Source organism: Thermobia domestica, chromosome 10 (genome assembly GCF_964235325.1).
Source record: "Thermobia domestica chromosome 10, izTheDome1.hap1.1, whole genome shotgun sequence".
Taxonomy (NCBI): domain Eukaryota; kingdom Metazoa; phylum Arthropoda; class Insecta; order Zygentoma; family Lepismatidae; genus Thermobia; species Thermobia domestica.
This window is the reverse complement of record NC_137463.1, coordinates 129,560,996-129,633,084: the sequence shown is the minus strand read 5'-3', so window position 1 is coordinate 129,633,084 and position 72,089 is coordinate 129,560,996. Positions and strand designations below refer to the sequence as shown.

The 72,089-nt window shown below is 35.6% G+C and overlaps 1 protein-coding gene across 2 annotated transcripts; it reads right to left on the bottom strand.

The window, feature by feature from the left end:
• Positions 1-30,731: 30,731 nt before the first annotated feature.
• Gmer (GDP-L-fucose synthase-like protein) lies at positions 30,732-70,101 on the bottom strand. 2 transcript variants are annotated; one of them, XM_081728562.1, is made up of 7 exons: positions 69,947-70,101; positions 63,709-63,863; positions 60,337-60,451; positions 52,237-52,365; positions 50,267-50,606; positions 44,931-45,168; positions 30,732-31,432 (listed from the first exon to the last, which is right to left on the bottom strand). In XM_081728562.1, exons 2-6 carry the CDS (start codon positions 63,843-63,845, stop codon positions 44,933-44,935), a joined length of 957 nt encoding a protein of 318 aa, XP_081584688.1. In that variant the 5' UTR covers positions 63,846-63,863; positions 69,947-70,101; the 3' UTR covers positions 30,732-31,432; positions 44,931-44,932. The 2 variants fall into 2 exon arrangements, with proteins under 2 accessions (XP_081584688.1, XP_081584687.1); XM_081728561.1 differs by having other exon boundaries at positions 69,810-70,017.
• Positions 70,102-72,089: the final 1,988 nt, after the last annotated feature.

Here is a 72,089-nt window from a genome sequence, read left to right as displayed (position 1 = left end):
CACACGTGAGTGTAACAGAGTATTTCTTTTCCACCATAGAGACTTGTGTGTCTTGGTAGGTATTCAATTCATTACGCTGAAGTTTAAAAGATGCGTCTTGTGTGGTAAAATAATACTACAGGGATGCAAATAGCCATTCGCCAGGGATGAGTGGTTCATCCGCGCGGGCGAGTCACTATTATTTATGTCAAACTGTAAAACTGGGAAGTGGGCTATTAGCCTTTTTCTTGCACTAGTAAAATTTTTTTGCTTATTTGCATCCTTGCATTACTATCTGTCATACAGATTTTTGTTGCGGTTCTACATTGTTTGACCCTTCCTGGAATCGATGTTATGAATAATCAGTCCATACAATATACATGCAATTCGTATTTCAATTATGTTTAGCAAAGCTATTCAAGTAGTATATATGAATAAAATAGTTATTTACATTTATTTTACTGTTGCAGTTCACACAGCAAGCTGTAAAAAAATAAAAATCAGAGAAAATCTTCATAGCTTACAAAGGGAGGTCCCACAAGTTGTCGCTCAAATGTGATTGCCACATAGCAAATCTGATAGAGCACCATGAGAAATGAAAATGAGCAAAATTTAAGGTGCTATGCACCAGAACTATAGGAGCTACGGGGCTTGAAACTTTGAATATCTTAAAAAAAAAAAAAATCTCATGGAATTATGTACGTTTAAAGTAAATAACTTGAAAACCGTTAAAGCAATCAAAACAAAAGTTGCACAATATAATGAGAACAAAATGTCCTATCGAAAACCACAGTGTTCCCATAGGTGAAGCAGTGTTGCAAACTCAGCATAAAATATTTTGTTTGAAATAGCATCATATACAAGTGTACACAGATTTAAAATGCACTATTATCACTGAACATAACAGTGAATTGTAGTGGTAGTATTGCAAACTGTTGGAGCTACGTTGTGCTAAAAATGTTCACACACGAAGTCTGATATGTGGCAACAGATGGTAATAAAGGAATCTGGGTCCCATACTATGAATTTAGTTCAAATGCATAACACCGATATTATAACATAGCAAAATGTCAGCAGTATCACAATGCACTTGAAAAACGTAATTGAGTGATGTTATTTTGATGTCCTGTGTCAGCTATTTAAGATGAAGACTATGGTGTAAAGTGGGATCCGAACTACTATGAAAGAGAAAGATAACAATGAAATGTAAGATGAAAAGTACAACAAAATATGTCCAAGGTGGGATTGGAACCCACGATCCCTAACATGTCGGTTGTCGGCTTCTAGACAACACAACTCTCCGGGCCGACCAAATACTAAATGAGGTAGTAATAAAATATTTATATTTCCAAGGTGAATATAGTAATATTACAGTATACAAGCCATAATCATATGGTATTTAGGAAAGGAAGTAAAAGAATATGTCACTTAACACGAAAGACAAAGGAAGAAAGTACTCTTCAAAATATTGATAAGATAATCTAGAGAACCAGTTTACAGAATTAGAAAACATGTGTTTCTTTCCTCGCGTGTATCAATTTGTTTTCGCGAGTTGTCTGCTTATTCACCGGAGCTACAGAAGTATAATGCCTTCCCTCCCTCACCCTCACTTTTTCTAAAGCGTTCCTTTATTATCATCTGTCACCAGATACTAGACTTCTCCATTGAACATTTTTGGCACACCTAGCTCCAACAGTGTGCAAAACTTACCACTACATTTCACTGTTGTATTTAGTGATAATAGTGCATTTTAAATCCGTGCGCACTTGTATATGGCGCTATTTCAAACAAAATATTTTGTGGTGTTTTTTACTTATGGTCCTTTTATCCGCATAGATTTTAAACCAACATGGCTATTTGGTAGGCAACTATAATATTCACTCACATATGACAAAAGTGATATTCTCCAACAAATACGTTCTCTTTTTTAACCGCCAAATGCTCTCTACGGAGTATTCCGTAGTCTTAACACCAAACAAAAATACAAGTAGAAGTAAACAATTAAAAACACCCACGTCTAGGGCGAGATTTGAACGTATGGCACTCACAGCAAGCGATCCACACATCAAACGACTGTGATATCAAGAGAAAATGGAAAGTCTTGAGCAAACTTTTTTTGACGTAGTATTGAAACATCATGGTCACTTGGTCAGCTCCAAATGGAAATGATTGAAGTATTGCTTTCTATTTATTGTTCCTTTTTCTCACAAGCATTAGAAAAAAATAATCACAAAATAAGTGCGGCGGAGATTCGAGTCCAAAAAACCAATTTGTTACTTTAGGGGTCATGTACGATACCCACTCACCTCACAATGCACAATATAAGTCAATATCCGCTGTAAGTGAATATAATACTTTTAATTTGTTTCTGCAAGTTGTATGAGTAATTCTCTTTGTTCAAAGCTCTCCATCTAGAGATGAGATACAAAAATCATGCACATATTAACCGAGAGAAAGAGTGCAGATATCTCCTATTGAAATATTATCAGAAACATTCATCGATATTCATATTTGATTATGTTTTAGTTCATTTTTGTTTATTCTTCTTTACGAAATTAGAGTTCTCGATTACTTAGAATATAGCAAGGGATAGTAAATGATATATTACAGTGTATTACAAGAGAGAACTTGTATTCTTTGATATCGTAAATGCTTGTAATAAAAACAAGCTTGGATTATTAATTGGGAATTAAATTACAGAAACTCATGTTATGTGCACACAAAATATGTGCACTGTTTGTCATATTTGAAACATATGACATGTTTTCTATTGATGGAACGTTTTTCGCAAATCGAACTTGAATCGAATGAATCCACACATTGCACATCTTGTTTTTACTTTCGTAGATTGTCTTTCTTTATTTCTTTTACTTTTTGTTTTTCTTGTTTTTTTATTTTCCGAACACACTTTAAACCAATAAGATTACGTCAGGAAATATTATTTTTAGCTTTAATGTGCAAATGACACATTATAATAATACTTTTTTTAAAAAAAAATAAAAACTTACAATGGTTTTGCTGATAAAAGAAATATTCTCGCAAAGCAAAGATGGGAATCAAATCACCTCGCACGACCTGATAATTTTTTCATAAAGTTTTAGCAGAGATATTAAAACTGAAACCTAAGAAAAGTGAAAGTAACGATGAAACGAATAACGTAAAACATTCAGAAATTTTACAAAATATAGAAAATTGTAAAATAAAATGAATATTTGTCCAACATTGATCTTTCTTTGGTATGTCGAAGGTTAAATAACATTTATTGGTAACTTTCTCCTGATATCAATCACTTTGTAGATACTAAACGGGGTCTTCTATCCGAGTTTTTATTCGTTGCAGAAGCATGGATATTTTTTGAATTTTTTGCCGTTTGCTACACTGACATCTTTCAAACAAACTAGTTTACTTGTAGAATGCCTTACTTAGTTTTCAACCAACCAATCGTAACTCCATTTTTGGTTATCTAACGCAGCAGGATATGAAAATTAGAAGTGTGAATGCACTTTTGCTCGTGTGTATACCCAGATATAACTGCCTTCAAATAAATCTTCAAATACGAGGATTAGTAAATATTATTAGGATAATTATATAATTAGGAAAATTAAGAAACTACCTGCTTTGTCTTCTCAGCTTTATAATGGGATTTCCACTTTCTTTGACTTTCGCTTAATTCGCTTCTTAAAAGCTGAAGTCTCTTCTTTTATCATATGCACTTCTTCGTCACAGTGTGGATAGCATACGCGCCTTTGGTGCGGAAGACCCGAGTTCGATTCCCGGCGGGACCTCATGTGCGGATCCTAACTTTAAGCTGTAAGTCCATGTGTTACTTAGCCTTGCTGTTGAATGGAACGCCAAACTAAAATGAAATCAAAATTGAAGTATTAAGTTATACGAGGACGATTCCAGAAAAACCGCCGTTTAATTATAAATGGTATACACTCGCAGATACAGAATTTTGTTATATACACTATGTAATCAAAAGAATCCGCACACCTGACTGAAAATGACTTACAAGTTCATGGTGCCCTCCATGGGTACTGCTGGAATTCAATATGGTGTTGGCCCACTCTTAGCCTTGATGACAGCTTCTACTCTCGCAGGCACACTTTCAATCAGGTGCTGGAAGGTTTCTTGGGGAATGGCAGCCCATTCTTCACGGAGTGCTGAACTGATGAGAGGTATCGATGTAGGTCGGTGAGGCCTGGCACGAAGTCAGCATTCCAAAACATCCCAAAGGTGTTCTATAGGATTCAAGTCAAGACTCTGTGCAGGTCAGTCCATTACAGGGATGTTATGGTCGTGTAACCTCTCCGTCACAGGCCGTGGAGTATGAATAGGTGCTCGATCGTGTTGAAAGATGCAATCGCCATCCCCTTATTGCTCTTCAACAGTGGGAAGCAAGAAGGTGCTTAAAACATCAATGTAGGCCTGCGCTGTGAGAGTGCCACGCAAAACAACAAAGGGGTGCAAGCCCCCTCCAAGGAAAACACAACCACACCATAACACCACCACCTCTGAATTTTACTGTTGGCACTACACACGCTGACAGATGACGTTCAACGGGCATTCGCCACACCCACACCCTGCCATCGGATCGCCACATTGTGTACCGTGATTCGCCACTCTAAACAACGCTTTTCCACTGTTCAATCGTCCAATGTTTAAGCTCCTTACACCAAGTGAGGCGTCGTTTGGCATTTACCTGCGTGATGTGTGGCTTATGAGCATCCGCTCGACCTTGAAATCCAAGTTTTCTCACCTCACGCCTAATTGTCATAGTATTTGGAATGGATCCTAATGCAGTTTGGAATTCCTATGTATTGGTCTGGATAGATGTCTGCCTATTACACTTTACGACGCTCTTCAACTGTCGGCGGTCTCTGTCAGTCAACAGACAAGGTCGGTCTGTATGCTTTTGTGCTGTACGTGTCCCTTCACGTTTCCAGTTCACTATCACATCTGACGCAGTAGACCTAGCGATGTTTAGGAGTGTGGAAATCTCGCGTACAGACTTCTGACACGAGTGACACCCAATCACCTGGCGCCGTTCGAATTCCGTGAGTTCCGCGGAGCGCCCCATTCTTCTTTCTCATGACGTCTAATGACTACTAAGGTCGCTGATAATGAGTACCCGGCAGTAGATGGCAGCACAATGCACCTAATATGAAAAACGTATGTTTTGGGGGTGTCCAGATACTTTTGATCACATAGTGTACGTTAAAAAGTACTACATTACATTACTTTTCAACATATGCACTATTCAAATTGAGACACTTGTCATAACGTTTGAAATTTCTTCTGCAAAAATCTCCCGCCTAGGAATGAAGCTACTCGCTAACAGCATCGTGAAGCGCATTGTCATTGTCGAAGCAGTGCGAGGCAAGCCACTGTTTCATGTGCCTGAACAGGTAGTAGTTGCTCGGCGCCAAAGCTGGGCTATATGGAAAATGATCAAATACTTCCTACTGGAACTGCTTCAAAAGTTTTCGAGTACGTCCAGCGGACGAGCATTATCGTGAACCAACATCACACCGGAAGTCAGCAGGCTACAATGTTTGTTCTGGATGACTCGTCTGAGTTGTCGTGACGTTTCACAGTAGACTTCTGATTTGATGTTATACGGCATGCACTTGACATTCGGTAGTTTTTATATTGGAGCATTCATATTCAATTATTATATCGGACAAGTGAACTGTAACGCAACCTTCTCCCTCTACTGCTCACTGTCTACTGAACTACTGCACACAGCGCCACTCGCCACAAGACAGACGTCGCTTTTCCCGGCCATTTCCTGTTCATGCTCAAACGGAATTTTTTTTTCGAATTGTCATATACGAATATTGAGAATAATAAATCATGCTGCGAAAAATAGTGGAGACACTTATTTCGAATCGTTTAATGAACACATTCGTGGTGCAAATTGAGAATCAGGCGATACAGATATATTAGCACATTGAGTATCACAAAATGTTATTATATTGATATAAGGCGACCAAACGTTCTGTTTTAGCCGGGACCATTTTTTTTCAACCGATGTCCCGTTTTTTCTGGTTCTCCAATGGGACGTATAAATGTCCCAGTTTTAAGCAAAGTGAACAAACTGTTCCGTTATTGTTATTCAAAATATGAATTATCAGAATAAACTATACACTATTTCGTTAATATTACTACCTATAGAATTATTTTCAGTACCAACACTGATTGGGACCTTTCAGGCCGTTAATGTAACTTTTGAATGGCTTTGAGTCCTTGGAATTTTTGAATACTCTTGAGTGCCTTATCAGTTCTATTGGTGTATTTTGTAACTTGAAAACACTGTTGGTGCTCAAAATGTAAAGTGAGAATCAAAAGTTTTCCCCCTCCCACCAGATTCATATTCGCCCCGTTTCTACAAGTTAAAATTCTGGACACTTTATATTAGTAGTAAGTATTAACAAATAACATACTAGAATAAATAAAGTAATATTTTAATTGAACTGGTGAGTAGCGAAGCATTATATGTTATTAATTTGCTTTTCATATTCTCCAACAGTGTCGTGATTTTGGAATGGCAGGGGGTCAATTGCCCCTGAGTTTAATATATATATAAATTTACTGTATATTAATAAGAAACTTCAAATCCTTGGTAGTGGAAAATCTTGATCCCCTACCCAAGCAAAATGATGCTGCTATTCTGAGACAATCGCTAATTCCTCTGCAAGCTTAATGCACTTAATTCCTTTACTAACTGCCAGAATACCCTATTCATTATGCAGAGCTTCGTTATAATTTTTCTGGATAGATATAACGTTGATGAGAGGCGATGTGGCTGTTGAACTCCTCTTCCAGTTGCACTCTCCCCAGTAGTGTTGCCACGAGACGAGACAGAACCCTTTTAGACGAGACACGAGACGAGACAGGCTACTTGTCCTGTCTCGAAAATGAAAACGCTGGCGGGAATGGCCAAGATTGAAATTGCCAGTGGTCATATAAATTGCAAAAGAAAAATTCCCTTTGTGAGAAAACATGTTGAAAAGCCTTTATAGAAAAGTATCCTTTTTCTATTGAATGAAACAATCGTGATACATGAGCTTCCAGGAATATCATCCTTAATGTCTTGTCCCCAATTCCCCTTGCTGTAAACTAAGGAATTCTCATTTTTTTCATTTCTGGCTGGAATGATGACAAACAAAATCAAAGACAGGGAATATTTTTACAAGGTCAAGAAACCGTACTACCACCATCATCTATTCAATTTGAAAACTGGGTAAGGTCTACACTCATTACAGGCTGTAGTTGAACGTTCTGGCTGAGATGGCAGAAGAGAACAGAACAGACTACACTTGTCTTTATTCTCTGGTGGCGGTAGTCTTTTTGCTATATGAACCAAAAACGGCAATTGAAGTATGTCGTCTTGCAACTAAAATTTTATCTTCTCTCTCTCTCTCTCTCTCTCTCACACACACACACACATACACATAAAAACACACTTTTACCATTTTACCAATCGCTCGCTTATTATACAGCAGTGATGTTGTAAAATTCACCTCTTCGTTTGGAAGGCGGGCGAAGGACAAAGAAAGCAAAGATATTATCGATGAACCCTTCAAATTGTTTGCTTTCAGCAAATTTATGATACTAATAATAACACTTTAGGTGAAGAGGTTTTACAGGGGCACCTTCGTTTGTTACGCGGAAATGTTTGATCTGACCAGAGTGCGAAATTGCCCTCTGCTTCCATGTTGAGAGAAGGGGAATACTTCCCTTTCCTAGTGAATAATATTCATTAGGACCTGAATTACCTTCAGAAATGGTTTCTTGCAGAGTATAAAGAACATTTGGTATAATATTCATGGAACTCCGTTGAAAGCAGAAAATATCATGAGAATGATCAAAAATCGAACATTGCAGAACATAATTAACAGAAAAGAAATAGGACACCCAAACCATATTTTTAAACCTGCTATAAAATGTATATCCTATATTTTTACTAATTCCTTACTCCCATGAAAGTATCATGGGGAGGATATTCTCTCCAATTTTTTCAGACTGATATTCTTTTATCCCGTACGATCCCCCCCTGACACAATACGAAAAAACAAATGCTGTTAAAATCCATACACATGACCCTTCCGGGACTCAACCCGGGGCCAAGCCGATGGTCTATCGCCGCAGACCGCTCGGCTTGGTATGAAATGTACGTTGTATGATTGCAAATAGACCACGACAATATAAGAAACTTTAATCCAAAATGGCCACCCAAAAATCAACTTTTTTTAGACCACTAGCTAATCTGGGTGTACTGTCATGAGTTTGTTACACAAACGGGGCAACCACCACATAGTAGCCCACACCCCGCGGTTATGGGCACAGATTTGAACCATGGAGGTGAAGACTGGCCAGAAGCATTCTTTCGTCCGATGTGTCGTTCAGCTCCCATTATTATGACACTTACTGTGCAGTAACGTATAAAATTTCAATCAAATACTTTCCATTACTCAATAAAATTATTTGGTTCCGAGCTTTTTTTTAAAAAAATAATTGCAACCAATCTAAACATGAAAGTAGTTTTTGGATTGGTATGGGTTAACATTGTGAAACCTAAAGGCTCGAATATATGAAATCAAAGTGTACACACATATCTATCTCTCTATTTATCTATATACCTTTCCATCTCTCTCTCTCTCTCTCTACATATATATATATATATATATATATATATATATATATATATATATATATATATATATATATATATATATAAATACACTAGAAAGCAAGTGGGCTGATAGTATGCGATAGTGTCGGGGATGATGACACCTCTACATCGAACTTTGCTTGTCGTGTAAACATTATTTGACATTAGCGTCTTCATCATCGACGTACCTATGAGCAATTTACTGTATATTCGTGTATTGAAACTGGTGATACAAATTTCAATGTTTCAGAATGTAAAAAAAAAAAAAAAAAAAAAAAAAAGCCAGGGTCGAGAAGCCTCAGACAACTAACAGCAGAAATATATATTCTTAAAAACTATTTGTCCTTGCTTTGTGAGCTTATTTGAATTTATTTTTAAGACCTTTAGGCAACTTTGAACGAATGGATGATGATGGGAAAATTACTGGAATGAAGAAAGTGGTAGGATACTAGACAACTTCGAGAAAACACACACATTCGAAAAATGAAATGAAATGAAATGAAATCTTTGAGTTTTATGTCCCACGCTTATGCCGGTTAGGCTAAAGGGGACACTCATGATGAGTAATGAATGAAATGGTGGAATGAAGAAAGTGGGAGGAATCAGGAGAACCCCGAGAAAACCCACGCACACGGTGTTTGTCCACCACAAAGTTCACTTGGCGGAGCTGGGATCGAACCCGAGACCCCAAGCACCAGAGGTGAACGCTCTACCACTGAGCCACCGCGGTTCCCACACACATTCAATGTTTGTCCATTACAAAGCTCACATGGCACTAACCGAGATCGAACCGACTACCACATACACCAGAGGTGAAGGCTTCACGGTGTAGGTACCGTGACATTTCTTGTCTTGTGTGTTCTGGGTAATACTTGTAACTTAGTTGTATCTTGATTAGCATGGTGCAGCCTGCTATATTTTACTTTCGTTCCCATGGTAGCTGCTATATTCTTTACGAGACAAACGAGACGAGACGAGACGAGACGGGACAGAACCTCTCGAGACGAGACACGAGACGGGGCGAGCCCATTTTTTCGAGACGAGACATGCTTTGCACGAGACGAGACGAGACAGCCTGAAGTCTCGTCTCGTCTCGTATCGTGGCAACATTACTCCCCTGTCATTTCATATGATATTTAAATACCTATGTACTTGTTGATATTTCATACAGTCAGAATTTATCGTTCTTCAGACCTTTAAAAATGTTAATTATCTCATGGCTATATGGTTTGTACGCTCCTTTGCCACGGAAAATCCAGATTCAACCCTGGTGATGGTTCTAATCCTCTACGTTCACGTCTCATATATCCTTGGTGCTGAAATGGGCGCTAAATTACTATATAGAGGAAAACAGGGGGTTATGGAATATCATTTACACATGTGAAAATAACTGTCCAAGGATACATGTTAAATAAATAGTTAGTATATAGGCTAGAAGGATATTTAATTAGGACTATAATATAATAACTAAAAGTTCCTAGCAGACATAGGAAGAATATAAAAGTAAAAATACTAAATGTAGAAAAAAGGTAGGGGATATGGAATTGGGATGGGTATATGGAATAGTAGCGAAGCCCATCAGAAATTTATGTCTTTCTAGGAAAAGTACATATATATTGTGCGGATTTTCGCAAGTCGCATACTCTTCACTGTCATTTGTAGAAATCGCATATATCGGACGCAGAACTCTCTTAATGAGACACATTGTACAAATCCCACACTTAACCCACACTTCTCCACGGACATCGTCCGAAAACTTACTGTCACAAAAGATGCACTTAACATTTCTATCTGCTGGTTGCAAGCACGGAGTCACAACCTCTTCACAACTGGAATCTTGAAAATACAGTTCATCAGATTCACTATTAGGGTCAGTAGTTGAAGATGGTTCCATTAATCTCTTCGCTTTCTTCGGAGGAGCACGCCTTTTAGAAAGACATTCAGCGCCACGCCTGAATTCTCGTCTCTTACGCGAACGTGCTACGTGTTCTTTGTATGGCGAAGAAGTCAGAACATGAGCTGAGACCCTTGGACGTCTGCGTGTAGATACTTTGCGTTTCTACAATGGTGGTGGTGAAATGTCATATGGAGTGATAGATGAACTTGTCGATGGTCCTGAAAATAAGAGAGAAACGCTTTTAGCAAAGTGATACATTGTTGAGAGAACTGTTCATGAGCAGTTTTAACGGCCAAAAGAATCCAATCTAATCTACCGCTTCTAATAGACTAGTCTAAAATCTATTCTATTCATCCAGAAATATGTAAATAGCTACCTACTGTAGAGTTCACATTTTTGTTGAAACCCAAGTTAAACTCTGAGCCGATTTCATCCATGGCAATCGCCACACTTTTGTGATGCAAAATGTTTCTGGGCATGAAGAAGAACAACGTCTATACTAATCAATTACAGCTTTGGTTTTCTATGAAATGGTTGGAGGCGATCTACGTCTAGTGTATTATAGACCCCTATTATATCTAGTCTTTCTAAACTAACCAATCTACTAACCTGGAATTGGTTCTGCGGCATCAGGTTCGTTGTTCTTGTGCTCCGAAGTATCTTGCAGAAGAGACTTTCGTCCAATGGACGTGAATGTGACTTCGTGATCTGCAGAAATGAAATCATTGGAATCTCTTTTCGTTTGAGCGCAAATTCTAATAAGCATTATACTAATTTAGCTGTAATAGATCTATTCATATATACTATTAGATTATTCACCATCTTAATTTCTTTACAATACCGTACTGGACTCACAAATCTATGCTGGAGATCCATTATTATGCTGATTGTTTTAATACAGCTGGGAGAGGGTTATGGATTATGAACAATAGACGTATTCCATAACACCCTCCCATGGCCATTTATAAAACATTCACACCTCAAATAAATCGTGAACAGAACGTGACATTTCGTTCTATTTTCTAGAAGCACAACATAAGGCTCACACAATACTGTAGAGTTGGGCGTTTAATTTGCAAAATCATACTACGAAATAAGTAATGAAAACTTACCTACAAAAGTTTTTCGGAGGCGCAAATTTAAAAAAGACGAACTGCAGGAAGTCATCCACCAGTAACAACTAGCACAGTACTGCCACGTCATGAAGCTTCTTCGAGAACATAGTTTCGCTTATCCCCGCGAGTATACAGTTCACAACAGAGGCACTAAGCCACGATTCTATAACCCCACCCCTATTCCATAACCACGTTTTCCTCTATACACACACTGCATCTCTCTGGGTCTTGGGTTATCTGATTCTGAAATCAAAAGTAATCTATATTTAACCTTTTATATATTTGCATTAAAATGTTAAATCTGGGGAATTTACTGGTCCTAGAGGACACCTGTGTAAAACTAGGAAGAGTCATTGTGAAGTATCTGCAACCCTGAATTTGAAAACTGAATATTCTTCAGCCATTTACGAATTATTTGAGAAATTTGGTGGTCCTAGAAGCTGAGTATAATAAATAAAACCACTGTATTCGGGCCTCTTGCGCTAACTTAATATGTCTATGTTTATGTTTTCCCGCTAACAATTACGTACGATTATTTGCATTTAACTAAAATTAAACAAAGATTTAAAACAACAATGAAGGCGAGAATGTTTCTATGAAAATATAGCTTATTATCTTGCATAGACATTTTGTGAGCGCAAGAGCCTGTACTTTTAAACAGCAGAACAGGCGATTAAAAATGATAAATCCCTTCTTCAAGAGATACAGAAAGATCTACCATCGCCTTTAACACAACCTCCAAGTAACTTTGCCAATGTTGTCGCCGAGCCAAGTGAAACGATTCTCATGAAGACGCCACATCATGAAATGGTTGACATGAAACTGAACCAAAGATGAGACTTTGGATGATAAGGAGTGCTTGAAAATCTAAAAGTAAGTGTGAAGCGTCACGCCACTCTCTCTTGTCGTGATCCAAAGGACACCATCTCTGCACTGGGTTGAGAAGGCACTGCTCTATTGAAGTAAAGAAAGTTCGAAAACAAGTAAATGAATCTGCGGGCCACAATTGCAGTACTGTAGAAACAATGACGACAATGGAAGAATTTATTGAAAATCAACTTAATCTTCTCAGGTAATGCTTCATCACTTACGGATTAGCTCTTAAATGACTTCCTCTTAGAAACTCTCGACTATCAAAGGATGAACTCTCAAATATTCTTCTCTCAGCTAGACAATGTTCCACCGTTGGAATGATCCTTTATAGATGCTCAGCAATAATGACAAAACAATCGTTTACATCTACAACAAAAAAGGACTCCTTCACAGGAGTCCCTCCAACCTTGAAACTTCTTTAAAGGTAAACCTATATGGAAACTGGAAAGTTGTTTGACTTTCACCTTCTTCGTAAAAACTATCAGATACATAAACATCATCAACTGTAAATGGAATCTATTACTTCTCCTCAACCTTTCATCATGCTTTCAGGTTCTGAAATAAGTTCAATGACAGCTGCTCAGTTAGCGAAAGACATAACACTATCAAATATTGCTTGTGACTCTCTAATGATGAACTGTATAAGACGAAACAGTCTGTGTCGTACTGGAAAATGTTGCTACCTACACACACTCCATCACCAACAATGACTCGTTTGATATGAAAAAAATAGTATTTCTAGTTTCCGTTAAAGTTTCCGTATGTTGGCACTACTTATTCCTCCTTTGCATTATTGTGACTTTCCCACATGGATAACATCAGTATTGGATCGCCTGCACTTGCCGGTCAATTCTTCTGCAGCAACATCTCTCAATTTCTATCTTTAAAGAGGAAATGCTGTAGATCTGTAGAGAATACTCGTATATTGTGCTCTATCAAATATCACAAGAGTAGCAGTGGAATGTCAGGCAAACTACATATAATTGAGAATACTTTGTGCTCGAGCTCTTACAAGGATTTAGCAAACAAAAAATAAATCACGAACTAACAATTACCAGTCTCAGTTACTTTCTACGGAGTAAGATAATATCCATATGAGTAAGAACATCTTTACAGATCTAGAAGAGAATGCGTGTAGTAGTACATTTACGTCAGCAGCTAAGTTGCATATACCATACCAACTGTTGTCTTTTGCTTGATTAGCGCACATGCTTGGAAGTTGCCTTAGTATCGGCGTTACGTTTTCTTCATCCCATAAATGATAACGTAATAAATGATAACGATTGGCTTTCAGAGACGGTTGCAATGATAAACAGAAAGCTCTTTCCAATTCTTCGGTTAAAAGTTACTAAAAGAGGAGACTAATGAACATTTTGAAAACAAATTCGTATTTTGGCTTTTATTGTTGTGAGAAGATTAGAACAAATCTTGGTCATCTAAAAAGAAGATTCATCTGTTGGTGAGGAGTGGTTTTCTGTTTCTCATCATTTTGACCTCTTCTGATATTGAGTTGGGGTTTATTAAGCTTGCATAGATGTATGTAGATCCACGTGTATTAAGTACTTTGTAAATAAGTGTAAATATGTATATATTTTAAAATTTTATATAAACATAGTAAAAGTATAAATATTTAAAAACAATATATAAAATTGAAAAAAAAGCTGAAAATTTTAAAAAATTAAAAAATAATAAAATCAAACTAAAAAAAACGTAAATAGTATGAAATGTGTAAATAACCATCGTAATTAATTATAAATGTAAGTATAATCTATCTTGTAAATAATATTTGTAAATAGTTGTAAAAATGCATATAGTCTATTGTAAATAGTTGTAAAAATGCTCATAGTCTGTTGCAAATAATTGTAAAAATGTACATAGTGTATTGAATTGTACATAATAATCGTAAAAAGCTCACATTAATATAACATAACCAACTGTACATATGTAAATAAATATATTTATTTGTAAATACAAAAATAGTGCACATGAGATTTTAAGATGTACATACTGTATTGTCAATATACTGTATATAGCATAATATATGTAATATTAATAAATGTGAAAATATTTCAAATATATGGCTTTTTATTAATATATGCAAATGCAAAAATTTGTAAACCTAATATTTGAGCAATATTTACTCACTTCTCTTACTTCTTGAACATGAACAAAAATTAAGATAGTCGTATTTAAAACGGGGTACAAACTGGCGAAAGGAGAGAGATGTTCATATCAGGGACAGGGTTTAGAAATAGCTAAAACCTTTAAATATCTGGGAGTGAACATATATAATAGAACTTGGGACGATCATCAGAGAAGGGTGGCAGGTATCACAGAAAAGAAGCTTTTTCATAACACGCACAGTAGAGTGGGTCGAAACTTTTTTTTAAATTTGAAAATGGGTAGTGCGCAAAAGTTGATACCCGTGGCATAGACTTTGCACAAAGAATTTGGGATTTTTCGGACCAACCCATACCCTGCCACATCCACCTTGAAAATCTAAGATTTAGGTAATACGGCAACCCGCTTAACTCTACAGAAACGTCAACTGTGGCGGCTTCTGGCTGTCTATAATAGAAGGAAAACAAGTCCTAAATTTTGTCTCATTGCCTTTAGAACTTGTTTTTAGAATATCCTAAATATGCAGCTCTCTGCTTGTTTTGCGTTCAGATCCAACGCAAAACAACCCAGAGCTTACGACGAGGACGTGGCTGCACTGAGAGCTCCACTCACACACCCACCGTAGCTAGAAGTGTCTCTGTCTATCAATACAGCTTTTAGTTGTAATCTTTAGAGAGTTAAGTCCTTCGATTCAAATTGATTCATTTGTTTTCTCGATTCTAGTGTCACCTTAATTGTCGTCTCTATTTTTAAACCATAGGATTTGGATGCTGCTTCTGTTACTAATTTTATAGTTCGCTCGACGGCGTGCATATAGAAAACATCACTGCAGATTCGTCTACCATCGCGCAGATTCGAATATTGTTCTCTATTTCTGTATCTGATTACGTCCTGGTAATGGAAGAATCTTAACCGGGGAACAACAAATTCACGAATCTTTTTCGTTTTTTTTGTATCTTTGCACGAGTTTCCTTGATCTGTGTCCAAGCTACTGTCCTTATTTCACTGCTGGGATCAGAAATCATCATTAGAAGCAAAATTTCAGGATGCGCAAAGAATTAATTTGTTTGAATGACAGTGTGGACTATTTTTCTATATCCATGAGTAAAAACTTTGAGAAGCAGACGGTATTCCATTGATGTCTGGCTCCTTATATGCATGAAGGCTGTAGACGAATTCCAAACCATACCGGTGCGTAGACATGAATGAAATATTCTACCAGAAGTTTAAAATTGTTGCTTGTGTTGAGAGTGCTGACATAAAGTCCTACAAAGAGAAAAATCCGTTCTCCGGACAGCGGTATATTGTACAAATATACGGTATTCTCTTGCTTACTATAGAAATCAGTATGGAGCTTACGTGATCCGTATGCTACATAGGCACTGCCCTTAGATGTTACATCATGGCGTTACAGGATGTCTGACATCGAACAGTTTTCCGTATATCACATGCATATACTCATGTTACCTTCGTCAGCTATATGTTATTTAAGTCCACTGAGATCCTGACCGCCTACATTGTTTCATACGGAAAGTACGTATAGATGGAACACTTATACAGAAAGTATTATAAAACACGCGTTTTCAGTTATACGTCTGCTGTACGTTAAGTCCAAAAAGTACAGGAATTACGCATGTAACCTATCTTTTTAAGTACGCCACCTACAATTTCTTTTCTCAGTGTAGTATTTTGCAAGCAAATGTTAGCCACCGTGACTACACTACGGGACTTGGTTTCTTATTGGCTAGATCTAAGGGGCATATTCCTGATTGACACAGCATGGCAGATTTCGAATAGATACTTCTGATCAGTACTGAAATCGGATGTTTTCTGCACTTCCATTACCTATGCTACTGTAATTGGGTCAGTCTCTTAACTGGGCACCTATGGGTCCCGAGAAGGTGTTTGGCCCTGTTGTTTCACTATCCAAGATACTCATCAGATGTTTAACGGCAATTCTTCGTATGCAGCAGGCAAACAAAGTGCTGAACTTCTTTATTTAAGTTTTTTTTTCGAGACACGCTACATCATCATTCATTCTTCCAGCGACGGGACAGCACTGAAAGAATACTGGAAAACTGAATGCAAGATCAGAAGTATCTATTTGAAATCTGCCATTCTGTGTTATCAAGAATATGCCCCTTAGATCTAGCCAATAAGAAACCAAGTCCCATAGTATAGTCACGGTGGCTAACATTTGCTTGCAAAATACTAGGACTTTATGATAGCACCCTCAACCCAGGCAACAATTTTAAACTTCTAATAGAATGTTATTTGTGTCTACGCACCGGTATGGTTTGGAATTCGTCTACAGCCTTCATGCACATAAGGAACCAGACATCTATGGAATATCATCTGCTTCTCAAAGTTTTTACTCATGGATATAGAAAAATAGTCCACACTGTCATTCAAACAAATCAATTCTTTGCACATCCTGAAAAATTTGCTTCTAATGATGATTTCTGATCCCAGCAATGAAATAAGGATAGTAGCTTGGACACAGATCAAGGAAACTCATGCAAAGATACAGAAAAAACCGAAAAAGATTCGTGAATTTGTTGTTCCCCGGTTAAGATTAGAAGCGGACTGCTACCACGAAATGACCAACTGGTTTTCGACCGATCTAACAGAGCCTCCCATTACCAGGACGTAATCAGATACAGAAATAGAGAACAATATTCGAATCTGCGCGATGGTAGACGAATCTGCAGTGATATTTCCTTGCTATATGCAAGCCGTCGAGCGAACTATAAAGTTAGTAACAGAAGCAGCATCCAAAGCCTATGGTTTAAAAAATAGAGAGACGACAATTAAGGTGACACTAGAATCGAGAAAACAAATGAATCAAATTTGATTCGAGAACTTAACTCTCTAAATATTACAACTAAAAGCTGTATTGATAGACAGAGACACTTCTAGCTACGGTGGGTGTGTGAGTGGAGCTCTCAGTGCAGCCACGTCCTCGTCGTGAGCTCTGGTTTGTTTTGCGTTGAACCTGAACGCAAAACAAGCAGAGAGCTGCATATTTAGGATATTCTAAAAACAAGCCCTAAAGTCAATGAGACAAAATTTAGGACTTGTTTTCCTTCTATTATAGACAGCCAGAAGCCGCCACAGTTGACGTTTCTGTAGAGTTAAGCGGGTTGCCGTATTACCAAAATCTTAGATTTCCAAGGTGGATGTGGCAGGGTATGGGGTGGTCCGAAAAATCCCAATTTTTTTGTGCAAAGTCTATGCCACGGGTAGCAACTTTTGCGCACTACCCATTTTCAATTTTTTTAAAAATATTTTTTCAACACACCCTAACACACAGCCCTGAATAGACCAAAAATATTCCGCTGAAATTGGCCACGCGTATATTTAATACGTTACTGAACCAAGGGCTGGATTAACCCATATGGAGGCCTGGGGCTAGAAAAAAAATATGTGGCCCCTACCGACTTTACCTAATACATTTCTGAGAAAGTACAGTAGGGTAGTTAAGAGAATGTTTAATATTTTTGGTCGTATTTTATTTTATGATGATGATTGTACCTTCATGATTCTTTTTGGATAGCCAGTTGAGATTTTGATCAGAGTGGAGGCCCGGCGCTATATCACCCTTAATCCGGCCCTGACTGCACCCCATATTTCTGCATGAGTGTGAAGTCTAGGACACAAACTGTGCTGATACCGTAATTAATAAAGCAGAAACGAAGTTCATAAAGAAAATGCTAGGAATATCAAATCGGCATAATAGCACGGTCCAACTCGAAAGAGGGAGGTATCTCGCGAGCTCGGTCATAGAAATACGAGTATTAATTATTGGTAAACTTGTGCAAAACAGGAAACGGGAGGGAAATTCAGAAATGATGCGTTGATTATCAAATGAGGCAGAGAAGTAGTAATAAATAATAATAGGAATATTGAAACTCTTGCAACATGCTGGAAAAAACAAAAGGGAGTCAAAAGACATATGAAAAGCAATTATTAAACAAAAGGTAATATCAGATGCAACTGAAAATTTGAAATCCGATTACGAAACTAAACTACCTTTGGCAACTTATATAAAAATTAAAATAAATGAGAGGACAGAAAAATATCTTAGTTGGGACAGAAATAAGACGTGCCATAGCAATATTTAAAATGGAGTGTATATACAAGAGGGAAAGCCAAAAGACGAAACAGGAAATTATTTCTGTAGTCTATGTAGAGAAATTGAGAATGAAATACATATTCTATTCGAACATAAGATGCTACAGATAGAACCCAATAGGTGGTGGAAGGGGATAGGATCCAGGTCAAAAACAGAAAATTAAACCAAATTCTAAATACAACCGACAAACAGAAGCTATAAACCCTTGGGAAATTTCTACAGTCATTCTACCATCTACGAGAGGAAGCTTTAAAAGAGATTGAAAACAACAATGCACACTCTACTCTACCATAAGGAAATAAAAAACATTTGTTATGAATGTATTAGTAGTGTATGTCAGAGACGCACCCACATCGGAGATCCATCGAGTCCAGACCCCTTACAAAAGAAAATGTAACTCGAGACTTTCTTAACACAACTATACTTGTTTAACAAAGAAATAATTGATGAAGGCTAAAGACTTGATTTTACACCTTATCTGTAATCTTTCTTTCCTTATAAAAATAATGTTTTATTAAAATATAGTGAGAGTGGCTAACAATTACTTAGCGTATTCTCGGGTGCAGAATAAAAAAAAGTTTAATATTACATAGACGCACTGAACAACCTCTCCAAAAGGACCCTTCCCAGGAAACATTTCTGGATACGCGTCTGCTGTACCTACCTACTCATATTTCTTTGTATTCGTTGCTGTGTATATTCACATAGAAGTGTGTTACGTATTATAGAATTGTATAATGGGTCACAGATCTTCAATCCAAATAAATAATTATTAAATTAATTAATTAAAATCATAGAAGAGTTGAGGGATGCCATCTCTTAAGACTTGTGATTGATTGATGATCTGAATATTGCAAAGAGTAACGATTCAATTAAAGCAGCAGGGGTCAATGAGGACTACGGATCCCGATTACTCTTTAATTTTACTTCTATATCTAGGTAATAAGCTCCCTAGGTCTGTCAGTTGCCATTTGTAAATTATTATCAAATCTCCTCCTCGTTCTCTTTCCATTCCTCGATACTCTCTTAGGGAAGAACAACATAGGCAAAACGTTATTTAAAATTCAGTTTTCATATAGAATTCATTTAAAGAACATTAAATAAAAAAACACGTCTTATTCAATATTGGGGGAGGGAAGGACCCAGGAATCCAAAATTTTTCTACGTTATTGGACAAAGACCACAAATTCAATTAATGTGTGATTATAACTATAATGAACAGGTGACTAGTTCTCGATACCTGGCTAATATTATTAGTAATTATATGAAATGCGATCGTGAAATAAAATCAAGGATAAGAACGACGAAAGAAGCCTTTACGTAAAGTTAAGGAAAACGATTGGAAGGTTTCGAAATGTGGGTGTGGAGAAGAATAGGGATAAAAGAACACTTTTAGATATTATTAAGAAGAAAAAGGGAAACTGGATGGGACATTGGCTAAAAAAAGAGAGAGAACTGTATCATGAGGGACGTACTAGAGAGTATAGTGGCAGGAAAGAGAGAGAGGGGCAAAGGAGACTACAATTAATGAACAATATCAAAACAGAAAAAATGTACGTGAAAACAAAGAGGTTAGTGGAAGACCTTGTAGCGTGGAAGCTTCTTAGTTGCGGCAAGTCCTTCCAATAATGGCAGAACACCTATGATGATAATGTATTGGAAAATAAATAAAAAACCTGACATATAGCTATTCTTTTCATGTCTTCAAGGTTTATACTATATTTGAATGTCCGTGAATAGTTTAAATAGTGAAGGAAGGTGAGGTAAATCTTGACATTTAAGGAAAAATATAATTATAGGTTTCAAAGATAGAAACTTTATGAAAATTTGATGCACTCGTCATGTACGAGTCTTCTTGGTTATTTAATATGAAATGAAATTGATCAATAGTATAAAAGTTCTTCTCTTCTAAAAATATTTCGTAATTTGAAAATTTGGGAGGTGCACCGGAACACATAATAATGAAAGTAACTTAAAATTAACTAAAGAGTATGTGTTCAATTAAATGTTACTTTTGTATTATTACTTCTCTTTGCATAGCACTAAGGTAAACTTCAACTTAATTAGATACTAAAATTGGGCCTATCATTTACTTCCGTCTCTTAAAAATCTTGCTCCAATTTACTAACTGAAAAATGATTTTGCGTAAAAGGAAGTATTAAGGGCGAAATGAAGTTTATGGTAATTGGCAAAAGTCGCAAATATATCTATTGTCCGTGATGAATATCATCACATGCTTCATGGACTCACCTATCACATGAGTCACATCTTATCCAATCTTCCTAGGTGCCTTCTTGGTAGATAAAATATACTGTTTTTCAGCTTCTTTAGATGTACTCGCCATAATTTCTATGTCATTTTAAGATTCTGTTCATGCCTCGTTTCCATCTAGTGCTGCAAGAATATCTAATTTTATTTTTTCTAAGAGCCTTATGTTCTCGTAAATTTAAAGTTCTACGTGTTTTTCTTTCAAATTTAATAGTGATATAGTAAACATTCTTGATAACGCAGTTGAAAAATTTCCAAAAATATGCTTGAGGCACGATTATTGGTAATGTTTTCTTTTTATAACTCACCGCAAAACTGTTTTTATCTTCTAAAGTATACGGAATTATTTTTCAAGTCTTACTTACATATGTCTGTGTTCGTAATAATAAATACTCTTCGTTTGAATCAGATACTTTTTTAAGAATAGACTAACTAATGAACTAACTTAGACTAGTAGAATTTCGACATACAACAATAATTTATGTACCCGGCTTGTGACTAATTTTACTATTGTGATAACTATATAATATATAGTTATCGCAATAGTAAATTATATATTATACTAGTATACACACACACACACACACACACACACACACATATATATATATATATATATATATATATATATATATATATATAGGGTGGGCCATTTTAATCAATCCACGGAAATATCTGATAAATGATAAAACATAGAAAAAAGGTTTGAAGTACACGTTATATATTGCTACGGGGGAAAACCAATTCCACCAAAAGTACCCCTCTCCGCCGCCCGTAAATGGGGGTAACGGGGGTAACTCTGAAATGTCAAATGGGAACATGGGTCGAGTAATACCTCGTTCGAAAGGTCTTGGAAAACTAAGTAACGCTGTACCAAAAGATGTTTCATATGGAGCACCAGTTTCAAAATGGCCACCATGATATAGTTCGGAAACTCCAGTACCCGTAGTATGAAAACCATGGAAGGTAAATGAATGGAACAAAATTGAAATACGCAAATATCATAGGGCATATCGAATGGTGTGATCCCTGTGATCCCAGTGGCCTCCCTGAAGGGGTCTTGTGGGCTAACTTCAAAATTTCAATGTCCGACCGGACAACGGTTCGGGCGTACGCTTGACCTACCCAATGCTGTTTGGAAGGCAGACTTCATGGATAGAGAATTGGTGCACTGAGTTAATGCGGATGGCCACATTTACATTTTGATTAACTATTAGCACTCATGTTATATTGTGAGCTTGAGAGACGAAACAGTGTGTATGTATATCCCCGAAATGCTTTCCGAATAACCAGCACGCATTGCATAAAAGTTTCTGTGGCGACGGAGATTAGCAACTTCACACATTTGTAAGTTCCAGCAACTGCATTATTCGACAACTTCTTTCGTATAACGTTCCTTCTGTTTTCGCATGAAATCATACTCAGCCATAGAGATATGCGTTGCCATTCAAACAAACTTTCACCTTTTTTAGTCACTACAGCGTCATCCTTACAAACAAATGTTACAACCGCACCATACCTATTTTTAGGGTAACCTTAATTTGCGAATTAAAGTAGAGTTCTCATTTGAACTTTCACAGTTACTTTCCACCCCACTCACATACAGAGCGCAGGGAGAGATTGTTTTGCAGGACTTGGATTTCTCTCTATATATTATGGCAATTTTACTCTAACATTTTTATCTCTGTTGTATCATTCTCGAGCCTTGAAACGCCTCCATGGTTTTCCTATTTAATTTTCGTTATTTTCATTTATCTCTAACCGTATTCATACTATGGGCACTAGACGTTTTCTTAGACACAGTCACCATGTCTTGGTGATCATTTTGAAAACGGTGTCTCATGTCCAAAATATTCTTACAGAAGCTGTTAGATATTGATTTGTCTATGTAACGTGATGTTGCTCGCTTCAAGTTGCTATTTGAAATTTTCAAGCTGGCCCCGGATACCTTTCAGTTGGTCCTTGGATTCACCCCGACAACACCTTTCCATGTGCCTTACGTCAGTTACCTACACCAGTTTTTCTTCTGTTGATTTATCTCCAATCGCTTTCATACTACGGGTACTAAATCTTTTCTCTGACACGGATACTATGTTTCGGTGTCCCTTTGAGAAAACTGCCATTTGACCTCAATCGTTTTCTCCTGCAAGATGTTTGATTTTGCAAGATTTATCGAAGGAGGTACCACTCGACTCATATTACTATTTGAAATTTTGAAGTTAGCCCCGGAGACCTCTTCAGGGAGGCCACTGGGATCACAGGGATCACACCATTCGATATGCCCTATGATATTTACGTATTTCAATTTTGTTCCATTCATTTACCTTCCATGGTTTTCATACTGCGGGCACTGGAGTTTCCGAACTATATCATGGCGGCCATTTTGAAACTGGTGCTCCATATGAAACATCTTTTGGTACAGCGTTACTTAGTTTTCCAAGACCTTTCGAACGAGGTATTACTCGACCCATGTTCCCATTTGACATTTCAGAGTTACCCCCGTTACCCCCATTTACGGGCGGCGGAGAGGGGTACTTTTGGCGGAATTGGTTTTCCCCCTTAGCAATATATAACGTGTACTTCAAACATTTCTTCTATGTTTTATCATTTATCAGATATTTCCGTGGATTGATTAAAATGGCCCACCCTGTATATATATATATATATATATATATATATATATATATATATATATATATATATATGTGTGTGTGTGTGTGTGTGTGTGTGTGTGTGTGTACTATGAACAAGTACAAAGGTTGACTTATAGAATCATAATACTGAATAAATTTAAGTTGTAAAGTTTAAATCGTGCGTGGACGCAAATATTTAGTGAAAGTGATGACACGATGTATCATAGGTATGAATGAACTAAATCGACGAGAGAATTGGACTCGTTTTGATAGTTTGTTTTCTTTCTCCTTAAAAACTAGACTATATAAAGGTCTTAAATAATATGTTTTACAAACGCTTGTGTGAGTAATAATAAGAATTAGATGTCTCTATATAAACATTGAATGTTAAAGCTCCAGCTACCTTCAATTGCTTTACATGATAACATTGTTGTTCTAATAAATAATCCCGACGGGATGCGTCCTTCTGGAGAACGAAATATGTCTAAATGCTCGACTTGATTTTTTAAATTGAGTATCTACCTATATCTTCCAATGATTATCCAAATCTTGTAAGTGTAATGATGTATCTAATTTCCTTGCCTTTTCTTCTTCGCTTTTCAATGTAATAAAAGTGTATAAAACTGTAGTTAATCGATTTTGTTCCTTTCTGAGACAATGGGTGATATCAATAAAAATAAGTAACTACTCCTGAGAAGTCCTGCTCGAGAATCGGAGTAACTACGCCTGGAGTAATCTCCTCCCTCAATTTCGTATCAATAAAACAAGCCACTACTCAGGTCTAGTCTGCTCCAGATTTATGAACGTTTACTCGCGCTTCCTCTGCACGTAGCACTGAGTCGTATCAATAAAAGAAGTGATTATTCATTTCTCCCATTCATCGCGCAGTCATTTCGTTGTTTTTAACCTATGGCGTAGTATCTTAAAAGCCATGAAACGGGCAAGTAGCAACGATAGCTTCAACCAAAGTGCATTTGTGGATATTTTAAAAGAGTTTCCAGTCACAGCTACCAGAAAATAAACGAAGGAAAGCCGAAACTTTGAAGGTAATTACAGTGAAATGCAACGAAATATCAAATACATCTACGACTGAGAGACAAATTCAAAAGAGAATCTTTAATATTCGAGCGAGAATAAAACAAAAATAAAAAAGAAGAAAAAAATAAAAAAAAAAGGAAAGAAGAAAGTAATACTGAAACCATGGGAATGAACCTATTTGAGCTGATGGATGTTGATTGGAATCCAGCAATATCAAGATTAACACGACAAGCACATATCACGTGTTGTCCAAGGTCTTTGTAGATTGTTTGGCTTTAAAAACGAAATCAGACACTTGGCTCCTTTGTTTTCTTTTTTAAAAAAAAGTCCAGCCACCCACGTCATAAATCACGTCCATCTGATTGCATTTTCCACACCATACGTGTCCCCTTTCGCCTTGACATAAACAAAATACATTATTATGTATACACCCTTTCTATCAACGTTGAGTTCAGTTGATTATTAGTTTAACGTCCTTTTCAGTAGCGTGCCTATATGAGACAGAACCCACTGATTAACGTGGAATCCAAACCACATAAGCTCCTACCGGGAATCGAACGCGGGTCTCCTATGCCAAAGGCATGTACGCTAACCGCTTAGCCACGAAATAGCTCTTCCTATTAACGTATTACTCTCCAAAATACTAGGTTTCTTTAATGCCACTTGTATATAGTCAAGTGCTCCGATAGCACCCGGAAATGTATATTGTTCTTGCCACTCTGCCTTTGCTGTTTGTATATTACGCACACTTCCGAAAACAATCCATTTTCAGGTAGTCATAGATAGTACTTTGAGCCACACCAGAATCCCCTGACATTCCGACCTGGAATCCCGGATCGCTCACGTAACGCAAGAAAACCAAGGGCACCGATTTCTCTGTAAATTTGGGGGGAGAGGGCATTCAGATGCAGAAGGTATATATATCGGGATTTTAAGACAAATTGCACTCTAATTATGCCAAATATTGTATATTCATAAATACAATAGGGGCCCACATGAGCTTTGGGGGGCCCGGGCCCTCACAGGATTGGCGCCCTTGAAGAAAACCCTTTTCATCTTTACGTAGTCCACCACCCCGAATTTCGGTTGATTCTCCTTTAAAAATGTTGTGCTAATCACTACATTTTCTTTCATAAACTTATAATGCTTTTTGTAATCTCCATTTCCAACATTTCTATGCAGTTTATAAATTTTTCTACGTAGTAAAACAATCATATACTCTGCCATATTTCGCACGGAGTCACCTATTTAGCTTGCTCCACAAATTTGGAGAAGTTACTAGCATCACAGAGGAGTCTTTGATTTTTATTGATATCAAACGCGTAGTAGTTACTCGGCTCGAGAATAGAGGTGTGGTTACTTCACAAGGGCGGGGCTTCTCCGAGGTCAGCCGAGACGACTAGTGCTCAGTTCTCTTTTTATTGATACCAATGCGAGTAACTACTTCAAAATTGGGCGTAATGAGTAACTTCTCCGTTTTATTGATATCACCCAATAATTAACCTAGTATATATATATATATATATATATATATATATATATATATATATATATATATATATATATATATATATATATATATATATATATGGATCATTCTATTTGAAAAGGGGTTTTTCAGGGTTTGAAAACCGAAATTTTCACACTGTTCAAAATCATTATTTTCTTTATTTTTCTGTTCGCTATAATGATTTATAACATCATCAATATAGTGGTTCAACACGAGAACCAATATTTTGAGAAATATTGGTAAATTTGAAAAATGCTCTGAACGGAGGTGATAGCTAATTGCATGAAGACTTTATAGCAGCATGGATGTGACATCACATGAACGAAGGTGACAAGACCATCTGTATCCAATTGAAAAGTAAAAATTAGTAACGAATTTCGAAAAAGATAGTATTACATAATATAACATTAGTATTACACATGTGCATAAATGATTGCCAGTGTCCAGAATTCAATTGTTGACATTAGGATTCAAATGAAGTACAGTATTTTGTTTAACATATACTATCCTTAATAATTGTTTATTATAAGAATACGATGTGCGCATTAAAAATATAGCTAGTTAAGAGGCCTCATTGTGACGAAATTAAACTTTCTTAATTTTACAGTCTTTGTGTAATATCTTCAAAATGGATAAAATTAATCAAAAAATGGAAATTCATTGTACTAAACAATATTATTTTGCATGAAATACCGTTATCATGACTCACCTATGTATTTTAGTTTTGCAGCCATTATTTAACGTGAAAATAAATGTCGTATCTATAAAATGTTCGCAAAGCGAAAACAGATAGGCGAGTCGTGATAACGGTATCTCATGCATAATACTCTTGCCTAATATATTGCTTTTCCACTTTTCGATTAATTGTTATCTATTTTGAAGATATTACAGATAAACCGTAAAATTAGTGGTAGTTTAAATTTGTTCCATTGAGGCATCTGAATGGATAGCACTTAAAATACGAAAAATCAAATAGAGCCAAGCACGAAGAATCACATCTTCCAATTTAAAGTTCCAATACAGGTTTTGAGAATGAGACAAGTATTCAGTAAACACATGTTGCCCTCGACTGTTTATAACAGGTCATTTCAAACTGGCAACAATGTCCTTTTTCTCGGCATATGAAATGATATCACAAACTGGAAAGATGAATGTCTTTGCACAGGATTTCCTCATATACTTTACTTCAAACTCGTCATGAGCCACAGATAAAACCAATCCTACGTAATGTCTGAAGCTCTTCTTACTTGAAAACCTGACAACAACAAAATTATTTTCACATAATGTTTGTTGTGACATCTTTGATACAGCGGTCTTCCTCGCTTTCTGAACTAGTGTAAACTTCTCTGTATATCGATTTTCTTTGAATGCTCTTCTCTTCTTTTTCACCTCAACCATAGGTTGGTGGGCAACATGGACGCCAGTCATCAATCTGCCAGTGACAATTCAGTGGGTAGGACTCTGTCAAGTACAAATGGATGTGTACCACCATTCACAGGTGGTGATATTTGCTGGAATGAGAAAAATGCTATAGCATGTAATATTACGTGGAGAATTGCATTGTGTAAAATGGGCTTTAGGGAACAGTGAAAGATTCGATTTCATTAAAACAATTTGTTTCGAATGCAAAATTATTGTTAATTTGCACTTAATAAAAAAAAAACGGCAAAAGTAATGTATCAACAATAGAAAAAATTGGGCAACAATTAAAATCAAAGGTAGTATTTCACTTACATAACAATCTTTGATTTTTTTTATTTTTTTTTTTTTTTGTCTCCCTTAAGGATTTGTTTAGGTTTTGTTCTGATATACAATGCAGTGTTTTATTTCCGTTGTACCTTGCAATTTCATATCTACGTAAATATTAAAGGATATGAAATTGTAATGTTATAACGGGAATGACACATTACTTTTGATATTAAAAAATATAAACAAGTTCATAACGAATATAATAAAATTGGACATCATCTAGAAAATTTGTTCTGCATAGCAGATACAAGTTGTTTGGGTCGGAAAGTTTGCAAAAATGTTGATTTTCAGTCCTTGAATATCAAACAAGTTTCGTATTTGAATGAATATTAAAACATTAATAATTTTAGAAAATTAAATCATTCTATTTATTTTAAAATATCATATTTCTCTGAGATACTGCACTTAGATTTATTCCGCGTGCCTATAAGAATAATTGCACATGCTACTATTGGTGCGCATGCCGTAAGTTGCCAAGGTTTATTGCAAAAGTCACTCCGTGCACATCACATCCCTTCCGTGCACGCAGTAATGACACTACATATGCCCGGAGGCAGTGTGCGAATTGAAAAATTTTCCCAGGGGGGGGGATGAATTTCACCCATATGCGCACCCAGTCCTCCCGCCATATATATATATATATATATATATATATATATATATATATATATATATATATATATATATACACTAACAAGTACAAAGCAGTTGAGATGTGAGATCTTTCATAAATTTTCACTCAAGTAATATTTAGGTTAGCTACGCAAAGTAAGAATTGTTCCCTTTTTCTATCTTATCTTTATGTCCATTTAAAAATACTCCAGAGGGGGAAAAAGTTATCCCTGCCAGGGATAAAATTTTTCTTCTCCAGGGTGGGAAAGATTTTTGTCAGGGGGGGAAATCCCTGGCATCCCCCCCGCCAATTCGCACCCTGCCCGGAGGTGACACTACATACGCAGTAATGTTACTTTATATGCCCGGAGGTGCCAAATTCCGCCATTATGGCACGATTAAGATATACCCCTAAGGTTAGATTCTACTTACCCTTATTTTTAGCATTAATTCTTAAAGTGTAACAATATGATTCAACTAAATTAAATTATCATCTATAAATACCTTCTTATAATTTCGAACGGAGTTGACAGCTTGTGTTGAACCAAATTATAACAAGTGCGATTTCAGACTAATAAAAAGGAACAATCACCACCAACAAACTTACCTCTCTTAACTGACGCCTTCCTTGGAAAGTTCCATAGACTAACAAGTCCTGAGACTACGACGAAAATGAAGTTGAGAAATATGGCGGACATATATGCTTTTAAAAATACATTAGCACGGAGGTGACAAAAAAACTGGATACAGAAAAGAATGCTACTTTTAATAGCATAAAAAAATGCTTTAGCTTATAAATTTGTTTCCATCTATTCGTTGCTATTCATACGTTAAAAAAGTCGTCTAATAGTTGGCGAATAAAAGATAGTACTTTAATAATTTCGAATCATTCAAGTAAAACTGTAAGTGGTTACAGCGCACGGAGGTGACATATCACCTATTTTGACATCAATATTTTAAAATAAAATTACAAAAATATTACTGAGTTCATTATTAATTTCAAGTTACCTTTGCAATGTATGTACTTACACAATTTCAACGTGTTTTGATTTCTATCAGCATATCAGTTATATCAAAAGTCCCATTTCAAATAGAATGATCCATATATATATCTTGTTCGTTATGGTATGAATATGTGAATGATTATTTTAGTTGTTAGTAGAGAAACCTACGTCAGAAGGTAAATATTGGTAATTATTTTACTGCATGTATACTTTTGAAAAATATGATTGTCCTTGATGCATAACATAGGTCATGAAGGGTATAAATCTTTCTATTTGATGAGCTATGGCTCTACGAAGCAAGCAAGAACAAGGGAAAGGATAGTAAAAATATCCTTTTCTTGTATTACTTTCCTCTTGCCTTCTACTATTCTGAGATAACATATTCCATTAATAAAGTCATTCTAACCCTCCTTCTTCCTCTCCATCCTTTACCTTCCCCTTAACTCCATATTCTCTTCGTCTTTCTCTATTGTAATAAAACTGGAAGACGTCATAACGAGGAGTTATCGCCACTGTACGCGGTCAATTAATTTAGATTTAAATAAATTTTCGGAGGACCGATATCAAATGACAGTCGAAAGAAATGCGCATAAGTTTTAATTAATAATCAAGAATACCTTTAATTAGTCATGACATTCAATTGTTTATCCCAATTTTAAAATGGCGCTCACTCCTCTCTTACTTAAGTTACGACTTTTTCAATATATTCCAAAATTGGACAAGAGAAGCAGCTTGCACTATGACACTTAATGAACATAAGAAACTATAAAAAATATAAACATAAGGTAATTGGGTAACTTATTCCGGGATGACCGTCGTGAGAAGGATTTAGTCTCCTTGACCCATCGCTGTCTTAACAGCATTATGGGCCCTTGGGCAAATCAGTGTGCTGGGGATCAACGACTGAATTTTACACATAATACACGTAATTCTGCTCGTGAGGTCCCGAGCAAATCACTATCGGAGCCCATGTGTTAAGACGACCCCGCGTTGGCCATAGCAAATTTTGACCTATATCACCAACCAAAATTCTGACCTACGTCACCTTACCACGCCGAGTAGACAATTAGAAAATTCATTGCAATCTTTATTAGGAAGAATATATTAAATAAAACACAAATTCCAATTAAAATATAACATTTTCAATATTTTATTAAAATAAATATACTTCATAACAAATCAATATCCAGTTTCACAAGATGAACACGGCTCATTAATACTTATATTAAAATATATTATACTTTCTATATACATCATGACTTGAGATATAGTTCCATGTCTTTGATAAAGCTATGTAGCTCCTTTCATTGATTTGTGATCATCCTGAATATCAGTTAATTTTACAGCATGCTTTAAATTATCGAAATACTCAAAAACTGAAAATAATTTTAAAGCTTTACCTACTAACTTCTCCTCATTGATCAGAAATATATTTTTAATCAATTGTGTTCATGCCATAGCAAATACTAAACGCTGCGCTGTAAAACGTTAATACTATTCTTTAAATTTTGAATATTTTTTAAAATGGAAAACAACGTAAAATTTAACAAATATCCTTAATAATGTCAAAAGAAAGTACATTAACTCTTGAACAACTTTTATTCCAACTGTAAAAGTATCTATTGAGAAAAATGGAATGCAAATGAAAACGTAAGTACCAAGGTTATGCTCTTCTTATGCCGGTTATCATTGATCTCAATGATATTTCGATCGACTGCTATGTTTATCAGGAAACAGATAGCCATGACAAAACCATGAAACAAACTCCCCTTACTGCTGGTCTCCATTAATGTAGCAAATACGATGATTTGATTGAACAATCTGTAAGTCAAGAAAGAAAAAAAATGAAATTTTTGAGTTTTACGTCCCACGGTTATGCCGGTTAGGCTAAAGGAGACGATGATGATGAGTAATGAATGAAATGGTGGAATGAAGAAAGTGGGAGGAAACGGGAGAACCCCGAGAAAACCCACGCACACGGTGTTTGTCAAGTCAAGAAAGAATTAATAGTAGATATGCAAATACATAATTATACAGTTTGAACAAAGAAATCGCGAAGCAGGCATGAAAAACGAATTACTACACAGGAACTAATGAAAACAATATTACAATACAAAAACAAACTTTGTTAAGCAATTTGTTACATACCATAGACGAGCACCCCATGTAGTTGTACCTCATGATGTTACCCTTAAACCTCATACCCCTTCAGTCTATGTGTAAGGTTGAAGGGAGGTGAAGCCGTGAGGGTGAGGGCGGTTGAGGGCAAGTTTGTGACTTGCGGTTGATTGAGATTTGAAGAAACTGCCCACCTGGCATATACACACATACCAAAATATATATTGTATATATAGTCCGGGGAAGATGCTAATGAACAATGATTTTATATATATCCAGTTTCACAAGATTAACACGGTTCATTAATATTTATATTAAAATATATTATACTTTCTATATACATCATGACTTGAGATATAGTTCCATGTCTATATACATCATATATATAAGGTTTTTTTTAGCTGATCTTATATGATTTTGGGGTGCTGATTTCGAATCCGATGAGTGCCACTCTGTAAACCTTGGGGAAACTTCGCAAACGGGGGGTAAAGAGGGGTTGTGGTCTCTTACTTTGCATGTCTTAAATTACTGGATTATCTCAGCATAATTTCATTTTTCTCATATCCTATTGACAGTAGAATGCTAATTCATACATATGTTACAAATAACCATATTAGTAACCAATTAACAGAATTTGATAATTTTCTCACAAATGTCAGGGTTGACAACTATCAATAAAATTTACTATCAATAATTTTTATACAGAATATTTTATTTCACAAACTTTTCACGTAGAAAATGTTAAGAACAAGAGAAGTATCATATATATTCCAAATATACAATCCTTAAACTCTCATATGAGCCATGAAAGAAAGCCAGACAGTCATTAGAAAGAAATGGAGAAGTACAATTTTTGACTTCTAAATATGGTTACTACATAAGTAGTTACACATTCGGAACAATTCAAATATATATTTGTTGTAAACTATTTCCAATTTGTCTGTTAATCATTTGTGAATAGCCTTAAACGTGTTCGTTGTGTAGAAATTCTACTTCCTCTCTTGAACGTCATAGTTGCCAACTATGACGGAATTATATTTTTACGTATTTTGTGTCGAATTTTTAGTTATAAAAACGTTAAAGGAAAGAGATCTATGCAAGTATATGCAATAGTTTTATTTACTCTTCATGTCACTTCGAATACGCCACAACCACAGGAAAACTGGTTATTCGGGAAAGCTACAATTTTGACAGCGATATGAGAAATGTTTCTTTTGTAAAATGGAGAAATATTTTTCTTACTGTCTAATTTTTAATTTTTCACGCAGTACAACAAACGAAAACCAAACCAACTATGTTTTTGAAACAGTATCTGCTTACTTACATGTTGTTGAAAGCCTTAACGTGTGTTGTTTGGAGAAAAGAGAAGCACAGTACAAAACTTTGTCAGAATCAATGCACAGGGAAAGCAGTGGACTTTTCATCATCATCTCTTCTGTTTGTTACGGTCCACTCATACAATCACTTTGGCAGGTACAGAACGATGTGCACTTCGATGACATATCAAGGCAACCACAACCACGATAGCATCCCGTTGTGCATGAGCAGCTAATTGAGTTCACTATTACATCAGCCTTATTGGTGTATTTGCGGGCAACATATGAAGTACATATTCTTCTGCAGCATATGGTAGATATTTCCATCCGAAATCTGTTGGATCTAGATCAGGAGGATTAGTTTGTTCAACTGATTTCCATATGACTGTCTGAAGATCTGCGCGCTTATAATGCTCCTGCGGTGTACCAGCAGTTGGAGGAAGCTTAGAAAAAGATGGAGGTCTTGTGATTGTCTTGCTAGCCATCTTTTTCTTCCATAGTCCAGCTCGTAATCCTTTGGTAACGGTTTTCCAGGGCTGTATAACTGAGTAACAAATGTATCACACTGCTATGCTATTAGATTTTCTTCAGCTTTGGGATCGCCAACTGCTTCAAGTGTGCCTCGAAACTTCTATAGAATGTTCAGCATTCAGTCTTTACCAATTCCAGCAAGAGATGAAGTAGTAGCGCAGCCAGTTAAAGCATGGACTGCCAGAATATTCACCATATACGGACTGTGAACTCTTACAACTTCATTTACGTCAATTACTTCTCTGAATCCAGCGTATTTTTCCATTATGATTGGTGTAGTTAGCTTTTAAACATACACATGATATTCAAATAGCACTAGTACATCCATATCGTCATACTTTACCCGTATAGATTGGTCAGGAGCATGTTTAGCCTACCTAAGAACTATGTGCACCATATTTACGTCAGCTTCTTCGTGTGTTGTTGGTTCACCCCTTAGTCGTGCTCCCACTTCAATGGGAGATGAATGTGGTCGAGTGATAAGCAATCTATGAGATTCGTCTATGCTAATGTCCATGGGTGATTAATGAAATAAGTTGCCTTTTCGTATTCATTGACGTCAAAACAATGCTTTTTGTGTCTGTGTAAAGGATTTGATAATGTAAGTTTATATTGTCTTGAATTTACTTGTTGTCGCTTCCTTCTTGTTGCTGCTTTGATGCCATTCTCATAGTATCTGTCGAATACTACATGCAGAATATGGGCTTGTTTGAGCCCACTTTTCACCATTGCTGTGAAATGTCTTTACATATACTTCTACAGTAGCTGAATGTGCTGGCCATGATACGTGCCAGAGCACTGCACAACCGTTAAGAATGACAGTTTGATGGATGCTTACTAGCGATCTTGCTGATTTCATTAGGACAAGTTTGCGTTGAAGCACACTTTTTGGGGTTTCTCACATTTCGCCTTTCTCATTAAACAGAGCCGTTGGAACTGGAGCAAATTCATGGTAAAGCACATCAACCACATTAATATCACTAGATGATACGAGCAGGCCTATTGTACGAGCATAAATAACACTGTGGTCAATTTTAATTATCAGTTGAGCATAACTTCACTGATTTCGTAACGTCTAACATTTACCGTGCTGTGTTCCCACATTAACAGCGTCTTGTACGTTTAGTGCACTCTCACGCAAAATTTGACCACTAACAATATTAACTAAGCCCGTAGGTGGATGGCTTTTGCTATCAAGGGGGTCGATGCATTTTGACAAAAATTCTCGAATCTTCTCGCGATCTGCACAGTTAGCTTCAATACATGATCTGCCTTCTCCTTGTGATGGAAAAGTAAGTCCTCACTTTCCAGTTTCTTCTTATCGTCCACATCTTTCTGAATTTGACCAAACACGTTTAAGCAAAGAAGCCATACGGCTAAAGTTTTCGGTTCTAGGGTAAATCCAATTAAAACAGCAGGTCCATGACCATATCTCATGTATGTACTTTCGATAAACTGATTAGTTCATATTCCATTCCAGACAATCTTTTTGTGCTCACTACGTGTTCACTAGCAATGAATTTTGAACCTGTCTGAATTTGAATTAGTTTATGATCTCGCCTAAACAACACATAAGTTTGCATGTTCGTAATTTGAAAATTTTTCGTTTGCTTTAATGTGTAAAAAGTTCCTATTGTACTGTTATTACATCAGAAGAAAAATGTAGTAACAGTACTACGTTGATGAAAGCAAAATTTCTAAAAAAAAAAAAATTTGCTCTCAATTCTTGTCTCCCTCGCTCGTCTGAAATTATATGAAGAGTAAATAAAAATATTGCACATATTTTGCGCAGATCTCGTTTACTTTTACGTTTTTACCACTAAAAATTCGACACAAAATACGAAAAAATATAATTCCGTCATAGTTGGCAGCTATGACGTTCAAGAGAGGAAGTAGAATTTCTACACAACGAACACGTTTAAGGCTATTCACAAATGATTAACAGACAAATTGGAAATAGTTTACAACAAATATATATTTGAATTGTTCCGAATGTGTAACTACTTTTGTAGTAGCCATATTTAGAAGTCAAAAATTGTACTTCTCCATTTCTCTTTAAGTGATTGTCTGGCTTTCTTTCTTTCATGTCAAGTATACCAGCAACCTACTGACTTTTATTAGGTTGCTGGTATACTTTTGGCGCACCACATTTTAGAAAATTTACAAGTAAAATTTAATACTTTGCATGAAAAGACATATTTATAGGGAACAAATTTCTGGAAGCAACATAATTAAATGCAAAATAATACACCAGTATTTTATGTTTACAACTGTAGGGTTACTAGTGTAAAGTCATTATAAATGTTTTAACGACGGATAAAATGGGTGAGAGACAATGTTTAGCAGAAAGGGTTCAGCTAATTTTTCTAAGAAATGTTACAATTTCGGTAGTTTCTATTCATAATAGTTTAATTTAGTTTCACAAAAAGGGTAGGATTTCCTACAAAGATATGTCATAACATTTTTCCGAAGATAAATCCTAAGATATTTCCTAGGATTGATCTCGTAGTGTATAGCGCGCCTAAATGGAAAGATTGGAGAACATGAGAAAAAGAAAGTAAAACACAAAAATCATGGTGATACATTTGTAACATCCGGGACAATGTTAAATTTTGAGTCCCTGAATAACACAGATGAAAGATCTCCAATACGGAGAGTATTTAACATGATTTCTAGACACGTAAGAATTCATTTCTTACGCTATGTTATGTTATATATACGTAATCTGCGATAGAAGCTTGTGTTCAGGAGAACACAGTGTATAACTGAGGAATATGAAACTAAAGAGATCAAGTAAAACAAAAACCACTGAAAGAAATGATTGTTTGTCCACTGTTTAGTAAGCAATCCTCCGAGGAATTGTTAAATTCAAGTTTTAATAATTACTGACACAAAATAGTTTAAGGGTCAATGACAGAGACTGTCAACGTATATAGTTAGCAGCAAATGTATACACCAATATAATATATAAATTCTTCCAGCTATAGCTTCGAGTACCTTTGGTACAATAAAATCCAGCAGATTTTAATAATTACTTTGTCAACTCAGTAGTTCAGGCACATAATAATATTGACAAACCTGATGTAACCGCTGTCAATCTAATGAATCAAAGTACAAATCCTGTATAAGGTAATTTTGTATTTAGAAATTTATATCCTCTAGCAGTTTTGAATATCGTAATTAATTTTAATTTTCGAATAGTACTGATGTTTTACCAATTGTAAAGTGATGTAATTTTTAAAAAATATATATTGATTATATGGTCTTGTAATTTTTAAAAAATATATATTGATTATATGGTCTTGCTGTTTACTTTTTGCATCAACTAATGTCTAACACAAGGAATCTTTCCCCAAGTTTTAGAAATATCACAAATTGTACCGGTATATAAAAAAGGGACCTGAATATTGTCCACCCACTTATCGACCCATTTTCTTGGTACACTTCTACTTAAAAAACAACTAGATTGTCTTCCAGATACTAAGTCCAAAAAGTTGAATCTAGATTTTTACGTTCCTCGGATCTTGCTTACAGGAAAATCTATTTTTCCTCCATTCTCATAGAGAGTGATATGCGTAGTTTTACAAGAGCAATAGATCATCTTCACGTTACCGCCAAGTAAATACATAATTCGCATAGAGAATACAATCATAAGAGTTTTCAAAAAGAAATATATAAATAATATATATATAGATGAAAGTCACAGGTAGCATATTGGGTGATACGATGATACGGGATGATTCAAGCGTGTAAGGGAAAAAATCATCAAGAAAGCTAGATTTATATAGACAGAGCACTTTCGAAGTCATGCTTTCGTGGCTTGGTGGTTTGCAGAACTCTGTAGAGATGCTTAGTTTAGCAGGGTTTTAATGCTGACTGCTACAATTATTTTTTTCAAAGAATCTACATTTTATTGTAACGAATATTCACGTTTCATGTATCATGTATGAGTGAAAGAAAATTATAAATACGTCACAGGTACGTAGCATAGGAAACTAAATAATATATATTAAACCAAACCACAAATCTTTCTTTTCTTGTATATAATGTTCACATGGTTCAGGTTTCGATTCTCGGTGGGAGAGCAGAAAAAACAGAATTTCACAATCAGTTACTTTCAATAATCATCTGTCTCCTTTGGCCTAAAAGACAACCGTAGAACATCAAATTAAAAAAAAAAAAGTAATAATTTCTTACTTCTTTTTTCTTTTTATTGTATCTTCTTTTCTATTGAACAGAAAGCAATATGGAAAAATGTTAGTCAAAGAAACTATTTATTCAGTATTTCGAGCAGTTGTTCTCTATTTTATTATGTAAGAAGCAACCTTTTCAGAACCAACGGCTTAAGGGCTGAGTCGGCAGTTTAAACCTCCGTAGCTTGGCTCCTAATTAACCTAGAGAGATGATTTAGGTATCTATCTTTTCAAGAAGGATGAAACTTTCCAATGGGCATTTCATCCACATCGGGAAACTCGTAGCGGAAGGGTTGGGGAGAAAGTTGGATGATTTTAGTTCTCCCTACCCCTCAGCATTTGGGGGGAAAACTTTCCCCCCAAAGGAACTACAAGCATATATAGTGGTATCAATAAAGATAAATGAAAATACTAACTAGTGATGTCCTGTGCATGGCCATGAATTTTTTTCTTGCGCACGGCAAATAACAGTGTTGCCATAGTCCCACAAACTTCGAAAAAAAGATGTTTTATTTCTAATTTTTTATTTTCTTTTTCTCTTACGGGTTGGGCACGGTGGGCACAAAAGTTACCTCGCTGGAATCTGTGTCCCATAAGCTTTCCAACGTGGTACGGATTATATCTCTGTGACAATTAGGGGTGTCGCTAGGGCTGCCAACGTTAAGGTAGACAAAATATTTCGAAAAATATGTACAGGATTATTCTCGTAAAAAACACGCTCGGAATTTCTTTCGCACTTGGTATTGAACCTTCATTTTTTCCCCACATGACTGTACTCAATATGTGGCATACACGTCAAAATATTTTTTTTCTGCGTACGACAAGTAAATGTTGGCAGCCTCTCACAAACTTCGATTTTTTTTTTTTTTTTTTTTTTTTTTTCAAAAATCATCTTTTTCCACTACGGGTTTGGCACGGGAGGTACAAAAATTAGCTTGTTGAATGTGTGTTCCATAAGCTTTACAACGAGATATAGTGCATGTCCCTGTGACAAAAAAAGAGTAATAGGGCTGCCAACGTAAAGGTCTACGATGTTCTTAAAATCCCTTTGAAACGATAATCATGCATGTTATCTATATATATAAAAGAGAACGTACAAATCCTTTGTTCCCTCATCACGCTAATACGGCTGAACCAATTTCTTTTATTTTTGGGGGGTTATTAGGATTTGGACCCTAGATGGTTTTTATCATATCACTTTAATTTTTAATTACCAGTGTCTTGAGATAATTGACCATTCAAGTGTCCATAACGTACAAATCCTTTGTTAGATCATCATAGGTAAAAATAAACGTATTTATATGCAACCCGCATGACCGTGTCACTCGGCGGGTTAACATAAATGACAGGCGCTATAATGTTAACATTTACTGCAATCACTTGAAAGCGAAAAAGTAAAAATTATCTAAGTAACAAAGTTTATTGCGTTCCGGGGTGACCGCAGCGAAGCGGGGCGGGTTAACATAAATGACAGGCGATATAATGTTAACATTTACTGCAATCTTCTATGGTTTTTATCATATCACTTGAAAGCGAAAAAGTAAAAATTATCTAAGTAACAACGTTTATTGCGTTCCGGGGTGACCGCAGCGAAGCGGGGTGAACGCTGCTAGTTCTGCATAGTTGCGAAATATTATCACTTACTCTGAAAGAAGAACGTAGACTGAAACCATTTGAGAACAAGGTCCTAAGACGAATATTCGGACGCAAGAGGAACGGGAATGGTGAATGGCAGAAACTTCGTAACGAGGAACTACATAATTTATATCGTTTACCAAACATTGTTAGGGTCATCAAATCTAGGAGGCTTACGTAGGCAGGTCATGTAGTCAGAATACAACAAAGTAGGAACGCTTTCAAAGTTTTAACTGGAAATCCCTTTAAAATTGTCTACATAGATACATAATCTACGTTGTTTACATCGTCTACGGGGCAATCCAAATGAAATCGACCAATTTCCAATTCAAAGGTTGCTGACAAAATTTATTTATTTTTTAATTTTTACCTAAGATTGTACCACAGTCAGGGAGTTGAAAACGGGTATTTGTTTATTTTTTGGCCGCGCAGGTTTTGTCGTAGCGGCAATTTTGTATGGGCGCCTGAGCGTATTTTGAATCTTTTAGTGCATTTCGTTAACCGCTGTAACTTTTTAGGTTTTAAAGATAATGAGTTCAAACCAAAATGATATAAAAGATAATGGAATGACAACATTTTGTGTTCTGTGCACATTGAGACGTACTTTAGAATGTCCAGAAAAGAAGCTCTGAACATTGACGTTGGAAACCCACAAATGGCCATTTTGGATTGTACATTTTGAAACGAAATAAATAAGACTCACCTTCAATTCTTTGTCAACATAGAGACTAGATAGTAAACAACGTTCCAAACACGTATTAAGTCTGAGAACCATATACTTGATTTTTTTGAAATTTTTAAACGATGCAAATTTTCAAAAATCGTGTATTTTCACCATCAAATATCTGAGGAAGAACACAAGTTAAAAATCCCAAATTTGCATGAAATAGACGGTAGTGGTGCAGTGACAAGTGAGTAAAGTTGCATCACTGAGACTTGAGTAGTTTCTGAGTTATAAGTTGTTGCAGTGATGTGAAATTCGCGATTTTAAGAGTAGAACAGACGTTCAGGTTTTAGGTATATATAGTATCTGATGCATATATTTTATCTACGTTTCATCAGAAGATGTGCAGTCAAACAGCAAGAAATTCGAAATTTGCTACTTGTAAAAGAATTATCAATACCACATCATATCATAGATTTGTACCTCTGACAGAAACATAAATTACATGTTATGAATATTTACAATCAGATGAATTTACTGATTGCAGTACTTAAATATTTAAAAATACTTCCAGAATATAGCATGTTATCATTTGCAACTAATGATACCGTAGCCTGTATTTATGACGAGAAATGGTGGATTGGGGAATTGAAGACATCAGTCAGGAAAATAACGATCTTTTTGATCACTTTTTCCATCCCCATGGCCCAAGAACCTCTTTTAAACTATCTTCGAATGACAAAGTGTGGGTGCCAATCATTAAGGTTCTCCGGAAACTAACACCCATAGAGTTCATAACTCCTACAGGTAGTACTTTAAATATCAGTGCCAAACTCTGTACACAAATTAGTCAACTATTTACTTCAATGATGTCTTAACAGCAGTGCTATAGGCAGAAAAGAAATAACAGACGCGTTTCGCTTTTCGTACAAGATACGATTAATAAATTATGCACACTTTACCCATTTAACATTACTGTCGCGTTATTTTGTCGTTTGCTGCAAAGTTTGTATCCACACTTCATGGCGCTTCATAATATGAAGTCCCAGTGAAGAAAAACCTTATAACTCAGAAACTACTCAAGTCTCAGTGATACAATTTTACCACCTGTTACTGCATAAATATCGTCTGTTTTGTGCAAATTTGAGATTTTAACTTACGTCCTTCCTGAGATATTTGATGGTGAAAATACAAGATTTTTGAAAATTCGCAATGTTTAAGAATTTCCAAAAAATCAAGTATACGGTTCTTTGATCTGAAACTTGTCTGAGGCGTTGTTTGCTATCTAGTCTCTATGTTGACAAAGAATTGAAGGTGAGTCTTATTTATTTCGTTTCAAAATGTACATTCCAAAATGGCCATTTCTAGGTTTCCAACCGCAATGTTCAGAGCTTCTTTCTCCAGCGTTCTAAATACGTCTCAATGTGCCCAAAACATAGAATGTTGTCCATTCCATTCTCTTTCATATAGTTTTGGTTTGAACTCATTATCTTTAAAACCTAAATAGTTACAGCGTTTAACGAAATGCACTAAAAAAGTTCAAGATATGCTCAGGCACCCATAAAAAATGGCCGCTACGATAAAACCTATGCTGCTAAAAAGAAAAAATAAATGAATATCCGTTTTCAACTCCCTGAATGTAGTACAAACTTAGGTTAAAAAAATTAATAAAAGACTAACTTTTGTCAGCAACCATCATTGGTCGATTTCATTTGGATTGACCCCTACGTGTTGTTTGTGTGTTACCGTAAACTATTGATTTTTCCGTGTCAACGCACGTCACTGGTTTTAAAATATGATGCATAACTTAAATACATCTTATAGTACTGCCGATTTGTTGATAACATTGAGGAGACCCATTTAAGTATGTGGTCTCGTTGTGTGATATCCAGGCAAAAAGTCAAGGGATGTATCCCGGTCATAAGGGGCCAACACACTTTTTGAGGAAGAAAAGCTTTCCCTCACGATTGACGCCCGTGGTAGAGACACAATTATTGAGGACGTATTTATGTATAACTTACAAAATATCAAAATTTAATATGTAATCATGTTATCTAATATAAGTTGTGGTTTTAGATGTTCAGAATACACCACTGCTAATGTAACTAATTACACTGAAACAGGAAAATCTGGCCGCTAGATGGCAGGAGCTCGAATTCCTATTTAAGCTTGCCAAATGGTTGTCAAATGTACTTTCTTCTTTTCCTTTCCTTCTTTCTTTCATTTTCTTTTTTCTTCTTTTTTTAACTTCCTGACTTTCTTTCTTACACTTTTCAGGTCTATCAGATTCAAAAGGGATATGGACACAGAAAGATCGAGAACAATTAAAAATCTGACCATGCTTTATAGAGGGACTTAAATCTTAACAGCCTATCATTGCTCCACACCGATGAGCTAACAGCAACACAACCAGATATTTTTATATTTTGGAAATTTATTATTCCTCATTAGGAGAGAAACATTGTACAACATTCTTACAGAATTTGGAATACCGGAAAAGCTAATTAAATTAATTAAGATATGTTTAAAAGAATCCCGAAGTAAAGTCCGGGTAGGAAAAGTTTTGTTCACGAGCTTTCACGTCAAGAATGGCCTGAAACAAGATGGCAGCAACTTGTCGCCATTATTATTCAGCTTTGTCCTGGAATACGCTATAAGGAAAATCAAAGATAGCAACCAGAGCCTACAGTAGAATGGTGTTCACCAGGTTGTGGCATATGCTGATGATGTAAATTTAATAGGGGATGATAGGAGAACAATAGAAAGAAATGCAGAGGGTCTTATTAAACGCTTGCAGGGACATAGGTTTAGAAGTAAATGCAGAGAAAACTAAATACATGGAAGTTTGTCGGGATCATAACACGGCAAATTATGGATGCGTTAAAATATCGAATAATATTTTTGATAAGGTGGATACTTTCAAATATCTAGGATCAATATTAACAGACGAAAACAATATTCACGAAGAAATTTAATGTCGACTAAAAGCAGGGAATTCGTGTTATTATTCAGTTCAGAATCTCTTGCCGTCGCGAATTCTGTCGAGGAATTTGAAGCTTAACATATCTTCTTATTATTATTCACCTCAACCATAGGTTGGTGGGCAACATGGAAATTTTAATAAAACGATAATCATGCCTGTTGTTCTGTATGGTTGCGAAAACATGGTCGCTTACCTGACGGAAGAACATAGACTGAAAGTATTTGAGAACAAAATCCTGAGACGAATATTCGGATCCAAGAGGAACGAGGAAACTTCATAACGAGAAACTACATAATTTATACGGTTTACCAAACTTTGTTAGGGCCATTAAGTTTAGGAGGCTTATGTGGGCAGGTCATGTAGCCAGGAAGGAAGAAAGTAGAAATGCTTTCGAAGTCTTAATTGGAAGACCAATCGGAAAACGACCATTAGGAAGACTTACGCGCGGATGAGACGACAATATTAAGATGGATCTCGCAGAAATAGGAATACCAGGATGTCTATTAAAATTTCAAAATACAATTTCGTGACTTTTTCTTTACCAAACCATAAAATTTTGTAACATTCTCAAGTGCGAATTATGCCAAATTTTCATACATGCGATAGAAGCATAACTGGTTGCGATTTGGTAGCGTCTAAAGCCGACCATAGAAATTTTTGGTAGTGAATTTTGACGTTTTATAGAACAAAATTTTCCGGTCTGCATTTACATTTGTACAGATTTAAAAAAAAAAAAAAAGAAAAAGAAAATCCTGACCTAAAAGCTAAATTTCGTGACTTTTTCATGACTTTCATGACCGTTTTCCGATTTCGTGACTTTTTTATGACTTTCGTGACTGATAGACATCCTGAATACTAAGTGGAAACTGGATCCAGTCGGCTAAGGATAGAAGTCAGTGGAGAATTTTTGTGAATGCGGCATTGAATTTTCAGATTCCATAGGCCATAGAGTTAGTTAATTATTCCCCATAGTCACTGCTGGCAGTTTCCAGAAATAGTTCAGCAATGGTGGATATTTCAATTGAGGTCAGTTACTGATGACTGTACTTTCCTTTCACTTAGAACCTCAGTACTACTACTATTCAGCATTAGTTTGAGTTAAATTTCCCCAATAAATTGGATGCATGCTTTTGTTCCGTTTTGTCGCAGATAAAATTTTTGGTAGCATCACGAAATTTTCGATGCTGATATCGAAAAATGGCAACAGAAGATTCCTTATAAACTAGATACATAATTTTTGTTTCTTCTATATATATATATATATGTAACTGTTTGAGTACAAAACTGACAAGAAAGGAAGAACTCTAAGAAAATTTGGAATACGATATTGTATTACAAAATTATACAGCCTAAGATCGAATCAGGGGTTCTCTACACAGGATATGAAAACTCAACTACTCAGCCATAAAATTAAAAACGAAAGCACCATATCATAAAAATTAAACTGCTTTTAGATAATAGGGAATTCTCGACTGAAAGTTCATTTTAATTCTATTTTGACCCGAAAGAGATTTCTATTGTTTTTTGGCTTCTTTAATAATAAGACCGTCATTGACATAAAATTGCTGCGACCGCTTTTCTTGAACCCTGACAAGGCATAAATATGCAATGTGATGTAATTACAGGAATTGAACAAAAGAGCATGTATGTGATACACCTAGATATTGCATAATTTCTTCAATGTTTCTTTAATTGCCTTTATATTCCTATCTCTGCTCATCCTGTAACGTATCTTCGAAACCTGTTAGTACATAGAGATTGAAATTAAGTTAACATTTACTACTAAAATAAATTTTACGTTGAAAATATTTTTAGTATTAGAAATTTCTCTCTACCTCGACACTTAGTGAAACATATTTAACACAAGACTATTACTTGCCTTTACTTTCGTGCCGTATTCGAATTCTCTACGAACCATTGAACAGTATCTTTTATTGCCTTTTCAAATGGAGTAAACTGGAAATCTGGCAGATATTTCCGAAGTTTAGTATTACTTGCTGTCTTTTTATACTGACCATCGGCCTTGCTTGTGTCGTAAACAACTTCTCCTGTGAAGTCAAATGCACTCACAATTTTTTCTGCTACTTCTTTTATAGATACTTCATCCTTTTCATCAACTATTAACAGAAACGAAAGAAAAGTAATATCAGTATTTCCGTATTTTCATTTAAAGGTTCAACATTGAAAAAAAAAAAAAAAAAAAAACTTTTAATAAGGTAAACGCGCCCGAATTCGACATACCTGTGCTTAAATGTGAAATAAGCGTAAGATGTCATCCCTGCGATCGTGAATAGAAGTGGCAACATAATGGGATTGTCTTTTCTCGTGTCAAAAATGCGGTTACAGTAGATGAGTCATACGCATGGAGAAAAGAAGTAATTGTTGTGTGTGTGATACACTCTTCGAGAAAAAACACATAATTTTAGGAAAATCATAAGACGGCAGATTATTTTCGCAAGACTTTTATTAAAGTTAGGTTTGCTTCAAGCAAATAGTAGTACTTTAATGTTGTAAAGGAGATTCAATCAGTGCGTTTTGTTTTCTTCTGTGAGGACAAAGGTTGTGATGTAACATGAACGGAGGGTTGTCGAAAACACGAGCCTTTATTTGTAACGTGAACCGGATTTCCACAAGGTTGTCGAATTCATGCTCAGTAGTGTAAATATAATTTTAACTGAATATCTAAACGCACAAGTATGTTGAAAGTCTTTCATAAAGCTATTCGTTGCATAATTCTCCGATAGTTGTAACCTCAGTTCGATATGGAATGTCGAAATCAGGTTCCTGCATGTCGAATTGAGGATCATCGAAGTAACTACTCAGTTCATAAAATTTAAGTTGTGTTCTTTTGCCCGTCTGATAATTTCTGCATAATAATAAAACAATATTTGAATCTGAGAAGAGATTACTACTACTAATAATGCCGACTTAATGTTTTACATGGATATAATTGAAGGTGTCGAATTCAGGTACCGCAACTGTCGAAACCAGGTGAAGTGTGTCGAATTCGGGTTCCACTGGCGAGTTCCAGTTTCATAAAAAATGTTAACATTAGCATTTGAGCCTTCAAGTGACTTTTAGTGTTAGTACAGACTGTACATTTCAAGGAAAAAAGTGAGCCAACACCGACCAATATTATGGCCACAATAGGCAATTGATTTTGAAAAAGGTCCTTAACCTGTCGAAATCCGGTGCGTTTACCTTATATCTATTCTGTTTTTACATAATACCAGATTATACCACGTATGGAATTAAGTTGAAGAATATCATATTACTGAGTTTTAATCTGTTTTAGTAACTTAGTATCGCATACAATGGTATTGGGTGAAATCGGAAGAATTTAAAATTTACACCTGATGCACATTTGCACATAAATTTTCACTGAAATTTTCTACATTGTACTGAACTGCTTCAACGAAAGGATTAGATATGTAGATCATATTAGGAAAACAAGTTACAAACGAAAAAAGAAAAAAAAAAGACCGTGTCCGTAATAGCTCAAGTGGTAGGGCATCCGTCTGCAAGCAGCAGAGTAAGTATCGAAATTCAAGTTTAGCATTCTCTTTAGCACTAAGGCTACATGAGACGTGGACCCACGGCTTATGGTAAAATTCCGTAATGCTCTCAATGCTCTCCCACCGGAAAGTGAACCCAGGACTACGTGCACCAAAGGCACGCGCGCTAGTCACCAGACTACAGGGGAGAAATAAGGGGAATCGGAGTCCCCGTTATTAGAATTAAGTATTAGAATTAAGATTTTTCTGTTTTTATGTTTCTAAATATATTAATTGATTATTTGACTAAACATTCCGATTCTTCTTTGCGTTACATTATCGAACATTTGCTTTATGTAACATTAGTACATTATTGTTAAAAAAAAAATTAATAATTTTAGCGTTAAAAAGAACTCCCACAATTATTATTTGATAAATATTAAAAACTAATACTTCAACACCTTTGTACCTAAATGGTTAGCATTCTTACTTTTGGGCAAAACCCGGGTTCGATTTCTGCTGGGAGAATATGATTCAATTCCAATATTACACTTAGGTCCACGTCTCATACAGCTTGATACTGAAAAGAAACGGCAAACTTCACACAAGTAAACAGATTTTTTTTTTTTAATGCCTAATAACACCACTATATATAAGTAAACTCGTATATGCATATTGGATATAGAGATCACTTCCAACAAAATATTTGACTTCCTTGCTTGTTGTATGCACATTTTTTTTTTTTTTTTTTAATTTTGAATGTTTCATTTATTTATAAGTATTTGTGTATATATACATATGTACGTCTTCAATAATGTTTATACCCGCCCGAACAATTTCTTTTCTCAAAAAACTTTAAAGTAAATGGATTGTAAATTAGACAAAAACTCTTATTTTATTACACAAATTTGGATACAACCTATGTTTTCTAAGTTATAGATAAAAGAAATCGTTATAGGTGGATAATACACATTTTCTGGTGATTGTACAAGACAATTCTCTTCACGCACAAACTTCTAATTCAACATTTTGTTAACGTATCTAAACTTATACACATACATTAGAATTCTCTCGTTAATGCGTTATACTAATGCTGAGAAAAGCCCAACAAGTTTAGGAATGTGCTACACTCCTTCGTAATGCTTCTAGCTTTATTTTCAACCAAACAAATAGAATTAGTTGACATGAAAAATATTTGAAACAGACCTTTATCAACCTTTGGTTCTGAACACAAAGTAACACTAAAATATGCCAAGTTTTTTTTTCTTTCCATATAATGACGCACAAATATATAAAATTTTTCATGTTATTCAGATACAGCTTTCGACACAATGAATTACATAACAAGCACAGTTGTTAGATGTTACTTTGGACTTAAAAAATATCTTCGAACAACCACACAAGAAAAATATATATCATCATTTTTAACTCATGTTATTACATAGATTATGGTTTTCTTACTCTTGTTACAACTAAATGACAGAAAATCAGATCTTCTTGAAGTCCAATCGATCAAGAATTAAATGTACATGTGGGCCGCGGCGGCTTATTGATAAAGCGCTTACCTCTGATGTGTGGGGTACCTGATTGGATCCCAGCTCGCACCAAGTTACCTTTGTAGTAGACAAACACTATGTGCGTGAATTTTTTCAAGGTTCACCCGTTTCCTTCCTTTTTCACCTTTTTCATTTCATCACTTTATTATCATCTACATGAACGTGGGACGTTAAAATGCACACACACACATATATATATATATATATATATATATATATATTATATATATAGGATGTTAATGAACTATACCGACAAACTGTAAGAGGTGATTTCTCACCTCAAAAGAAGACAAAAAGTTCATATGGACCTATGGCGAAAACTGCATAGTTTCAGAGCTAGGGCTGTCCCTTCCTCTCCGATGAAGATTTAGCAACGTGCATACGTGTACGTTTTTATTTTTATTTATTTGGAGTTTCATGTTTCTTTTCACCAGCGAGACAATATGAGACGTAGACTTACAGCTTATCATTGGATCTTAATCGCCAAATGTGTCATTGGAACTGAACGTGGGTCTCTGGTGTCGAAGGCATGTATGCTGCGAGAAAGTTTATATACTTTTGATGTTATACTATTTTCACTATTTTGTGGTATGTAACTCGTTTTCAATGTCCACTTCAGAACTCTTTTGTGGCAAATTATTATTATTTATTTATTTATTTTAAACATAATTAATTTTATTTACATTTAAAATTTTATCTACAATTATTATTTTTGTGAATCAAGAAAAATCGGTTTTTCAATTCACTAATATATTTTTTAAATGCATTTGTAATTATACTACATATAAAAGGTAAGCGCCAAAATGCAGGAACTACTTCTATGCTCTCTGAAATGCGTTTATATATTGTAAATGGCGAACGTCAAAATACTGCTTGTACGCTCTCTTTATCAGAATATAAACCGCTAAAATTATTTCTAGAAAACAAAAAATCAATTCCTAAAACACACAATACGTACTATTAGAACTAACAGTTTCCAAATAATGATATCGTTAAAATCTAATTTTCTCTATGGGTCCAGGATTTGTTTTCCGGTGAGAGCACGAATATTTATACGTCGAATTCTAAACAAAATCCAAATATGCATTACTTTCATTAACAGTGCTAAAAACAGGAACCACTAATACTGAAGAAATTATCTGTAATACATTAGACTCTATAAACGAAACCTATAGGAATTGTTTAAGTTGGATAAAGCAGAATCTGGTTCGTAATATATTATAACAATGTTATCATATATCCTGCAAAATTTTTAAGAACAACTAGAAATTAAACATTTATTCCTTGTTGGAAGCATGAAGGGCGGAAAGCGTTTAAAGTTAGTAACATGCTGGTAAAAAGAAAAACAAAAACATTACTATGTAGATTTTTTGTGAATTCATGATGGAGTCGGTAAGCATGTACTAGAGAATGTCGAATGAGTTTTAGTGTAATTACTACAATAGGGGTTGATTGAATTCAGGCTAAAAGGGACATACAAGTATTGCTGATAGGATGTGTTAAGCTTAATAAGTTAAATAAAGAGTATTTTGAAAAAGTTGGAATTGTATTAAAGGTGAAGCAGTCATTAGTAATTTGGTGGACTGTGGACTTTAGTAAATAGTGTACTACAGTTAAGTAAGTTAAGTAAGTTAATTTGGAAGAGTTCCAATAATGAAAAATGAAATGAAATTTTTGAGTTTTACGTCCCACGGTTATGCCGGTTAGGCTAAAGGAGACGGTGATAATGAGAGATGAATGAAATGGTGGAATGAAGAATGTGGGAGGAAACGGGAGAACCCTGAGAAAACCCACGCACACGGTGTTTGTCCACCACAAAGTTAACTTGGCGGGAGCAGGGTTTGAACCCGGGACCCCAAGCACCAGAGGTGAACGCTCTACCACTGAGCCACCGCGGCCCCAGAGTTCCAATAATATAATTACACATAAAGAAAGGTTTAACACTCCTCAAACCGAAAAGAGACAGTACCATGCAATTTACTGTAGAATCAAATTTAAAACACTACATAAGATTATATATAGGAAAGGATATCAAATCTCCGACAAAAATTTCAATGATATTAAAACGTATCTAGTTATAACATTAATATTAAATATTAACTTTTACTTACTATTATAATAGTAAGTACATATTTAATATAATAATAATAATAATAAAAACTTACCGCTTAGAATTATGGGTTCTACTTCATTATATTCTCGTAATACCCACAAGAACAATTTTGCTAAGTCTAGTGAATAGATAAATTGCCTAAGAGCCTTTCCTGTACCAAAAACTGTCAATGGAGAATTGGTCTGTTTAGCTATAAACACTTTATGTATCAATCCTGGAATCACATGGCTCTCTTGCAGATTAAAATTATCATGTGGACCAAAAATATTGCAAGGAATTACGGATGTAAATATTTTTCCATGCTGCTCATAATATGCATGGTTTTGAATGTCTATCATTCTTTTGGCGTAACTATATCCGAAGTTAGATGAATGAGGTGGGCCATTGTGAAGCTATTCAAGAAGAAGAAAATAAATATATATCAACAAACATGTAAAACTTGTATTTATCTCATTATGAAGTATTATATTTTTACTATTACAACCCAGGAAAAAATGAAATGAAATCTTTAGTTTTACGTCCCACGGTTATGCCGGCTAGGCTAAAGGAGACGGTGATGATGAGAAATGAATGAAATGGTGGAATGAAGAATGTGGGAGGAAACGGGAGAACTCGAGAAAACTCATGAGCACGGTGTTTGTCCACCACAAAGTCCACGCGGTGCGAGCTGGGATCGAACCAGGGACCCCAAGTACTGGAGGTGAACGCTCTACCACTGAGCCACCGCGCCCCCTACAACCCAGGAATATTAGAAAATCAGACTAATATTAGTTTGAACAATTTATTATCTATTTAGTGGTTGTCACTTTTACTCTTACTGAAGTGCTCGGAATAATTTTCTTCTGACCTAGGCGCTATAACAATACAAGTACAATTTGATATATAAGACTATGTTTTGACTTTTAATTGGCTACGCACCAGACTCATATCTCCAGTCGCCATGGCGACTTGGTGTCCGGTAATATTTTTACCTCTGCCTTATCGAATTAATGAGGAGCTCAACAAATATCTAGCCAAAGAATCTAACAATGTCATATCAATATCCTGTATAGAAAGAAATAAAGGAAAGCTGGATGGCATAGTGTAGTGGTCTGAGGTACTAGACGACAAGTAAATTATCGAGAATTCGAGTCCCGCGTAGGGCATGAGTGTTCATTATTATTCCACAATTCATTCCACCATTGATTTATTTCTCATTGTTTCCTTCAGATACAGACTGAGTGGACAATTATGAGGTGTAAAATTTCAGGATACAACCAAGCAACAAAAAGGTTTAATTTCCCAGAATGTCAATAGTTAGAAAAATAATTGTATCATATATAAAGGAAAATTTCGAAATCCACTACAATTGGAATTGATATGAAATGTGTACTAAAAGTGGCAATCTTCTGATGTCTTATTTTCATGAAAAATCTTACATAAAGTTTACCTTATTTTTTTTTTTTTTTTTTTTTTTACACTCTCACAATTGTTTAGATTAAGAATGCATTCCTCTTCTAAAATTCTTTGTTTTTCCAAATAATTTTCTTTTTCCATGTTTTAATGACTTGATTTTTCACAACTATTGTGATTGGTAAATCACCTGAAACCATATTTCCCTTTACAGACCATTTGTAGCGGATCACTAATAAATAGAACTTCAATTTGCAACTGCACGTGTATTTTCACGGAAACATAAAAGAATACGAAAACGTGCCGTTTTGAGGGAATTTGTAAGAATAGTACAAGTGTGTCAAAAAAAAAAAAAAAAAAAAAAACTACATTACAAAGTTGTTTTTCACCACATGAATCATTTAAACAAAAAGGCAAAAATAATAGCTATTAGAATCATGCTGTTCATTAACATTGGAAGTTTTATTTCAAACAACGCTTAACTTATTTATTTTAAGTTATTTTACCCCAGCTGAAAGTGGAACAGTTTTCACTACAACGAACAGAGTCAATACGCACAGGTGATGCATACATAATGATTCACATCTTAATATATACATTTAGGTTATTCATTTATATATATATACTTACCATAGTTTCATCAATAGGATAGGATGTTTTATCAGGAAAAACACATGTTGAAAGACAGGACACAACTTTCTCAACTCCCATTTCAAAACTTGTATGTAGTACATTATCGTTGATCTGTAAATTTTTCCTCTGCAAAAGCGAAACACAAGAATTAGTTCTGTGATCATTTCTGGTTCCGTGATCATTTCTGATTTATTCTCCTACTAGTAATATGCCAATATCCTTGCTCATTTACATAATACCTTTCAAAAGTGTATATAATCAAGGAAGTGCTTCTATCAAGGAAGAATAAATATACATCTTAATTTTATTGTCCCACTTATGCCCTAGGGACACAAAGAAGTGAGAAACTTTGTCGACTTACAAGAGTAGAATTCTATTACGAAGAATTGGACGGACTCAGGGTAAAAGGCAACAAGTCATTTTTTTTCAATTTTCGGTTTTTAACACAGAGTTCTAGTATTTTAAATGGCGCTCCTTTGTATGAAAAGCAACATGAAAAAAACAAGACCAAAAACAAGTACAAGAGATGTGCAAAAGGGAACAAGTAAACTACAAAGGGACACAAACTGGGTAAAAGGGAATAAAATGACTTGTTACCTTTTACCCCGAGGAGTTTGTGTTAAAAATACTGACTGTACATTGTGATCAGGTACTGACTTATTCCTTCATGTTTCTCATTTCAGTTTGGTTGTGGCAGAGTGCGGGCGGGACTAAAATTCACTGCAGCAACAATGTGTTCAAGAGGGAGGAAAGTTTTAGAAATGGTAAAATCAAAACATGATGAAGAAAGTAAAACTGGAACGCCGGTTTCTACAGTAAATTCAACTGCTGTAAGAAAATTGAATTTTGTGGGTTCAAAAAGCTAACTAAGCCTACCAATGTTGAATGTTCCCATCAGCTTAGTACACCCAGTATGGAATTGACACCTAAAAATCAGTGTCAATCACACCTAAAAAATAATATTTTTTCGGAAGTGCAGAATGAAGCTGTGAGAGAAACTGAAGAAAAGGGAAGTGTGTCTTATGTCTTGAGTAGTGACGACAATGATAAGGATCCTGTTTACGAACCAAATGTTAAGGAAGTAAGCAAACTGCAAGAAGATGAGTTTAACAGTGCCAATATAAGAAAAGGTGTTAAAGAAAGGAGTAGGGAAATAAGAAAGTATAGGAAGGTATCCAAAAATACAGGACAGGGTTACGTAACTGAAAGTGGAAAATATGTCACAAAGAGATCTTTTATTAGGTTAGGCACATGTCGTATGAAATGTAAAGAGAAAATTAGTGAAGAGACGCAAAGGAAGTTGTTTGATACGTATTGTAAAATGGGTTCTCGTGACCATAGAGCATGTTTTTTGTCAGCCTTAATAGATTTTAGTTCCCCGAATGTTTCAAGGAAGAAAAGACACACGCCAGAAAAGCAAAAACAGAATAGTTACTTATCAATATCATGCCTCCGTAAATGGAAATAATGTAAGAGTGTGCAAGTCGTGTTTTCCTGAAAGTGTTTGATGAGGGAAGCAAATTTCTGTGGCTTATTTGCCAACAAAAGCAAAAATCCCCAGGATGTACAGTGACTCCTAACAAGCGAGGCAAACATTCTCCTCCAAATAAAATAAACTCATACAGATTAAGAAAAATTCATGATTTCTTAAATTCTTTGCCCGTATATGAAAGCCATTATTGTCGAAAAGAAACTAGTAAAAAGTACTTGCCACCGTATATGACATTAGCTGAGGTGTATAAGGAATACAGAGGACAGGCACAAAATCCTGTTGGTTATTCATTTTTTGCAAATATCTTTCATAATAGAATATTGCCATTAAAACTCACAAAAAGGACACATGCCATTCTTGTGATGCATTTAAAATTAAGCTTATATATGATTTGAGTGAAGATAAGGAAGAAATATTAAAGCAACAGGAAAAAAAAAAAAAACACCATAAAGAGGCAGAATTAGCTTATGAGACTAAAATCACAGATAAAATGCTAGCAAAAGAAGGGAATAATATGACAGTGCTTGTTCTTGATCTTCAACAGTGTCTTCCCACACCCTGCATACAAACATCAATTGCGTTCTACAAAAGACAACTCTGGACTTATAACTTAACTGCCCGTAACCTAAAGAATGAGAAAACCTCATACTATGTGTGGTATGAAACTGTAGGTAAAAGAGGAGCAAATGAGATTTCTTCGTGTGTATCAAAAGCTATTTCAGCTTTATCAAAGGACTTTAACCATGTAGTGCTTTACAGTGACTCTTCCTCTGGACAAAATAAAAACACTCCATTTGTGGCAATGTGTGTATCACTTATGAGCAAAACAACTCATAAACATTTTGGATCACAAGTTTCTGGTCTCAGGGCATAGCAGGATGGAGTGTGACTCTGACAATGGGATAATCGAAAAACTTAAAAAATGATACCAAATACCTATCTCTCATCCTGATGACTGGACACAGTTAATAAGAGTTGCTTCCAAGAAAAGTCCTTTTGAAGTAATTGAAATGACCCAAGTTGATTTTCTTGATTTCTCCACACTGGCAAAAACTGAGCTGGAGATGAAAAAAACAAACGAAGAGGGAGCAAAGTTTGTATGGCAGTCTGTGAAGTGGCTCCGTTATTTTCGTAATGAACCACTGAAGCTATATTATAAAACGTCGCTTAATGATGATAAATTCTGTGTTATGGACATTTCTCGACGACGCATAAAGAATCTCACTTTGGAACCTCGAGTGTGCTACAGTGCATTGTTGCCAATCTCAGCAGAGAAAAAGAGAGACTTTTTATCTCTTTTGCCTTATATTCCACCAATATTTCATGACTTCTACATAGGTTTACCTACTGCAACCAATGTGCAAGATCCACTGCTTGATTCTGAAGATGATGAATAAATGCAGTTGATGGGAGGAAAGTTTGTAGTAAGCTCCTCACAGTGTCATTATCATATTACTTCTAATTCTAATATAAACGGAAGGAGTTTCTTTGAAAATGTACTCTTGGTCGGTGTGCACGCAGGCATACTTAACAATATAGACATTTCTAAGTCGAAACATGACTAATATTTTTAGTACTTTGTAAGGATTGCAAAGTGAGAAAGTATGTTTTTATTAAATTAAAAGTAAATTTATTAATAACTTCACTGCTTTTATTATAGTTTTTATATTGCAAAAGGTATATAAGATTAGAAATTATATTCCAATAAAATAATAGTTGACAAACTTTTTAATCTTATATCTAAGACTTCATCCCATCGCATCACCCAGATCGGCTGTTAACATTAAAAAGACAAAAAGGAATTAGAACACATGCAGTTGGGACTGGTGAGGAATAAAAGTTGAAAACCTCGACGAGTATCCGAAATTTTCAAGTTTTTATTGCTAACTCGTCCCAGCCGCGTGTGTTAAATTCCTTTTTGTCTTTTTAACGTTTAACAACTGTTAGTGGTGATGCGATGAGACGAAGTCTTACAATATAAGATTTTAAAAAGTTGAACAGTATTGTCAACTATGTGTGTTCCAGTTCCTTTTTATTATTTTTAAATACGTGACAATCTATGGGAACAATGTGATATTGCTGAAAACGTTCTAACAATATTTTGGTTAATTTGTACACTTAGTAAATCAAAGTATGTATCAATGTAAGCATTTATGTAGTTTAACACGACAGTTCTATTAGAAAAAAAGTAATTATAATTGACTATGATGATGACTTGTTCCTTTTTTCCATATCAACATATAACTGAACTGATAGAAATAAGTCACATAACATACCATAATATCTTTAATAATGTTGGTAAGAGTAAAATTCCAATTCGTAACTTCAAAGTATTTACAACGAAACATACTGTAAAAATTTCAGATTTTAAAAATATTTTCTTAGGTGTTTTTACTATACCTCAATTAGTTTTTTGACTCTCCTGAAAAATGAATAAAAATGACTTGCTACCTTTTACCCTGAGTCCGTCCAATTATGAATATGTTATTTGCTACATGTTTTCAATAAATAGTGGAAATACTTTCTTATTTATTCTATGGAAAGTTAGGTCCAGAAACTTCTATCAATTTCTCTTTCTCATCTACCTTGCGATCGACATTATGCCTTGTCCTCGCAAGAAATTAAACTTCATTCTATAATTCTTCGTTTTCCATCAGTTTGGTTATAGTGAACTGAAGTTGGCACTTCTGATTCCTTATGCTTTTGATATTTTTGGGACTGAGTTGCAGCGAAAGTGGAAAAAGTTGTCTGTCTGTGTGTGCAAAATAAAACATTACATTTATAAAGTATTATGAGAACCCTTAGGTCGAACATATTTAATCCATTTGCAGATGATGCATTATGTAGTCATATGCCTTGCAAAGAAAGAACTCTTCATTTATTGGTTAGTGTAAATCCGTGGTCCTTTAATTAGCCAATCATGATCCACATTCTCATGTGCTCATTCCTTTCAGATGGAAACTAGTCATCAAATCAACGCAGTCTATTGTTCTAACTAATATTTTTATTGTAAATGCTTTTTCGTATTATTTCGCACTTAAAAGCAATTCTTGCTATTGGAAGAATCTACATTGGTAAGAACTACTTATTTTCTGTTTATGGCTAAACTCGGATTACTCAACAATAATTGGATTTTTAATAACAATTAGGATAGTAATTTGAAGGTGCTGGTACACTAAGATTTTGTTCAGCGAGGAGGTATCAAAAAGTCTGTGCAATCACCTAGAAGGTGACGTACTACGAATCTCTCCCTCCTCTTCCTCGGTATCCAAGTGGAAATCACAGTTGGACACATGACCACCGCAGACGCTTCTAGATTTGGAAGACCATCTTTCACTGATGATGCTGTCGTGACAGAGAAATTTGAGAAGATCACAATGGAAGACTTGGACGATAACCATTGAAAGTGTTATGTGTGTAATAGGTATGAATTACGGGTCTGCCTGGAATATCACTTACAACCAGCTGCATCTTCCGAAAGTGTCAGCACGATGGGTGCCACGACTGCTTATGTTGTCAGAAGAGAAATAGCCAGGACGCTGCAAGAGATCTGTTGCATCGCTGTGAGGTAGATGAAAAGGACTTTTTCGATAGACTAGTGAAAACGGATGAAAGTTGGGTTTATCTTTATGACCCAGAAACAAAGGAATGAGTACACAATGGTAACACCCTTCTCACCCGCCTCTAACAAGGTCAGTACAGAAGTGCTGTTGGAAGGCAATGCACTAGCTCATTTCGCCCAAGCATCCACTGATGATCCAGTGGAATTAGAATATGAAATATTGTCCCACCCCCATAATCACCCAAGCTAGCACCAATACACTCCTTTCTCTTCATAGAACTGAAGCGTCCACTCAGAGAACACCATTTTGACAGTAGAGATGACGTCATTTCAGTGGTTGAACTGAGATTTCAAAACCAAACTGCAGACATGTATAAAACGGGCTTACAGAAAGTGAAGAACCGCTGGCAAAAATGTGTCGCTAGACATAGTGAGTACGTAGAGAAGGACTAATACCATCATGCTGTTACGAGTTCTTCAGAGTGAATTTGCCTAGGTGACTGCATGAACTATTTGGTACCCCTCGTGTTCAGCGTATATCGTGGTGCTAGACATTCAATACATGAGTAACAAAGATAAAGTTATTGACTTTGCTCCTTGAGAAATTAATTTTTATTTTGACAAATTTTAGCTGTCATGGCAGCATTTTCTCAAGACAAAGGACAAGAAAATAGATTATTCGAGATAACATTAATGGAGAAATATATATAAACACAAGAGATTATTCGAGATAACATTAATGGAGAAATATATATAAGCACTGACACATAATGGTTGATGCTTTCACATAGCGGGTCTACACTGTAAACATCTGAAGACGTTAATAATATGAAACACGCTTGTAAAGTTCTCGGACTTCTTTCAAACTGATCATATTTCGGACTCGTATGACTAAGTTCATCGTCAGGATTTAAAGCTCTATAAAATAAACCGAAGTGAGCAAATCTTCCAATGTGTATGTTCTATGTACGTGAGAATGATGAAAAAGTAATTTGAAGTTTAATTGTTGGTTAAGTCATAAATTTGTTGTTGCAGCAGATGACGCGAAATTACTAATTGTGTTATTTTCTTTTCTTAAATTAACAATGATATAAACCCAAAAGTTATTTATTTCCTTGTCTGTATTGAGAGCAGAAGCGGAGTTAGGTGCGCGCGGGGTCTAGCATCAATAATGACCCCGTGGAGTCAGAGCACCAATTAAAATCACCAGTGGCCCAAAAGTGGGTATACAACACCGTACTGATCAGCTCATTGCATTTTATATCTTTTCTTGTTGCTATCCATCAGGTAGACTTACATTATTTGTTCTTAAAGCTTTTTCACTTATACCTTAAGCTCGGAACAGTCGAAGCAAACATACTCACAAACTAGAATGTTATATTTGATCAATGTAGGGTTGTATACCTACTTTTGGGCCGTGTCTCAAAAGTCCCCTGACATAGGGTAATTCAGTTATTATCAGGGTTATAACAAAATGAAAAAGTGAAAACCGTCTCCAAATATGATGTTTTCAACCTAAAGTGAAGATTTTTTTTAAAATCGGACGAGCCGTTTGGGCTGTACACTCTTTATGCGCCCAATGTTAAATGAAAATGCAACCTTGCCATTTAAATGGACTCACAACATAAGTAAATGAAGTTACTGTTTGAAATAGGGGATGACCATCGACACGTTAACGTAAAAGACAGTAGCTTCATTTACTTATGTTGTGGGTCCACGTAAATGGCATCGTTGCATTTTCATTTAACATTGGGCACATAAAGAGTGTACAGCCCCAACGGCTTGTCCGATTTAAAAAATTCCTTCACTTTAGATTGAAAACATCATATTTTGAGACTACTTTCCCTGTTACATTTTGTTGTAACTCTGATAATAACAGAGTTACTCTGTCAGGGGACTTTTGAGACACCCTATATATATATATATATATATATATATATATATATGTGTGTGTGTGTGTGTGTGTGTGTGTGTGTGTGTGTGTGTGTGTGTGCCTGTGTATGCGACGTGCTTTTGTATCTACTTCTTGGACGAAACATGCTTAATACGGGGGCCCTCCCTAAGCGCGAGGCCTGGGACGGTTGACCCATTGACCACCCCCAAAATCCGCTTCTGATTGAGACAGATTTATAGTATGCATGAGGGAAAATTTCAATTCATTCTTTATATGTATTTGTGGCTTTGACTTGTGAAAGATTTTCACCTTGTGAACTTCGTTTATTTGCTCAAATAAATGCTTTAATAAACCTAAATGCGTTATGTTCGCCTTCCACACTTTGTTATTTATTACGAACTTATTATCTCTAACAGAAGGGACTGAACACTACGCAACCTGCAATACCGTAGAGTAGTATGACTTGTCTAACTTTAAGGGGCTTCTAAGGTACTGCATACTTTTTGAACTTCCGGAACATGTGCCATCTGAAATTGAATCGGAAAAAAAAAACTTTCGTATGAGGATTGATGGCTTAGGTAATTCCCCTCTATGCGAAAATCTGATGACAAACATTATTTTATATATATCTAATGACATTATTTTATCTTCATTAAAATACTGCAGATCATATTATTGTAGCAAAATTTAAAAAGGGAATGATAAAGGAAGTTGAACACAAAGCGAATCGTGATTGCGAGAATCGTACATTTCATATTGCGAATGCAGCATATCGTATGAATAAACGACTGTAGAAAATGAGCTTAATGCATTGGTTCCTTTTCTTATGTTAAACTTTATACTCTGCTCAATGTTGTTTAATTTACAAAACAATCAATCAAAATGGATGCTTCTTAATAAATAGCGTTGCAAAAGTATCTAATAAGTCACGCGTAATATTACTAATCTCAAGTTGTTGTGTACCTCTTGTTTTATTGTTAGTAATTCTGTTTCCTTCTATAATACGACTCTTTAAGTGTTGTACATTAGCATACATGAGTAACAGAACAATTAAAAAATCAAAAAATAACAATACAGTGCACAGTACAATGATACGAGAAAGAGCAAAAAAGAAGGCTGCTACTAAAACCATCTTCTATGAATACTTACCAGGAAATCCAAATTATGTGCCATGTTGTGAAAAAGACCTCCAACCATTGCAGCAAGATGGATGACGTGAGTCGGACGATATTTCTTGAACACACGTTTTGTTTGGTCTCTGTCTCTGCAATATATTTTTAATTAAAATAATCAGAAAAAGAAATGCCAGTGACTTAAACTATACATATCCTATGCAAAAAGGTATGTGACCTTATTTTTTCTTCCGCCGAAACAAATTAAGTATGGAAGCTTTCATCCGATGATACACTGGGGCCTTCATGTGCATGCCTGTAAAGTTAATATGGTGACCATTTGTCGAGTTTTCATTTACTGCGAAATGATGGAACGACTTGAGCAGCGTAATTACATCGAATTTTGCCACAAGTTCGGTAATACCGAAATTGAAAAAAAATCAGAAGATTTAACAAGCGTTTAGCGGTGATACTATTACTTTCCTCTCTCTCTTTAAAAAAAAAAAAAAAAAAAAAAAAAAAAAAAAAACCTTTTCAACGTCAAAGTTATTCGCCGTATGCACTGCAAAACAACACATTATCAAGATCCGCAGTCTCCATCAAGGCAAAAGATTTGCTCTATATAAAGTGATAACTTAGCTGCATTACGAAATGCATCCAATCATTCCTTGCATCTTATTCAGGTTTTCTAAACGAAACAGAACACTGCTCTGGTTCGTAAGGCTTCCCAATCATACTACATGATATTTTCTGCTTTCCAGCGGTTCCTAAGACGAAATTGCTGCTGAAAGAGATTCAATAAATCATAGAAAAGAAGGCTCACCTGTACTCAATTTTTCAAGACTACTTCAAACAACGGAATGGACGATGGGAGAAGTATACCAAGTTCCTAAGGAGACTACTTTGTACCCGATTTGAATTTCAAACTTCCAGATGAGTAACCATACTTTCCGGATACTTTCTGAATCTAGACTCTATATTATCATTAGTATGTACTTATAGTAATAGGTATTACAACTAAAAATAAAACAGACTAACACAACTGAATAATCCTAATCGCACTCTGAATATTTTGCGCAGTTATAATCAAAAGAATGTGCTTATTTAATACATATTTTTATTTTGACAATAACTTCAGACCAAACGCAGCAAGTACGTTTTTAGTAGCGCAATAAGATTATACTAGCAAACCCGCACGTCCTGCGCAAGCGCAGGACACTATTGTTTGAATGATTGAATTTTTATATATTAATCTCCCCTTCCCCTCCCTCTCCCCTAGGTTCTACCGTCAATGAAAATATTTTTAAAAAAACAAAGAAAACTTTCCAGGTTCGAACGTCATTGATGTTGAAAATTTGATCGAGGTCGGTCAAGTGGTTCAAGAGTTATTAAGTTTTATTTATTTTTATATATTTCTCCCCTCCCCTCCTCCTACCTTAAGTTCAACCGTCAAAGGGATATGATAAATACCACCCCAGGTCCGAACCTCATCTATGTTGATAATTTGATTAAGATCGGTTCGGTGGTTTAAGCGTGATGAAATCACAAAGACAATCACTTTTATTTTTTAAAATTTAAATTATTATTATTATTTTACATATATGTCTCCCCTTTTCCTCTGCTACATTGTGCCGTCAAAGTAAAATGACGAAAACAACCCAGGTCCGAACCTTATCTATGTTGAAAGTTTGATCGAGATCGGTCGGGTGGTTCAAGAGTTAATAGGTTTTATTGATTTTCATATATTTACTCTCTTCCCCTCCCCTAAGTTCTATCATCAAAATGAAATAATAAAAAAAACATCCCAGGTTCGAACTTCATCTATGTTGAAAATTTGATTGAGATCGATCGGGTGGTTCAAGAGTTCTTAACTCACGAACATGGCCACTTTTATTTTTATATTTATTGATTTTTGTATATCTCCCACTTCCTATCCACCCCCTACGTTATTCCGTCAAAGTGAAATCGCAAAATCCATCCCAAGCACGAACGTCATCTATGTTGAAAATTTGATAAGAGATTGGTCGTTTGGTTCAAGAGTTATTAAGTTTTATTTACTTTTTAATAATTCCCCCTCCACCCCTAAGTTCTACCGTCACAGTGAATAGCTAAAAACACTCCCAGGCCAGAACTGCATCTACGTCAAAAATTTGATCGAGATCGGTCTGGTGGTTCAAGAGATTAAGAGTCACAAACATAGTAACTTTCAATTTGGATCTGAAGTTTTTTGTTCACAGACACAGCTATTAATATATAAACTTTCTCTACGTGAAAGGAATGCAGTAAAAATCATACTTTGGATTGAAGTTACGTACAAAAGAACGCATATTGGCAAATACTTACAAATATTTATCTTTGCTGACATTCACATCTACATAACACAAAATTGCAAATCTTTTAACGTGTTTTAAGCGCTATATTACTTAAAGTTTTGTAAAGATTATCAAACATGTGATAGCAGGCAATTCAAAAGTAAATAGCCGAAATCGACACCGTTCACACTTAACTCTCCCTTATTCTAAACATATTGAAGGTATAGAACCTTGGGTAATACTAGTGGAAAGTTATCTCAACATGACAATTGTTACTTAGCGGCAGATGTCATGATGCATGCTATAGTATTATATGTAACATATTCAGCTAGGATGATTTAACAGCAATTTTGTTGCATGAGTTCAGCTTCAGGACGAGCAGTTTGTTGCTGGTTGAAAATGTGTTGGGGACTAAAATTTTCAAGATAGGAAAACAGAAAATGTACGTTAGGGACAAATAATGACGCTTTAAAAGCATGTGTGTGGATAAATCCGTTATCACAATCAGAGAATTCTCCATTTCAAACATTTCTCAACACCTACAATAAATAAATAGAAAGACACCTGACCTCCGCAGGCAATGGCCAAAAATTACAAACACACCAGGTAGACATCTGTAATAGCATAAGGCAGACTCATGTTCTTACGTTAAGGACTGTAAGTATTGAAGTGCTAACGTTAATATTGATTAAACTAACAGTGATCCAACCGTTAACCTCATTTTTGGAGTGATTCTGAGATGTGGGTCTGTTGGCATGAAGTTAGCAGGCCTATAGTGATTATATAAACAATAGATGTTATCTGTGGAGCACTAATAATGGGATACGCGGCACTACCGAGCACTAACGAAGTGTGAAATTGAGATTGTGGTCTGCCGTAGGTGGCCTGACAACTTCACGGAAATGGAATTGGGGAAGGAACGGAGTAGCCTGGTAGCTTTATATTAGGTACCATCTAGGCATTTGCCTGGTGTGTATGAGGAAAATCCACGGCTGGCCTGAGAAGACTTTCACACCTTTTTGACCGATGTTCCCACCACGAATAGAACCCTTGTCTTAAGAAGATAAATATATAGAGGCATGTATGAATATACTTACGTAAGATCAGCATCTTTTGAACTAAGAAATATCCATTCTTCGCAATCTCGTTTGTCTTCCGCTACAACAGTCTGAATAGCTCGGCCAACTAATCCAGATCCTCCAGTCACCAGTATAACCTTTTTCTCCCCCGACATGCTGGTTTATCAATATATCTACAGAAAGAAAATATATAAGCTTCATCTATATTATTTTTCTGTGTTTTACAGGAAGATTTAAGACACTCAACATCTATTTGTATATTTTTAAATGATACGCGGCATATTATCAAGATTGGGTTCTCGATTAATAGACTGTTTCTATCGATAACTTACCTTCTTACCTCACGTCACTTTAGGTTTTCGTTTAAGAGATTTTTTTACGCTCTCAATTTTTTCATTCATCTATATAATAGAAGTAATCCTGACTGACTGATCAACGTTTGGGCAAACTATTTAACTCTTAAGTGGTACGAGTATTATCAAACTCTTAACAGTGTGTCTGGGATACGGCTGTTTTGGTGCAGGGCGTTTCGGTGTACGGATGTCTCGGTGTAAGGACGTTTAGGTGTGAGGCTGGTTCGGTGTAAAAGTTCCAATGTTTACACCGAAACGTCCACTCTTCAAAATGAAAACTATTCGTTAGGGAGAAATAAATTCATGAAGTAGAAAATATAAATTAATAAATAAAATAAAAATTAAATGCTGCTGTTAATTCGCAGGGGTTACTTATTTATAGTGAGTCCCCTCGCTTCACTCTATGTCAGCACTTCTTCTATCCTCTAATGTTATAATTATGAATTGATTGGGAAAACGTTTTACGATAATGATGTATAGTAAAAAAGTGTGTGATGCATAAACATTGTGTACACCACATACACCTTATTACGGCAATAACTGTGCACAAATCGCAAAATGCTGCACAATCTTTGAAAGGAAATTTTCAAACACAGGTGGTTTTTCTTCCAAATAACCGCTTTTATATTATCATGCATACCCAATAAGATTAGCAAATCTAGGAGAAGAAAACTGATTATGAATCAGTGATGGGATCTTAATTATATTATTACGGAGATGTAAATTCATGTTATAGTTGTAGAGGAGGACAGTGTCAGAAAAATTTCTCACGAAATTTTTTTTAACGGCCTAAAGAACACAAGAGGCTGAATCCTACCAGTTGTTCCTGCAGAAATGGTTTCTATTGAGTTACTCTTTTGTTCTTAAAATAGGTTCAAAGTTGATGAATTGTGACCACTCCACGAAGCTAATAACAAAATGGACTTTGCATTAGACGCTTGAAGAAAAATCTCGTGGAACACCATGATCTCGCAAGACTTGATGTTAATTTTTCCGGATTTGATGCTTTCACAAGGATATTTTCAAATTTAAAGAGGTTGTGTTGGGCTCAGGGTGGACTGATTTAAATCACTTGATTTTTTTAATAAAAATCGATGATTTAAATAAAATTCCGAAATAATTTAAAGTGAAAATAAGTAAAGTTCCGTTTCTGTTCTGTTATTTCGATTATGGAAGATGATAATCATAATACAATGAGACTAAAATGTACAGTATGTACAACATACTATGAAAACAAGTGTCATGCAGAGGGTGATTAGGGAAAATCCCGTTTTGAACGGGTAACAGGGCAATTCTGTTTTCTTCTCTTCGTAACATAGGGTTTATATTGTAAATCGTTAACTATTCCAACGGGGAAATCACCGTCGACATTTAAGACGAAGATTCTCTTGTGTGCGCGTCTATATATTTGTTCCCAGATAATAGGGCGTATTTAGAAGTGTCCTATCCCCTCTCTGATTTTTTTTTATTTTATAACTTTAGACAAAATTTATGTATTTCATGCCGCAAGCTAGTTACAATTTCCTTTAAAATATACCCCTGCCAAATATCAGTAACTTTTGTGGAAAAAAGTGTCACTTTGATAAGCGTTGCTGTACTCTTTCCTTAACGCTTAACCTTTTAAATTATATCACCTATTTTTAGGTGATAGGATAAAATCTTCATTATTCGATCAAAAAAGTACCAATAAAGCTTTTTACTTCGTTTTTTCAGGACTGAAGGCATTGTAGAGCACGTTACATATGCTTTCATGCCTCTCTGCGTCGAGACATAGTATGTGAGTACGACATAAATTAAAAAAAAAAAAAAAAATTGTTGTGCCTATTTTTATTATTTTTTACCGGGCCTACATTTTGGATTCAGAAGACTGAAATTCTGCACACTCGTTCAGTGCACCCTTAGTATTTTTCAGATGATTTCAGATCTCTGCGTGAAAACAGGGGGGTCCAGCGGTACAAAAATGTAAAAAGGATATTTTTAACAAAAAATAGCTTCCTTCGCGATTTTCCCAACTAAGATGGAGACATATGAATGGTACCATCTGAAAGGCTGTTCTATTCTAAAGAGAATGATATACGAACCATGATCTTAGGATAAATAGGGATGTCTCAGGAAACTGGGGTATTTGGGGATATTTTTCGCGGGCTTACCTTTGCATCTAGAAATTTGAAATTTTGGACACTCATTCTCTGCATCCCTTAGTATTTTTGAGATTTGGTTCAGATTTTTGCCTTTAAACAGAGGCTTGAAGAAAAGCGAAAAAATATTTTATAGAAAAAGGTTTGAATACGTGAAAATCAGTGTCTACAATTTCCCAAATCGTGTCAGTGATTTCTGATGGTGCTGCATCCCACTTTAAAAATCGCTTTCAGATGTTCGAGATGCAGACAGGTCTGGTAAAGCATTTGTTTTGCAGTGAAACCTGCCATGCAAGAGTCCCTGCGACGGTATAAAGGAGAGGGGGGGGGGTAAAGAATGTGGCAACGCGGCATAACCTTAGGCAAAAACAGATACATAGTATTAAAACCACAGAAGAAAAAAAAATGAAATGAAATCTTTAAGTTTTACGTCCCACGGATATGCCGGTTAGGCTAAAGGAGACGGAGATTATGAGAAATGAATGAAATGGTGGAATGCAGAAAGGGGGAGGAAACGGGACAACTCCGAGAAAACCCATGTGCACGATGTTTGTCCACCACAAAGCCCACACGGCGCGAGCTGGGCTCGAACCAGGAACTCCAAGCACCGGAGGTGAACGCTCTACCACTGAGCCAACGCAGCCCCACTAAAACCGCAGAAGAATTCGAGAGTCTAGTGCAAATACAAACTCCGGGTATTAGTCTCGTATTGTTGCCTTGAAGTAAATTCGACGACTTCCGGAAGAAAAAAAGGGAAAGTATGCGACCGATAACTGGTATTCAACGAAATGATCTCTGGCTTTCGGAAAATGGCGAAGTTTTTATGGTAATAACGTGTCACCATGAACTAACTTCATGCTTCCCCCAAAATCGAACTTCTGCAATTCAAAGTGTAGATTTAAGAAATCTGCAAAAAGGAACTCTTGTTACATACATATATGTATGATAACCAGTGGTGCATAGCAGAAATATTATGAATAAATCATGAATTACGTGAAGTTGAAGTGCTGTTTATGCTTCCACATGGACCTTCAGCAGGGTACAGGTTTCCAGAAGAGCATAAGAGAAGTGAAAATAAGTGTTTTGTGACTATCGACAATGTGGTACGCAGGGGCGGATCCAGGACGGACTTCTGGGGGGGCGGGATACTGCTACTTAGAGCTACTTTTAAGAGTTCCAAACCCTGGGATGGGTTTTATTTATATATAAAATAAGAAAGTTTCTTCTTCTAGTGGGGGGGGGGGGGGCAATCGTCCCCCTAGATCCACTTCTGGACGAGTTGTGAGTGAACCAACACCTATTGGAGCATCTGCACGGTTACATGCTATTAGCGAAGAAGACACCAACCAAGCAAACGGTTGGTCCATGTAATAAAAAAAAATAAAAAAAAAAGTGAAACTTTATTTCCGAAGACCATTTTAAGTAAGTGAACTTAAAATTTGTGTGCTTCATAATCGTAATTTCCACCTCAGATTACTTCGGTTTAAGAAAACGGAGGAATAGGGAGAGGCTCATTTTACTGTTTCAGAGAGCCTTTTTGATCAAAATAATAAAAAAACCAGTCAAGAAAACCTTTTTTTCTTCATGTAATGAATGTGAACCGCAAACATCATCAAATCACTGCACTTTTATTGTTCCCAGTGTTGCTAACTGTGACATCAAAGTTAACGAAACTTCGCTAACTTTAAAAGGCTGCAGTTAATTCATGAAGCATTGGTCGAGAATGGTATTTGGTGTATTTATTATTCATGTAAAGTTGAACCATCTGACAACATTTTAGAATTTTAAAAGATGGTGTTTTCGAGAAAATGGCGCCCAAAAATGGCGATTTTTGAAAATTTTACAATTTCTCGAATTTTTTGCGACAAAACGGTTGCACACAGAAGCGATACAATTTTTTTTTTTTTTTCGGAAAGCGGGTAAGTAGGTCTTACCAACCGTGAAAACAGAATTTTAAAATTCGAACCGGAAGTGCTCGAAAAAATTCGTAAACTTCGAGTTTTCACATAAATTGACGTTCATTTGTTAATTTATGTACAAAAAGATACGCATGCACAAACCAAACTATAATAAAATATAGTTTATTTATATCCCTATGTACATACAGTACCACAAGAATTATAAATCTACCTCCCTCCATAGCCAAATGGTGAGGCTCCGAAGTTGTCCATTTTCCATGTCTTCTACAATTCATAAATTGTACTCCTCGTCTTTGATGGCCCATTACTTGGCAGGAATTTTTTTTTTCGACAAAACAAAAAAATATGGGTCTCCTAAAAACATGTTTAGTAGCTATAAAAAAAGTTTCAACAATATCTGAGATGGTTGATGGTACAATCTTATGTGTTTTTTTTTGTTTTTTTTTTTTTTTTTTTGCCTGAGTTGAAATGGAAGGCACCTGATGTTTTAGCGATATATTTGTTTACGCGCATTGCACCATCGCTGATGCGCCCGATCCTTGCGGACACAACCCCGTACTTCCGCTCGGCCCCCTGCTTGGACTCGGTTAGCAGTCGTGCATTTTAATGATTACCTAGAAAAAGTTGGTTTGTGTTTTAAAGTTCGTTTTATACTGAGCCCTCCTCAAGTGAATCTGCACCCACTAATGCAATTCCTGGTATTACTCGAGCAGACGGCTCTACCAAATTTTGACATATTTCTTACATCTTCAGGTTAGGTTAGAGCTTTGTATTTCTTTTAGCAGAGCATGCACTAGATGAGGAGCTGCATCACTACTTGCTGATTGACTTCAGGTGAGTTCACTATAAACACTGTGAACGCATGGCATAAAAACTACAGTGCATAAAACACGAACCAATTTGTGCTAGGTTGCCAGTAAAAAGCACGAATGCTATCTAACCGAGTCATGCGGGAGCGCAGCAGGGGCTCAGAGCGGTAACGAGGGATGGTCCATAGGGAGCAGGAGCGTCAGCGACGGGGATATAAGCATAAAAGATAGTGGAAGAGCACAGTTATACATACAATACTTTCACTATGACTCAAAATTCATTTCAATATGCTGTGCACTGACAATAATAACTTACATTCACATTCTTATTCCTTCACATCGTATTTTATCTATAAATTTTCAATTTGGTAGAACCGTCTGCTTGAGTGAACCCAAAAGGCAATAAAAGTGATTTCTTGCTAAGAGAAGTTTACATTTCAAGCATATGTGTGTGTTCCCATAAAACAGGATAACACGTATTTCTGCTACTAATATTATTAAAGACTATGTTGTATGCAATGTTTACATAGTACAATACAATAGTCATAGGTTAACTTTCCAGTGCTGTTTTTACGTTAATATCTGAGTAACAGGTTAGACGCTTACATACGTAAGTTTCTTAAATATTATTCGTCTTTGGTGAATTAATATATTTTATCTGCACGTTTTCCAACAAGTGGCCCCCACATTCTTTGATAGCACCCATAATACTTAACATTTTTACATGAAGCCAATCGTTATACAGATTTAGAATAATGCATATTTTACTTGCTACTTTAAAGTTTAAGAGCCAGAAATAAAGAATACAAATATAGTGCTCTTGTAGTTAACATCTTCGATCTAAAAAAAAGAAAAAAAAAAGTTTTCAATTATAAAAGCAACTTTAAATGGCTCACTTACATAAATAATTTTATCCGTTACATATATTCAAACAAAAATTACAAGTTGCATCAAACCACTTGACGAGCTTTATTATCTATATATTCTGTGTAAAATACGTTAAAATATTATTTATATGCTACTTATAGATTATTTACATGTTACTTTCCCAGCTGCCAGCGTATCACGAAACCACATTTAGCCGGAGGTCGCAATTCAGTCTTCATTTGTTAATAAATTTGGAGCTAGACTTTTACGTTTGTGAGAACAGATGGCTCTGGTTTGCGAATCACATCAGATGGGTAAAGTGTTTCACTTCACTTGAGCGCCGCAGGCATTTTTGCCGATCCCAAACGTTTCAGCATTCTTGCCAATTTGATGTCGAGAACATAATCCAAACAACCCCTGCGGGGCTTCTAACCCGTTGCTACTACTACTAGAACTACTACTACATTAGCTGTGGATCTATATAGTACAAGGGCAAACGTACTACTACTACTACTACATTTGTTGTGGATGTATATAGTACAAGGGCAAACTTATTTTAATGAAAGAAGTTTAATGAAAATTTTAAAACAATGATCGTTAAATCACTTTTTGAATATTATTTTTAATCTTATTTTAACGAAAGAAGTGTTATAAACATTTTTAAAAGTAGTAAAAAAAACTGTCCAGAGGCAGGATTCGAACCCTCGCCAAAAACGTTTTTGTTACTAGCATGTTACGCTTGACCACTCGGCTACCAGAGCCGACAACAAGCCTCGTTTACTTTGTGCTATATGTATATCATGTCTTGTGATATTGCATATGTATCGACCAATCAGATCAGAGAATATGCTGAAACGTTTGGGATCCGCAAATATGCGCGCCGCAGAGCAGCAGGGGAGTCTCGGGATAGCATTTCTGCTCTCATTTTTCCCAGGATACTTTGCGGTCGGTGACGTCACGTGGAGGTATCGCAGTATTTTTCAAAATAAGTGAAATTCTGCAAAAACAATAACACTACTGTTTCAAGATGGGGAAAAGTTATCTTACTTGTGCAGTAGCTCATTCTAATAACATAGGAAGCAATACAAATGAAATAATGTTCCGTCGATTCCCTAAAAATGATGAACTTCGAAGAAGGTTGATTTCCCGCTGTAAGCAAAAGAACACTTTTAATGTGGATACGCACGAATATGTTCTGCTCATTTTCACCAGAGGAATATAAAAGAGTTTTAAAAACCGAGCTTCTAAGTTTCCTGCAAAAATAGTGTTTAAGATCTGACGTTGATCCTTCATTATTGATACCAAACTGGCATGCGGAAAAATAAACTAGACACTAGTCAAGTTGAAAAACAGGCGTGAAAAAACAAAAAAACAATAATTAATTTTACTTTTATGACATTTATTTCTGAGTGCCTGAAGCTTAAGGAGTTGATGTACGTAAAGCGGAGTGGAAGGGGGTACCAACGAGAATATAAATGTACACTCTCATATATTCTTTAGTTTAAATGATATTGGTAAGTTTTGTTTAGTATCTAAAACATTATTCTAGCAAAGTGCACATTGAGCAGAACATTCGTAGGAACCTATTACGAATCGAACCTAATCTAATCTTGTTTAACCTAACCGTCTCTTTTACGTACAGATCACATTGATTTTATTCCTTCTCGAATGCCACGTCGTGTGACAAAATCATTTGTTCTGATCAAAGTGCACTCTTACCATATTCTTATAATTAAAGGACTGGCCGAGAGAGGGGGCTAAGCCACAAAAACTAAATTCTGATAAATCGAAAGGCACAGTGTAGGACAAATAACTAAGTTTTCCCCTGTGAAGGTGGTTCTTTTATGTATGTATACCACTCTATAGATATCTGTGCAACTTATATCCTGTAATACATAATGAGAAATGTGTTATATTGAGTAATAAACAAATATTAGTAATGTAAAGGAAATATTTTGCAGTCACAATTTCTGACAATTTGGTTAATACACACTAAATATAACGGGTTAGGTTAGATTTCTAACCTGAACCAACTTAACCTAACCTAATCAAATTAGGTTAGGTTAGATTCGGTTATATTAGGTTCAGGTGGATTAGATTTCTAACATAACCTAACCTATCCTAACTCAACCTAACCTAATTTGTTACTACATACCCAGAATCTCCGAAATTTTGAATAATGTTTGCTTTATGTATTTTACTACCTGAAATGTTCTTATTGAGAGGAACCAATAAGCATTTGAACCAATTCCACCCTTAGAATTCACGTTTCAATGAAAGTGCAACGACAAGAATCCATAAAGCCACCACTTT

Excerpts from the sequence above, each read along its gene's own strand:
- Gmer (XM_081728562.1), bottom strand. The coding sequence starts at position 63,845 with ATGTCGGGGGAGAAAAAGGTTATACTGGTGACTGGAGGATCTGGATTA. Across the intron at positions 60,452-63,708 it reads TCAAAAGATGCTGATCTTAC|AGACAGAGACCAAACAAAAC; the intron begins GTAAGTATATTC and ends AATATATTGCAG. Across the intron at positions 52,366-60,336 it reads CACATAATTTGGATTTCCTG|AGGAAAAATTTACAGATCAA; the intron begins GTAAGTATTCAT and ends TCGCTTTTGCAG.